The 72089-nt window shown below is 40.2% G+C and overlaps 1 protein-coding gene and 1 pseudogene across 1 annotated transcript; both read left to right on the forward strand.

The window, feature by feature from the left end:
- Positions 1-17974: 17974 nt before the first annotated feature.
- Positions 17975-39292, forward strand: LOC102478859 (zinc finger protein 25-like). Its single transcript, XM_027772102.1, is given in 7 exon segments — positions 17975-18048; positions 24059-24115; positions 35210-35336; positions 35593-35685; positions 37458-38624; positions 38627-38741; positions 38743-39292. Coding segments are annotated over 6 exon segments (1677 nt in total). The 5' UTR covers positions 17975-18048; positions 24059-24100; the 3' UTR covers positions 38903-39292.
- Positions 39293-62303: 23011 nt separating this feature from the next.
- LOC102495975 (transcription initiation factor TFIID subunit 9-like) lies at positions 62304-63129 on the forward strand (annotated as a pseudogene).
- Positions 63130-72089: the final 8960 nt, after the last annotated feature.

The raw sequence follows: 72089 nt of genomic DNA on the forward strand, positions 1-72089 counted from the left end.
ATCATCCATAATTCTCTCCCCAGAATCAGTTATAGTTAATATAGTAATATAAATGTATCCACATTTTATCTATATGTATAGCCATACTTTTATAGGTATACTTTATCCAAAAAAAGTACATTGTACTTAATATTTTATAACTTTCTTTTTTAAGGTTTTTGTTTTAAGGCACATGTGCCCACCAGAGAGAGAGAGAGAGACAGTGCAAGGGAAAGTGAGGAATTACACTCTCCCCGAGTGGGGATGGCCATCCTGCAATCCCTTTTCCTCCATTTTCTTCCTGGGATCTTGAGCATGCGTGCTCACAGGATGATTTTCAAGCCACCAGGTCTGGGACTCAAACCACAGTGGGCCATGTGGAAGTCTAGCGACGAAACCACTATACCATCTGATGGTCCCATAACTTGTTTTCTTAAAATAACAAATCATGAACACTTTACTATGTAAAAATACATTTTATATCCTTTTAACATATTTTATGTCCTATTAGAACCTAGGCATAACAGCAGGCCCCATTCAACCAATTCCTGATTGCTGAATATTAGGTTGTTTCTAATTGTTCATTCTTATTTATAAAAACATGGCAAAGAATGTCTTTATCACTAAAACTTTGTGTTTGTTATTTCCTCTTACAAGTGAAAATATTATTATTGTAACTCTTAAAACATTGGCAGTATTTACTGAATGCACTCTCTGTGGCAGGCACTTTACAAAACATTACATTAGTTAATCCTTCCTCAAACACTGTTATTTATAGATGAGTCAACTGACTTCAGAGATGCTGAGTAACTTACCTAAGATCACCATTAGACATGTCTTTAATGTTTGCAATACATATTGCCAAATTGTCCTCTTGTAACAGATTTTGGAATGGTTTAGGGAATAACTAGAAACCTGTCCTCTCAGGCAAATCCTCCATTAAGAAGAGATTGAACTATTGCCATGTTTTATTGACCTACCAACATTTTTTTCCTTATATTTACCAAAGCCTTTGTGATACTTCAATCACTTTACACTACCTGGCAGTAAAATACCTTTCGACTCACCCTCTCATCAGACTGCATTCCTGAGAAGCAGTACAGTTCACAGCTTTAATTTCACACTGGCCTTGACCGGATGGACTCCAACTTCCCTCAGGTCTGTCTTAGGACCCAGAGCCCTCATGCTGAGAGGGGTGGCTTCTCCCTTATACCCCATCCCCAATGGAGCTATAGTTTCCAGTTGGCCTTGACAAGGCCACACCCCAACACCCACAGGTCTGCCTTAGGACCCAGAGCCCTCTTACCTGCAACTCCCACCATCAACTGGGCTATAGTTTTCATAAGGGCTTTGACTGGGAACACCCTCAACTCTCCATAGGTTTTCCTTAGGACCCAGAACCCTCCAGTCTGTGCTAAGGTGTTTCTGCTAGACCCTGGCTGCTGAGGAAGCTTGAGTTTCATGCTGGCCTTCTTGGGCACACTTCAACTCTTCCCAAGTCTGCCTTAAGACAGGGAACCCTCCAGGCCACGCTTTCCCACAACCCCTGCCAAAGATGGAGCTGGAGTTTCTGCACTGGCCTTAACTGGGTCACACTTGAATGCTTCCCAGTCTGTCTTAGGACCTGGAGCCCTCCAGCATATGTGTCTTGCTATGTGCAACACACGACTTGACTCTCTCCATTAAGTCATAGCTCCCAAGCTCATCTCCAGCTCATTAGGATCTGAAATTTGGGGAGAGGAACCAATGACCTGAAGCAGTCTACATAAATCCTGCTCTGAATTGGAAGAATTGGACCACTTGAATGAACACACCTGGGATTTAAGGTTGATCTTCACCCTTCTGACACTGTGGGATCTACTCCAATAAACAGAAAAGAGAATAATTTATCAGATGACCAGAAACCAGTGCAGAGACACAAGCAGCATGAAAAAAGGAAATACCTCTCTCTCAAGAGAGCACAATAATCCTCTCCAATAATAGACCACAGAAAAGAATTCACAGAAATGTTCAAAAAAGGGACCAGCAGTTGGCATAATTGCTATGTCACTGGACTCCTATGTAGTTGACCGCGGTTCAAGTCCCAGACCCAGCGGCTTAAACTCACGCCAGGCACATGTGCGTGCATGCCCAAGATCCTGAGAGGAGAATGGAGGAGAAGGGATTGCAGCATGGCCATCCCCCCGGGGGGTGATTTCTCGCTTTCTATCTCTCTGGCTCTCTCTGTCTTTCTAGCTAGCGCACGTGCCCTATAGCGGAAAACCTCTCAAAAAAAAAAAAAAAAGAAAAGAAAAGAAAGAAAGAAAGAAAGGAATGTTCAAAAAAGAACTCTGAATACCTGTTGTGACAAAACTCAATGAGATGTGAGAGTAAACACAATCACTCCTAGGAGATGAGAAAATCATTACATGATATGAAAGAGACATTTTATAAAGAGATAAATACCCTTAAAAAAAAAAAAACTCAAACTGAACTCCTTTAAATGAAGAAGACAGGGACCAGGAGATGGCATAATGTTTACATCACTGGACTCCCACATAGTTGACCACGGAGTCGCTGGAGACTTAAAACATAGGCCAGGCGTGTGTGTGTGTGTGTGTGTGTGCCTAAAATTTGAGAAGAACAGAGGAGAAGGTACTGCAGCATGGCCGTCCCCCTGGGTAGTGATTTCTTGCTTTTTATCTCTCTACATCTCTCTGTCTCTCCAGCGAGCACACACACCCTATAGCAAAAATCTCTCTAAATGAAGAATACAATACAAGAAATAAAACCTTCCTCAAAAGCATTAACAGAATATTGGATCATACAGAAGAAAGAATTTCAGAAGACAAAGTCTCCAACAACAACAACAAAAAATAACCAAAAATATGAGGATAACATACAAAAAATTCGACACCATAAAATACCCAAATAAACATATAATTAGTATTCCTGAAGTTGAAGAAGCTAGTAAAAGCATAGAAAACCTCTTCTCTATAATATTATTTGAGAGCTCTCCAAATCTACATAAACAAGGAGAACTTCAGACACAAGAAGTAAAAAGAAATTCAACTAGAATCAACATTAAAAGATCCTCTACACAGCATATTATAGCCAGATTGGTAAAAAAATCAAAGATGAAGACAACATTCTAAAAATGGCACTAGAGAAAAGTTTAAAAGAAAAAGAAAGAAAGAAAGAAAAACAAAACTGAGGTTGTAAAAAGTCAAGTTACTTACAAAGGTTATCCTTTTAGGCTAGTGGAAGAACTCTCAACTGAAAACAATGTAAGCAAGGAAAGAATGGAAAGACATATTCAAAATGCTGAAAGAAAAACAATTTCAACCAAGAATACTATAGCCAATAAAATTATTCTTCAATTCGGAGAAATAAAATCATTCCCAAATTTAAAAACAAAAATTGAAAGAATTTACCAACATTAGACCAGTTCTTTAAGAAGTACTAAAAAGATCGGGACCAGCAGTTGGTGTAGTGGCTATGTTGCTGGACTCCCATGTAGTCGACCGCAGTTTGAGTCCCAGATCCAGTGGCTTAAACTCATGGTGGGCACGTGTGCGTGCGTGCCCAAGATCCCGAGAGGAGAATGGAGGAGAAGGGATTGTGGTGTGGCCATTCCCCCCGAGGGTGATTTCTTGCTTTCTGTCTCTGTCTGGCAAGCGCATGCATCCTATAGCAAAAACCTCTAAAGAAAAAAAAAAAAAAAAAGAAGTACTGAAAAGATTAGGGCTAGTAGATGGCATAGTAGTTATGTCACTGGACTTCTCACATGGCTAACTGAGGTTCAAGTCCCAGACTTAGTGGCTTGAAATTCATGGTGGGCAAATGAGTGTTCATGCCCAAAACCTGAGAGGAGAATGGAGGACAAGGGATTGCAGTGTGACCATCCCCATGGGGGTTGATTTCTGACTTTTCCTCTCACTGTCTCTCTCTCTCTATCCCTAGCAAGAACATGCACCCTAAGGCAAAAGCCTCTACAAAATTAATTAATAAATACTGAAAGGCATACTATATCATGAAAACTAAAGACAAAACAGAAACAGAAAAACAAAAAATAATCAAGAAAATGCCTAACAAATTAGAAAGGATAAATCCACAAATATAAATAATAAAGTTGAATGTTAATGTATTAAATTTTCCAATTAAAAGGCATGGACTGCCTGAATGTACAACAACAACAAAAAAAGAGTGCTCTGTTTGCTGATTGCAAAAAATGCACCTCACTGGTAAAGACATACACAGACTGAAAGTGAAGGGCTGGCAAAAGATATTCCATACAAATAGAAATTTTTTTAAAAACTGAGATTGCAATACTTATATCAAAAAATACATATTAATACAAAAACTGTCTGAAGAGACAAAGGACATTATAGAGTACTAAAAGGCCTAATTCACCAAGAAAATATAACAGTTACAGATACCTAGGCACGCAACACTGGACACTCAAATATATTTTTAAAAGGCTGCTTTCCCCAAAAAGGAGAGATAGACTTCAACACAATAATCACTGGAGTTCTCAACACCCCAATGTCTCCTCTGGACAGATCCTCTAGATAAAAAGTAAGAAAGAAAACACAGGATCTAATGAAATGGACTTGACAGACATCTATAGAAATTTTTACACAATAACCACAAAGTACACATTTTTCTCACCCCCACATGGAACATTTTTGATGATCTAGCACATAATAGAGCATAATACAAGCCTTTACAAATTCAAATGTGTAGAAACTATAGCCAACATCTTTTGGAATCACAATGGAATTAAGTGTGAAATTAATAGCATAAGAACCCTCAAAAACACACAAACACATGGAAATGTCTACTCCTGAATAACTTCACAACCACAGAAAAAATGAGGACTAAAATCAAAACATTCGTTGAAACTAACTTATTATTCGTTGATAATAAGCACATGAATTTTCATAACTCGTGGAACACAGCAGAAGCATAACAGGGAATTTCATAGCAATTAGGGCTCACAAGAAAAAAAATTGAAAGGCAGCAAACAGACATCCTAACAGCACATCTCAGGGAACTGGAAAAACAATAACAACAGAAAAATAAAAATACTAGGAGAAAAGAAGTACTAGAAATTAAAGCAGAAATAAATGAAACAAAGAATAAAAGAACTATACAGAAAATAAATAAGATAAAAGTTTGTTCTTTGAGAAGATAAACAAAATTGACACACTAGATTAGCTAGATTAATTAAGAACTGAGAAAGGAACCAGATATATCAAATCAGCAATTAAACAGGCACTATTACAACAGGCATAACAGAAATGCAAAGATGATGAGAGAATAGTAGGACTGACTATACACCAACAAAAAAACCTAAATGAGATAGACAAATTTCAACCCACCAAGACTGAATCAGTAAGACATAGAAAGCCTGAATAAACTCATAGCAAGCAAGGAGATTAAATCAGTAATAAATAGTCTCCCAAGAAAGAAGAGCCCAGGTCCTGATGGCTTCACTTCTGAATTCCACAAAACTTTTCAAAAAAGAACTAACCCCAATTCTAATAAAATCACTTTTTTTTTTAGAGGTTTTTGCTGTAGGGGATGTACGCTTGCCAGAAAGACAGAGAGAGACACAGAGACAGAAAGTGAGAAATCACCCTCCGGGATGGCAGACTGCCAGGCCACAATCCCTTCTCCTCTATTCTCCTCTCAGGATCTTGGGCATGCATGCACACGCATCTGGCATGAGTTTAAGGCACCAGGTCCAGGACTCAAACCGCAGTCAGCTACATGAGAGTCCAGCGACATGGCCATTAAGCCAACTGCTGCTCCCCTACTAAAACTATTTCTAAAAATGCAAAAATAAAGAACCCACCCAAATTCATTCTATGAAGGCTTCATCACCCTGATCCCCCAAACTGACAAGGACATAACAAAAAAAGAAAACAATAGGCCAATATCCTTGATAAATACAGATGCAAATATTCTCAACAAGATACTAGCAAATCATATCCAAAAACACATCACAAAGATTATGCTCCACAATCAGGTAGGCTTTATTGCAGGGACACAAGGGTGGTTTATCATACACAAAACAATAAATGTAATACATCACATCAACAGAAGGAAGGACAAAAAGCATATAATCATATTAATCTACCGAGAAAACACCTTTGATAAAATGCAACATCCCTTCATGGTTAATATTCTCAGCAAAATCGGCATAGAAGGGGCATTCCTTAACATACTAAAAGTCATGTGTAAAAAAACCCATAGTTAACATCATACTGAATGGGCAAAAACTGTAACAAGACCACCCCCTTTTTCCACACCTTCTTAACATAGCACTGTAAGTTTTAGCCAATGTAATCAGATAAAAGTAAAACAAAGGCATTTTCAAGTAGGAAAAGAGGAATTGAAATGATCTCTACTTGCAGATGACATAATTTTATATATATAGAAAGTCCAAAAGAATCCCCCAAATAAATCTTCTGGAAGTGACAAATGAGTACAGTTAAGTGGCAGGATGCAAAATCAACATACAAAAATCTAAAACATTTTTATACAACAATGAACAGACTGAGGTACACTTTAGAAAGCAATTCAGTTTACAATACACACAAAATAGATACCTAACCAAAGAAGTCAAAGAACCCTACTAGAAAAACTATAAGACTGAAAAAAAAAATTGAAAACGATATAAAAGTGGAAAGTCATCCCATGCTTCTGGATTGGAAGAATTAATATAATCAAAATGCCAATTTTACTCAAATTAATTTACAAATTTAGCACAATTTGATCAAATTACTGGAGAGATTCTTCACAGGAATAAAAAAAAAAGAAAAGTCTGTATACACTAAAGGCCCTGTATTGGCAAAGCAATACTGTGCAGAAAGAATAAAGTAGGAAGCTTCTTACTTCCTCGCCCCAAAACATATTACGAAATTGTGATAACCAAAACAGCATAGTACTGGTATGAAAACAGATATGTAAACTGATAGACAGAATATAAAACACAGGAAAAAAAAAAAACTCAAAACATATAGCCAGCTGATTTTTGACAAAGGGCACAAGACAATCCAGTGAGGAAAAACAAAACCTTTTCGGCAAATGGTGTGGAAAAACTGACTATCCAAAGGAAACTGGACCATTTCTCTCAACATTAACAAAAATGAACTTGTAATGGACCGAAGAGATAAATATAAAACCTTAAACTATAAAACTACTGGTGGAAAACACAGGGGCAATTCTTAGAGGCATTGGAGTAGACAAAGACTTCTTAAATAAGATGCCCAAAGCACAGGTAATAACCCTGAAAATAGACAAGTGGGACTGGATCGGGCTAAAAAGCTTTTACATTGTGGGAAGAAACAAAAGTGTGGCGTGAGCATGGGAAAACAAAAGAACACAAAGAAGTATCTGACCATGAAGCAAATGCTTAGTCTCAGAGATCAGAGGCTTAAAGAAAAGGATAGATTAAACCCTAAAAAGAAAGAAAAGAAAGATGCTAGCACACTAAAGGAAAAGAGGCATCCCCCAACATCCTTCCTGCTTATTCTTTTAATATAATACATAGCTGGGTCCACCTTACCACATCCTTGTTGATACCAATGTTATCGACTTTTCCATTAAAGCCAAACTGGACTTGGTATAGCCAATGATATGAAATGGCAAGTGTATCCTTTGTATAACTGACTGTGTAATGGCTGGAATTGAGAAATTGAGTCAAAAGTATTGAATGACTCTAAAGATCACCAAGGATCCGAGATTTGAATGATTACCGTGCACACATAAAGGAACCTACGCAGATGACTGCTTAGTACAGAGTGTTACATCGTGGCCACAGTTGACCTAGACCTTAAACAAAGAATCCAGAAGATCTCAGGAGTTCCCATTGTGTACATTTCTAACCATAGATACAGCACTGCATGGATGCCAGATGATTATGTAGCCCCTCGGTTCCAATTCTTTTTTTTTTAAGTGGGATATGGAAATGGTTTATCACCTGTTGATGATAACATATAAAGTATTCTCAACTGGACAGGTCCGAGAAGCACCTCATGCTGGGTAAATTCTCTTTACAAGCAAAATATAGCGGTTGAATGTCCAAAAAAAAAAAAACAATGAGAATAAAAACAGTAACAATAATCTGGGGAAAAAAATGATGAAAAGTCAACTGATGATGAAGATGTGGACAGCAACGTCCTTGTCCCAACTGATACACATGGCATTCCCTCTGAGAGGCCCTGGTGGGGAAGTTCTTCTAATGTCCATGACTCTCCTCAGCACCACGCTTGTCATCCTCTTCTTCCTCATCTTCTTCCTCTTCATTTTCCTCTTCTCCATCCTCCTAGACTGCATCCTCTTCTTCCCCCTCCCCTTCTTTCTTCCACTTTTCCAGTTCACCTTCTCCTCTTTCCCATCAGGTACCTGATGCTAAAGGAGCTGTCACCTCCATCTCTTCAGCCTGGGGTAGTGGGGAGTGGGATCCCAGGGCTGAGATGGAAGGTCCTAAATGGGGAAGACATTGGGCAATCAGGGAGTGGAGGTGTCTCATGGGCAGGCAGGAGAGTCTGGAAGAGACCACCAGGCGTGGGGAGGGAAGCCCAGCATCCCAGTAGCCGGATCCTAGGCTGACCACCCCAGCACCAGCAGAGCTGTTGTCCAACAGTTCAGGCTCCACCTGAACTTTACCAGGACAGACAAAACTCATTAATTCCATAGGCCAAGAAATAAAAACGAACAAAACGACATTGTTCTTTTCTCCAAATAAAATCCACATGAAAGGTCCTAGAGTGATTCTAACATCCCAGAGTATAAATGAAGTGCTATGAAATGACCCAGACCTCATTATTGTGTAAAGAAAGAACAACTCACAATATTCTAATCCCACATGTAAACCACAAATACTGTCTAGTCTTCCAGTACCAGTGGCAAGTCTTATGGGGACAGCGAGGTATCTCCTGCCAGTCGCTGCAGGAGTTCAGTTCCAGACACATATCCACTGTCCTCACCTGGAGACACTGGTCCTCAAGGCAGGACCTTGAGTTTGTACTCAAATTCAAAGCTGAGCCTGAAGGCAGTGAACAGGAGAGCACTAGGTGGGGAAGATACCTTCTTAGGAACCAGGTTTTGTCATGTGTGGTTTTCGTTCAAGTGTGACTGCATCTTTAAAGGAAGAAGTTTAAGCCCTTCTGTGTCTGTGTTCTCAGTGCTGAGGTGATGTGCAACCCAGGCTCTGTCCCGAGAGAACAGACATGCTGGATCACCAATGAGGATATCTGCATTGGGCATCACAAAGTCAGTCTCTGAGTAAACAAAGCCTTCCAAGTGCTAGTTCTGGACTCCTCCCAGTGGCTGCTAATGGGCCCATGCTCAGGGTGAAAACAAAGCTCTCACTCTCATGTTTGCTTTAGTTCTCAGTGCTCTGACCAAGTCATAGCTCTAGCACTTCACAGGTGAGGATGCCATCTTCAGAACCTGAGTCACTCTAAATGTGCAAAGGACCCAGTGCTCCATTGCTCCTAGGCTGTGGGTCACACTGGGGTTGAGGCCACATGAGTACTGTTTTGCAGTACAGTTTTTATCAGTAGCTGGTGTTACCTCCTGTACTGTGATGACTGTGCACAGGGAGAACCCGTGACGTCAGAGTGATCTGGCTAGTGGCCCCTGATCTGGCACTGCTAAGGGCAGGAACAGGTTCCACTTTCACTTTTGCCTCCTGTCATCTCTGTTCTCCTGTGGTTCTGCCTGGGGAGAGGCCTGTACAGCAGCATAGTGACCAAGGCTCCAAGGTCCACTGGGCCACCAGCAATGGTGCTCCCCGGGGCCAGTCTGGCCATGCTGGTGACCAACACCACTGGTACCTGGAAAATGAAGCAAGCCCTATTCACAGGGGAGACCGGGAGTTGGAGGTGTCATTGGGGCCAGTGGTGCAGGTTACAGGCTCAATCTCCATGGTAGCTGCCATTGGATGGTGATTAAGATGGGCTGGGTAGACAGGGAGACCCTGGTGCACTATGGGCAACTGGGCTTTCTGGGCAATGGCAAGACTGGGCTATGAGGCACCAGGCTCAGGTCTGGGCAGGAGAAGGGGGGATAAGGGAGAATCCCCCTCCCTGGACAGGCTCTCCAGGCTCTGGCTCCACCAGAGTGTGCAGTCAATACTCAGTGTGGTTGGGAGAGGCTGAGTACTCCCAGAAGAGAACGGTCCCCAAAGGGCATGAAGGCAAGGTAGCCCCAGGTCATCTTTTCCTTAAAAACCTGCTCTATTAATTTCCTTCCAGGATGAGCCTTTCCTGGTTTGTCCTGGGAGTGTAGTGCTGTGATGAAATGATGATTCAGAGACAGATGGTGGATGACTGAACACTGCCAGCCTTGTCCACAGTCTTTTGTCATGGATCATTTTTAGTGTGTATACTAATCCCAGTTAGGTGGGTAGTTTATTAGGAGCCACTGTAATAGCTTCAACTATTAATTGTGCACAGGAATACGGTGGATTCAAATCCTTTAGGCTGTCTCCATCTGAGGCTTCCTTTTCACTTTCTAGCTGAGAATCATTGGCCATTAAATTGAAGTCAGGTGGTGTAATGGCTCATTTTGTACCCTGAAGACCCCCTCTCCCCAAGCAAGATAGACGGGAGTTACAACACTGATTGTTCCTGTTGGGGAAGCAGAGGCTGATGGAGCCAGCAGCGGTATCTGGAATGCCCACGGTCAAGTGCGAGATGCGCAGCTGCACTGGCCTTGCAGGAACTTCAGCAGCTCCAGCTTTTCCCTCTTCTCCCTGCACGAGTTGTGAATGCAGTCTGGATATTCCTCTTGGAAATCTGAACATGCACCCTCGGCAGTTGCAGCAGTAGTGACTGTCTCAAACACTCCGTCTACAAACTCACTGTTCTTGCGGAGGCTGTCCAGGTAGAAATTGCCACCCGCGTTGGACAGGGATGCATGTAAGGCTGGGAGACAGGCACTATGACCACCACTGAAGGCAAAAGTCTCCTGTGGCGGAGATGAAGCCCTTGCTGCCCGTGTCCACATGCACGAGCACTGCCAGGAGCTGCACCCAGTGGTTACTGAGTGCTTGTTCATAAAGCACTTCCTCATCAGATGCTCAGGGTCTCTAGGAGTGCCGTGGTCCAGATGGCTGGTTAGAGAGCTACTGCCTTAGGCCACATCACTCTCAGATTGTGTGCTTATGCCTGAGAGTGCCACCATAGCCACTCCTACAAGTGGGCCCCACTGGGTGGGCAGAAGTTGAGGGAGATCAGCAGGGCATGGGGCTGAGGTAGTGGCCCACTGGGCCACCAGCAAGTTTTCTATAACTGGAAAACTGCTTTAAAAAATATAGCCCAGGGTCAGCAGGTGGCATAGTGGTTAAGCTTCTTGACTTCAACATGGCTGACTAAGGTTTGAGTCTAAGATCCAGTGGCTTGAAAATCACATCAGGTACATGTGTGTGTGTGCCCAAAATCCTGAGAGGAGACTGGAGGAGAAGGCTTTGTGGCATAGTCATCCCCCAACCCCCTGGAGGGCAATTTCTTACTTTCCCTCTCTCTGTCTCTGTCGCTCTTTCTCCCAGGTTAGCGCACATGCCCTATAGCAAAAATATTAAATAGACAGATAGACAAACAGACAGACAGACAGCCCATTGGAGCTAGTAGATAACATGGTAGTTAAGGTATTGGATTCCCACATGGCTGTCGTTGGTTTGAGTCCCAGACCTCTAGACCTAGTGACTAGAAAATGACAACATGCATATGTGTGTGTATGTGTGTGTGTGTGTGTGTGTCCCAAATTCCAAAAGGAGAATGGAAGAGAAAGGACTACTGCATGGCCATTCCCCCCGGGGGTAAGTTCTCACTTTCCCCTCTCTGTCTCTCTCTGGTGAGTACATGTACCCTATGGCAAAAACCTAAAATCTCTATCATCTATCTATCTATCTATCTATCTATCTATCTATCTATCTATCTATCTATCTATATCTATATCTATCCCATTAATTTTAAGAAAAACCCATCTTCCCAACTTCCTATCATCTAAAATGTGTCTAATCCCTATAGAGATGAACTGTAAGTATAAACTACACAATGATTTTCAAAGATTTTTGTATGATAAAAAATGAGCACTTCTATAATTTCTATACTGACTACATGTGTTGCTAATACTTAGTTTAAAAAAATAAAATTTTTGAAAAACGAAGCCCCTGTGGTGTCTGGCTTGTCCATTGCAAGATGCATCCACCACACACACAGGTGAGAATATGACTGAGGCTGAGGTTCTGTGTCCTGTGAGGGCCATGTATACGTCGACCTCCTCACTCCCTTGCTGTGTCTGAGTAAGGTGAGGCTATACTCATGGGCTGAATCATGCCTTCTCCCCAGAAGGTATGTTGACCATGTAATCCTGGTACCTGGGAATGCAGAAATAGGGTTTCTCCACATTTAGTCAAGTTAAGATGAGATCATTGGAGTGGTATGGAATCCTTATAACAATGGGAAAATGGTATGTCAGAAAACAGAGACTGCAATGGGGCAGCTACAAATCAAAAACTTCCAAGGACTGAAGAATACCAGAAGCGGACAAGAGACAAGGACAGAGCCTGTGCAGTCTCAGAGGATACATTGCCCTGGTGGAGCTTGACTATAAAGTCTTCTTCACTCTCTGTTCCTCTACCCTCCAGAACTCTGGAATAAATTATTTCTATTTTTAAGGCCATGTAACTGGTGATATTTCCTTTCAGAAATCTTACAAAAAGGAAACAGTTACAGGTGGCAGAGCCCTCCCAGCTAGGAGTGGCTTTCAGAAAAGTGGCTTGCGGGAACCAGCAGTTCGCTGGACTCCCACGTAGTCGACCGTGGTTCGTGTCCCGGGCCCGGTGGCTTAAAACTCACACCAGGCGCGTGTGCGTGTGTGCCCAAGATCCCGAGAGGAGAATGGAGGAGAAGGGATTGAGGCGTGGCCATCCCCCCTGGGGGGTGATTTCTCGCTTTCTGTCTCTATGTCTCTCTCTGTTTGGCGAGTGCATGAGCCCTATAGTGGGGAGATAAAAAGAACACTTCCCCAAAAAAAGAAAAGCGGCTTGCTATCAGCAGTTGTACTTTGAACAGTTTTTTGGGACCATAGGAGCTGATGAGGACATTGAAGTACTTGAGAGATTAGAGATATTATTACATGAAATGGACAATTTTGCTGGAGACAATGGGGTTATTTGTGAGCAGGTGGCATGGTGGCTGAGGCACTGGACTCCCACATGGCCAACCATGGTTCGAGTCTCAGACCTGGTAGATTGCTTTCTCACTTTCTCTCTCTTGCTCTAACTTTCTCTGGTGAGCACATGTGCCTTTCAGCAAATTTAAAAAATAATAATGAATAAAATTAAATTTAAAAGATAAAAAAAGAAGAAGAAACCTAAAGTATGGGGGAGAGGCTTTCAATAGACAATGGGAGTCAGGAAAATCTGGTACTTTCCCACTAATCATATATATATATATGTATATATATGGCCTTATACAGGTCATGATAAGCCAAAGAAAACTTTCTATGTAACTGACTTTTTTTTCTCTTCTCATTTCCTCATTTAGTATCTGAAATGCTGTTTGTCCCACTTCTCAGTGACAAATCTTGTCGTTGGGTACTTGAATACACAGACTAAGAGTGTATAGATGCTCATGGGTGAGGAGTCAGGGCTCCTGACATTTGATATGGGCTGTGGAGAAAGTTGTGCAAATGCAGCAATGCTTCTAGTTTAAGAAGTAGCAGGTCTTGGAACTTAGAAATGAGGGATCCAGGCCCAGAGTTATTCTAGATGTGACTTAAAACTTTAAAAACTATTCAGTGTCTTTGCATGGAATTTCCTGGAGATTGGTAAGAAGGAGACCAAAAACTGAGGAGGGGGACAACTACTAAAATTTAATTTGGAAAATTAAAATTTCATGAGGAGCATGAAAAAACTAAAAGGAAAAATAAAAATAAAAAACAAGAGAAGTCCAGCAATCACCAGTTGGAAAATAAATTCACTCAGGAAACAAAAAGAGGACAATTTCAATATGAATTTATATTAAGTATATTTAAATTCCTTAAAGAAATAAATGAAAGAATACCATCCATAAGAAGAATGTAATAGGGTGAAATTTTAAAAATATACCAAGTCTATATACATCAAGAAGAGATAGATATGATACATAAAAATTAGAATTCAGGAAAACAAAAGACATAAACACTGAAATAAAGTTTTTACACTGAATGCATAGAAAAATACTAACACCAGGGTTGAGTTGAACATAGTACCTAAAGAATAAGCAAATTGGAAAGTAGTACTAAGAAAATTCCCCCAGAAAACAGAAGAGAATGAGAGGAAAAACACAAAAGTAACCAAAGAATAGGACATTATTTTGAGTGGTTGCAACCACTAAATGTTCAAAAAAACAGAATGAAAGAAACTCCAAATGTGAAAAAGTAACAAGGGATAAATTTCCAAAACTGGAGCAGGATATTTGTTTTGTTTTAAGTTCTAAAATCAGAAAGAGATCCAAATAGAGTAAATAAGAAATCAATTAATTTTTAGGTGCATTGTGGTCAGTATGCAGACTTTGAAGATTTTATTATCTCACAGTAACCACAGAGATAAAGCAGATTATGTGTCAATGATGTCACAGGACACAGGAAGCTCCCGAAACTGTTTCCCCTCAGCCTGGTTTGCCTTTCTGGACATGCCCCAGGGCCTGGCCACATGCTTGAGCTTCTGATCTGGACAGGAGGGAGCTTGAATGTGACACTGTGTCATAAGAAGCTCTGGCCCCACAATTCCTCAGAAAATCCTGAGGCAACCATGGAGGTCTCTGTGGAGCAAGTCTTCACATGTGAGCATGGTTTGTGCATGTGTAGTAGGACGGCCTGCATGATCTCTGAAAAGGCTGACTGGGCTGATGGAAGGGGTCTTGGAGAGAGCAAAGCAGAATAGAGCCAAGTCCATTAGCCTTTCCTCACTCAAGATTGGATGGTCCAGACCTCCAGGTAACTAACGTCAGCTCTCTTAGGCTCCAGCTTCCTGACATGAGCTCCCCAGACTTTTCTAGGGATTCCATTTCAGAGTGGACAGGCATCAGGTGACATATATCCTGTATGACATGGGTTGAGATGGAAATGGGGCTGGTAGGAAAGGGGAAATGAAGATTCCCAAGTTCCCACCTGAAGGTGTGAGCTGAAAACTCACAGATCCTGAGTGTAGCACTAGCCTTAAGCTGGGTCTATAAGACTCCTGTCCTGCTCCCCAAAGCCAAGATAGGCAAAAGTGATTTCATATAACACATCTTATCAATACCATGATAAACAAAATCACATCGCCACTTCAACACATGCAGAAAATAAATTTGAGGAGATGCATTATTCCTTCATAATGAAAACATTTTTAAAAAATAGGAATAGAAGGGAATATCCTCAAACTAATGAAGAGTGTGTAAACAATTTACAGGTAACATCACACTTAAGGGGAAAGCATACAGACTCATGTTCTAACATCAGGAACAAGATAAACATAGCCACTATCATCACTTCTGCTTGCCAGTGTACAGAAAATGCCAGCAAGAAAAATTTGGCAACAGAAATAAATTAAAGACATTTATATTTACATCAGCAGTTGGCATGGTGGTTAAGGTGCTAGATCCCACATGGCCACCTCTGCAGTTCAAGTCCCTGGCCCACCAAGTTGAAAATCACATTGGGCATGTGTGTGTGTGTGCCAAAATCCTGAGAGGAAAATGGAGTAGTGACTGTGTAGCATGGCCATCCACCCTGAGGGATGATTTCTTACTTTATCTGTGTGTATCTCTCTGTGATGAGTGCCTGTGCCTTAAGGTAAAAATCTTTTTTAAAATAATAATAATGAATAAATAAATTTAAAAGACAATTATATTTGAGAAGAAGACATACAATTAACCATTATTTCCACATGACATGAAGAAATCATTCGTAATTTACTACAAACAATTAGTACTAATAAACAAGTTCAGAAAAGTAACAGGATACAAGGGCATTATACTAAAGTCGATTATATTTTTTCTTTTCTTGTTTTTTTTAAACTTTGCCAAAGGATGTAAGCACTCACCAGAAAGAGAGACAGAGATAAATCAAGAGAGTATCCTCTATGTGGAGTAGTCATGCCACAATACCTTCTCTCCCATCTTTCTCTCCTTTCCAATATTCGGGCATGTATTCACCTATTCTAGGTATGTTCCTCAAACTTGGTCCAGGATTTGAACCATGTAATAGCCATGTGGGATCCAGAGGCCTTAATCACCAGGCCATTGAGTCAGCCCTTTAGAAATAATTTTTTTCTTGAAGAGGTTATGTTTGCTATAGGGCGCATGCACTCCCCAGAAAGACAGAGAGATACAGAAAGCAAGAAATCACTCCCCAAGGGGGATGACCACACCACAATCCTTTCTCCTCTGTTCTCCTCTCGGGATCTTGGGCACACATGTACACGCACCTGGCATGAGTTTAAGCCACCGGGTCTGGGACTCAAACTGCAGGCGACTACATGGGAGTCCAGTGACATAGCCATTACGCCAACTGCTGTTTTCTGAATAATTTTAACAAAATAAGTATAAACTTGAACACTGAAAACCACTAAGCATGGCTAATGTTGGAAACACCTTGACATAATTGCTGAGCCTCCTCTTCTTGTCTCTGAAAACTTTACCATCAGATATTGCATTGTACACATTCCTATTACTAGACATGAGCCCAAGGTGAGGGCTACACATCCAAATGTATTATTGTCTCCATTTTAACAGGTAAAAAACTGAAGCCCACAAAGTGAGGGAATGATATCTATACACTAGAAGGGGGAATGTTAGGAAGTGATTCCCTCCACCCAACCTCTGCCAATTATCATGTATTGAAAGAATTTCCTAATATACCAACAGGTGTTAAAGAGAGAGACCTTGGATCTAAGAGTGAGAAAGGCAGGCTAGGCATTCCAAATTAGAAAGTGAGAAAACACTGTGAAGGTAAGACTAAGTTCCTTGGGTCTGTAAGACAGAGTCACTGAGAGGCTATTTGTACCATTAGAGAAGACACAGGAATTTGAACAAGGCAGGACATATTAACAGGAAAAGTGAAAAACAGGGATAGGTCTTGAACAAGATCAAAGCTCTCACACTCCCAAACTTTGCCCACTTTTACCCCACACCCCAACTCATCACGCAAGCCCTCATCCATGCTGATCAATCAATATGGGCATGTCTCTGTTGGAAGAAAAGCTTGGTGGTAGCAAAAGCTCTGTGAAATCCCTATGCGGAACTCCTTGCCTGGTTTATGGTGGAAATAAGAGAAGGCTAGCTAAGTCAGGTACATCTCACACACACAGGCACACTCCGAATAACTAGAGATTTGTTGATAGAGAAAATATGAGAGCTTCTGGGCAAACAGTTATCAGATACTTGAAGTGAAAATGGGCAGAAGACTATGAAGTGCACCTACCCTCTGATATTGATATCTTATTCCAGTATATATACTAGACCGGTTTTCCAAGAGTATAATAGCCACTGACTACTTCAAATTAGTTTAGCAGGTAAGGATAACCATTTTAATTATTGTAAGAGAGTTACCGTATTAATTACTTGTTTTGTTTTTTAAAAAAGTTTTTTTTCAGGCATTAGAATGCATCTATGAAAAATAGATGCGAGTTCTACAACTGCAATAACGACAAACGAACAAAAACATAACATCACTTATTAATGTAATGACTAATTGGCCCACATGCAAATTTTCTCATTGACCCTGAAATATCAAACCAGAATTTAATATTAAAGAATCCGAATCCTACCCTCAGTCACTTGGATCGAGACCATGCCTCACGTAAGGTCCTGGTCTCCTGGCAACATGACTGTCAGCTGAGCACACAAACAAAACTTCAGGTTGGGGAGGAACAGAGGATCGCGAAGCCTTGTGGGAAATGTAGTCCCTCCTCCGAGGCCGGCCACAGCGCAGACAATGGGAGAGGGTATTCCGGGTTCTTCCTGCGCATGTGCAGCTCTGCTCGTTCCGGCGCGATACCGGGAGAAATCTGCAACCCTGGTGACGTTCTCTGCAGGCTGTCAGGTGAGATTCTGTATCCCTGAAGGTGGGTCCGAGTGAATGAGAAGCCTTGCGTTTCCCGGGAACCCTGGGAGTGGAAGGGTTTCCTTCCCCCTTGGTGGAGGCAGAAACATGGGTGCACATCAGTCGGGGGAGAAGGAAGGCCTGAGAGAAGGTGCAGCCTCTAGTCTGCGTTGGATGGGGAGGGCAATCGGAGCATCAACATGTACAGGGCCAGGGCAAGGAAAGAGGTGAGTGTGTGTTTTCAGGTGTACAAAAGCAGTTCCAGAAATTCTGAAACTGGGGTGGTCTTCTCCAAGATCGCCATGGGGTAGGGTGGGGAGGGGGCTGGTGGAGGGAAGCGTGGCAGCATGCTGGAGCTTGAGAGTTGGTCTTCAGCGAGTTCACCTTCCAGCTCTGCCACAGGAGCCTGTTGCTATTCTGTATCTCATTCGGTTTACCCATCTGAAGGATGAGCGTAGTTGCAGTACTAGTAAAATGCCCCAGGTTCCCAGAGAAATAACTGGAGACTTTGCAGACAGAGACTTACGAAAGCGCCTGTGTTGTGGAGTGTTTTGCTGTCCTAAAGCAAGTGAAGCTTCTGGTCCCCTTCTGAACTTCTGTGGCCTGCCTAGCACTCTTGGGTAGCTTTAAGGAATCATATACAAGTCCCAATCCCAGCATCTAAGGACAGTGATTTCTAGGAGGGAATTCGGTATACTGGACGATGTTACAGTTTTCTTTGGGATAAAGAAGGTGTCCCATAGTTAGAAGGGGGAGAAGGTATGACAGGGTTCCACATGAAAGATCACCCCTATGACCTGAACCGTGTACTAGTGATTCAGAGTTGGTGGCTTGAGAATTACCCCTGCACCTGTGTGTGCATGCCCAAAATCCCAGCAGGAGAGTGGAGGAAAAGAGATTGTAGTGTGGCCATCCCTCCTGGGGGGTGATTTCTCACTTTCCCCACTGTCTTTGACGCTTTTCAATGAGTGCACACGCACTGTGGCAAAACCCTGTAAAAATGAAAAAGAGCATTTGTTTACTTGGAATATTTTTTTTGTGACACTAAAATGAACTTAGCACACCTTGCTTTAAAATACCTTGCCTTAAACGTATCTATTCTTTAGCACATTCTATGAATTATGTGGCTTCAAAAGGTAAATAATAAAGATGTTTCCCAACTAATATTAATAATCTGTTCTTAAAAATATGCATTTTAGTCAGCAGGTGGTATGAAGATTAAGACAGCTGGATCCTACATGGCTGGACCTGGTGGCTTGAAATAAATGCCAGGCATGTGTGCATGTGTACCTAAAATCCTAAGAGGAGAATGGAGGAGAAAGGATTGTGGCATGACTATCTCCCTGAGGGCTGATTTCTCACTTTCCTGCACTCTCTCTCTCTGTCTCTTTGTCTTTCTCTGGCAAGCACTAGTGCACTATATCAAATAAACAAAACATTATAAATTTTTCAAGGAAGTTTTAAGAGTCTATTTTACATTATGGACAATTAGACTACATGACTTTTACTTCAAGCCCATTTTTTTGTAATTTAAATAAGGTATAATACAGTGCTCACATATAAGTAGCAGATACTTTTTCTTATGTACAGAGACTTTGATATAAAAAAACTTAAAACTTAATCTAACAATGAGCCCACAGTTGCCTCTTGGGTTTCACATGTTCTCTAGCAGCACCAGTGACCGCTCCCCGATGTCCATACAGGTGACATTCATTGTGATTTTCAAAAATTCTTTACATGGGGACCAGCAGTTAGCGTAATGGCTATGTCGCTGGACTTCCACATAGTTGACCGCGGTTCACATCCCAGACCCAGTGGCTTAAAACTCACACCTGGCGCGTGTGCGCGCGTGCCCAAGATCCCGAGAGGAGAATGGAGGAGAAGGGATTGCGGCATGGCCATGCCCCCTGGGAGGTGATTTCTCACTTTCTGTCTCTCTGTCTCTCTCTGTCTGTCTGGCGAGTGCATGCACCCTATAGTAAAAAACCTCTCAAAAAAAATTATTTACATGGTGGTAAAGTTCTATTTATTGTGTTTGACATGTAACTTAAAACTTTTGTTTTTCACTTAATATTGTTAAAAACATTGAGGGCCAGTAGCTGGCATACTGATAAGGCACTGGACTCCCACATGGTCACAGTTTGAGTACCAGAACTGGTGGCTTAAAACTCAGGCCAGGCACAAGTGTATGCGTACCCAAAATCTCAAGAGGAAAAGGGATTGTGGCATGGCCATCCCCTACCCTAGGCAGTGATTTCTCACTTTCTCTTCATCTCTTTGACGAGCCCTTGTGCCCTATAGAATAAATTTCTAACAAACAAACAAACAAAAAAAAACCTGAGTGCTGGGGGCTTAAATGTATCGCTTAGCATTTTCTGCATAGGGACCAAACTCAGTGGCTTCAAACCCAACCAAATTATTTGCTCCAGGGTCCATGGGCCTGCATTTTGGGGTGGGTTCAGCTGAGCAGTTTCTCTTTTAGTGTTGCCTAGATCACAAATGAGGAGGTTGTGGTCACAAGGTACCTTGAGAGAGTCTGATTGATTTTTTTTTTTTTTTAGAGGTTTTTGCTACAGGGCACATGCACTTGCCAGAAAGACAGAGAGAGACAGACAGGAAGCAAGAAATCACCACCCCCCCAAAGGGAATGGCCACACCGCAGTCCCTTCTCCTCCATTCTCCTCTCTGGATCTTGGTCATGCACACACACCTGCCCAGTGTGAGTTTAAGCCACCGGGTCCGGGAGTTGAACTGCGGTCGACTACATGGGAGTCCAGCGACATAGCCATTATGCTAACTACTGGTCCTGAGTCTGATTGATTTAAGGTGACCTCACTCATGTCTAGTGATTTGTGCTGACTCGGTTAGGCCCTGTGTCTCCACCAAATTAGCCTCAGGTTTTTTCCCATTATTGACTCTAACCAGGAAAAGAAGCACTAGTGAGCACAAACTTTTCAAACCTAAATTTGCACCACTTTCTCTTTTTTTGTTTGTTTTATTCACAGTATTGAGAGGGAGAGTGAGAGAGGTGCACATAGAGTTTTATCACTCTGTAACTGCAATACTATTTCCCCAGCCCTTCAACTCATCAGGATCTTAAGGTCAGCCCTGTGACTTCCAAACTGCAGTTACGTTGCTATTGACAGTGCCTCCAGGCTGGGCCTGCATTGCATTTTCTAGTGTCTCATGAACCAAAGCAAGTCAAATGGCAAAGTGCAGTTTATTGTCAGAGTATGCTATATGAGAGCTTGGACAAGGAAATACGTTATTGGAAGGCATTACTGAAACTGTACCATAAGAGATTACATTATGTACATTGTTTTTAAAGTTTGTTTATTTTTTCCATGAGTGAGATTGACAGAGATAGAGAGAGACAGCACACCCAACAGCATCCCAATGCTGCATTAACCCCCAAATTTAGCCAGCTCTGGATCATGGGCAGATGGGTCCCCAGTGTATTCAGGGAGGTATCTGGACTAGAACTAAGAACCTTCTCATGTCAGTCACCATCCCAGAGTGTTACATTTTACCATTGCATCATTCTCCATCCCCTTTTAAGTATATGTATTTTTTTCTTATTTAATCACAGGTTAAACATTTTAGTTTGAAACATGCCTACTTACCATATTTTGGTATGTGGAATTATGTAGTAGAAACACCCATATAAATTTCTGTATGAACTTTTTATATTCATAGAAAATAATTACTACTGCTCAAGTCCAGGTCTATGACATTTAGTGGAGACATGAGTTCAAAAAGGGAGCAAGGTGTAGCAAATAGAAATAAGAAGCAAATATAACCAGATTGAGGTACTGTAGCAAATAGAGACAGAAACCCAAGAGTTAATACAGCTTAACATTTACATCAGAATCTCCCAGATATTGCCTTTCATTCATGTTTTTCACCAAGCTAGAAAAGTACTGACAAACATCACTGCAAACATAAGAGCTATGTTTCTAAATGTAACCACCACCACCCCCCCCACCACCACCCCCACCACCCGGCAAAGGAGACTGATACAGTTCTCAGGCTACATGCTGGCCTTGGAGAGTTGTCGTCAATTCACTTGCTCACTTTTTAATTGGATTTTTTTTAATGAGTGAGCAACTTAAGTTCCCTATATATTCTAGATATCAATCCTTTATCTGAAAAATAATTTACAAATATGTTCTCCCATTCCAATTGTTGTTTTTTCACCTTAGTTTTAGTTTTCTTTGCTGTGAGGAAGCTTTTGTTGTTTGATGTAACCTGACTTGTCTATTTGAGGGACCATTGCATGTGCTTTAGGGGTCTAATTTAAGAAATCTGTGCCTATTCCAATGTCTTCTGATTACTATTATTTTATAACCTATGTATTTATATGTGTGTGTTTGTGTGTATGTTATCATACAAGATATAAATTTCTGTTATCAAAAACATTTTTTAAAAGACAAAAACTAATAGTCTACAGGTCAATGAGTTATCATTAAGAAAACAACATGTAACTATGACTTAATTCAAGAAATGGGACATTACCAGGCTAGCAGGTGGCATGGTAATTAGAGTGCTAGATTCCATGTTGCCAACTCTGTGATCTGAGTCCCAGACGTGGTGGCTTGAAAAGCCTACTTATGAGAGTGATCTGTGTTTCTATTGATTTGGGCCTTTGATACTGTTTCTAAATTGTATAGTTTTGGGGGAGGAGGGGAGATCATGCACATTTTTTTCTTTATATTTCTAGGTATGTTTTATTAGATTTTATGTATCTTTTAAAATTTGTATTTGTTTTTGTTCCCAGATATATTAATTCCAGCAGATACGGAATTAGCTGAGCTACTTGGTGGCATAGAAAATGCACCTCCATCAAGCGTGGTTGCCTAGAAATTTGTCATTGAAAAACATTAGTGGAGGGACCAGCAGATGGCATAGTGGTTATGCTGCTGGACTCCCACGTAGTTGATCACGGTCTAAGTCCCAGACCCAGCCACTTAAAACGCACACCAGGTACATGTGCATGTGTGCCCAAGATCCTGAGAGGAGAATGGAGGAGAAGGGATTGCAGCATGGCCATCCCCCTGGGAGGGATTTTTCGCTTTCTATCTCTCTGTCTCTCTCTGTCCCTCCTGCAAGTGCATGTACCCTATAGCAAAAATCTCTCAAAAAAAAGAAAGAAAATTTTTAAAAAGAAAGACACTGCTGGAAAAATGTACTATAATAAATATACATAATGTATATGTTTTCATATACAGTCTTAAGCAAAAAATATTAGATTACAGGATGCACACTTTTGCTAAGGTTTAGGCATATAAATGTAAGAAGTGTTCTAGGGACCAGCTGTTAGCGTAATGGCTATGTCGCTGGACTCCCACGTAGTTGACCGCAGTTCACGTCCCAGACCCGGTGGCTTAAAACTCACGCCAGGTGCTCGTGCGTGTATGCCCATGATCCCTAGAGGAGAATGGAGGAGAAGGGATTGCTGTGTGGCCATCCCCCCTGGGGGGTGATTTCTCGCTTTCTGTCTCTCTCTGTCTCTCTCTGTCTGTCTGGCAAGCGCACACGCCCTATACCAAAAACCTCTCAAAAGAAAAAAAAAAAAAGAAGTGTTCTAGAGGAAGCACTAATACAGGGTCCTGAGTGTATGTCTGTATTAATAGTAATGTAGTTGATACTGACCAAGTGTTTTTCTATTAAGTAAATTTTAGTGAAAGCATTTGGAATACTGTAATTTATTTAAATAACCATTCTTAAATTTTTAAATTATTTTTCATCAGTGATTTTTTTTTTACTGAATCAGTAGCAAATACATAATTTATAATAAGTTTAAGTTTAATATGTGTGTTTCATTTATTTCTACCAATGAATAGCATTGTAGGTGCCCCTTCAATTAGGTCTTTTTACCTCATTCTTAACATGCAAGTTACTATCCTCCCATAAGAAGTCTTTCTTTAATCTGAAGAGAGATTTTATAAGGGAATCTTGGAACATGCAACATCGTTTCTCTGTGACTCCCTTCATTCATCTTCTCTTTCAGCTATAATTCTAGAAACATCTACATTTGTCTAGGACCAAGATAATGAATCCATTTTTGGTAAGTTGTTTACTGATTTCTCCACTTGTTTTATATTGTGTTTAAGGAGCTTTATTAGCATTCATAAATAAAAATGGAAAAGTGAAAAAGTTAAAATTCAGCATCATAAAAGCATACATAAAACACATTGGGTTGTTAGAAAAGTCATGTATTTTTTGCATAGAAAACCAGGAATATACATCATGAGTTTTCTGACAACCCAATGAAACAAAATTAAGTTGGCATGGTGACATAGATTTTAAGACCATAGAGCCATGTATGAGGAGTGCAAATTGGTCTCTAGTCTTTCTGATACCATAGGATAAACATATTTATTATATGATTTGAGTTGACCCTAGGAGCACATGCTCAATTCTCAACAGGTATGAATTTTGAAATAGTCTTTATTGATCCTATAGATGATGTAATGAACAGTGTTTTCACAACTAACCCAGAATAAACACTCAGCATTCTACAGTGATAACTGTTACTGATTGCTAAAACACAAACCAGTCAATAGCTTTTTCTAGAGTTGTTAGTATAGCATAGTCCCAGGCAACTTTTGGAAATCCCCACTTGATGCATAGATTAAACCTGGAATGTGTGGATGTTAGAATCTACTGCAGGTTCCTAAATAACTCTCCATACATTTCTCTCAACCAGTGTGTATGTGCAGATTATGCCAAAGACTGTCCAAAGTTATATTTCTTGACAAATATAATGATACACTGTATTTCATTATTTCAGTGATATACAATGTATATTAATGTGGTCCAATAAGATTATGATGAAACTGAAAAATTTCTGTACCCTAGTTATGGTCATAGCTGTCAAAATCTTGTAGAGTAACACATTACCCATGTATTTGTGGTAATGCTGGTGTAAACAAACCTACCATTGCTCCAGGTGCATGTAAATATGCATATACAGTTATAATCAGTAAATATACAACATTTGTTTCCATTTTAAAATTATGATTCTTGGTTTACATTATATGCCTTCGTGGAGTACAGTATGGTTTTTCATATTACAATATGATTGGCTTTGGACCCTTTTTTAAATTTCCTTTCCTGCATAGAAATATTTTATTATGTGTAATTATATTTGTCTATTTTTGATGTTGTCCATGTCTCTTAGGTCTTATTTAAGAAATCTTTGCCTACTCTAATATGTTGAAGTTGTTCCCAACTATATTTTTCTCAAGTAGTTTTGTAGTTTTAGCCTTTATAGTAAAGTTTTTAATCTAAGTTAATTATAACTGGTAAGAAATTATCTAGTTTCATTCTAATGTTGGTCAGTTCTCCCAGAACCACTTGTTGAAAACAATTTTTAACAGGATTGACCTGTGATCTCTGTTTAAGATTAGTTGACTATACATTATTAAGTTTATTTATTTTTATTCTATTCAATTGGCTTATATGTCTGTGTTTGTGTCAGTACCATGCTGTTTTGGTGATTATGGTTTTGAAATATATTTTGGAGTCAGGTAGTAAGATGCCTCCAACTTTATTCCTTTTGCAGAGTATTGGTCTGGTTCTGTGGGTCTTTTGTGATTCTGGACAAATTTTATAATTACTTCTGTGTAGAATTTAGCTAGGTACTTTTTTTTTTTTAATAGAAATTGCATTGAATTGTAGATCTCTTTGGTTACTATTGACATTTCACCTATGTGGATTCTTCATATTCATGAAGAAGGGATATCTTCCCAGTTTTTGTATAGTTTTCAAGTAACTTGTTCAGCTTTTATAATTATTTTTTCATAGAGATCTCTCACTTTGTTGGTTAGATTTATTCTAGAATATTTTTGTGGTTATTGTAAGTGTGATTACTTTCTTCATTCCTCTCTTAGTTCATACTTAATTATTATAGAAAAAATGCTACAGGTATTTTTAATTGCCAGAGAGCTTATTCACATGCCAGAGAGAACAGTAGAGAGATGGAGAGACAGGGAGAGAGAGAAAAGCACTTCCTTGTGAGGCATGGAAGGGCCATTGTGGACTATAAACCTACCCGAGAGCTATCCTCTGGACTAAACTGACACAGCCATGGTCCTCAGGGTATGTTGTAATCCCTTTTCTCCATTTCTCCTTCCCATCAGGAATTTGGGCACACAAACACACACAGACCCAATGTGTTTTCCAAGCCACCAGGGTTTGGGATTCAAACCACAGTCAGTCATGTGGGATCTGTCTCCATACCCATAGTACTTAACCACTATGCAATGGGGCTAGCATACTGTAGCTTTTTGTATGCTGAATGTAATCATGTATAATGTATTCTGCAACTTTGCTACATTTATTTCATTTAAGAGTTACTTGGTGGATTCTTTTAAGTTTTTCTATATATATAATCATGTCAAGCATAAACAAGGACAGTTTTACTTTTTCCTTTCCAATCTGAATGCCTTTCACTTTGTTCTATCTTGTCTAATTGTATTAGCTAGGACTTCCTTTATCTATGTCAAATAGAAGAGGAGAAAGTGGACGTCTCTGTCATATTCTAGTTTAAAAGGGAAAAAGTTTCCATTTTTTTCTCATTCAACATTATATTAATTGTGAGAATATCATACATGGCCCGTATTGTGTTAGGAAATGTACCATCTATGCTGTTTTGTTGAGTCATCATTAAGGAGTATTACACTGTATCAGATGATTTTTATATGTCAGTTTATATGATATGGTTTTTTCTTTCCTTCACTTAATGTGATGTATTACATTTACTGTTTTACATATGTCAAACTATCCTTGTATTCCAGGAATAAATTCTACCTGTTTGTGATGCATAGTATTTTTAGTGTATTGTCGGATTTGTTTCAGTTACGTGAAACTAACTTTATGCTTACGTAGATAAGTGCTACTTTTGGCAAATCTTCTTGTACATTCCTGTTAGTCTCTGGTGTTATTTTCTTTCAGCCCAGAAAGCCTTTAGCTTTCTTCCACTGTTGTTCTATTGGTGATGAGATATCTTATTATATTTTTAATACAAAAGTTGCATTTTTCTTTTTTTTTTTTTTTCTTGAGGGCATCCTTATTCATCAGAAACACAGAAGGAAAGGAGAAAGCATCCCCCAGAACCAGCTTCCAATAAGCCATTTTCAGTTCTTTCTGGGTAACATTGGGTTTGACCCCTAATATATTGTAGTGAGTGATTTCTTTTACCCATATCTATAGACAGCGAGTGGGCTAAAGTTGGTGCGGGAGCCGTGTGCAGCTCCAGCAGTCATTGCTTCTCCTTCTCAATGAGCATTCTGGAAAGTTCCTGAATATACTTCTTATAAAGTTTATTTTGCTACCAACAGTCTTCATTTACAAAGTTTGAATATCTTCCTTAAAGTACACAAATTTATTTATGCATTTATTTATCATCCTTTTCTGCTACCTGAAAAATCTGGATTCATTTGGGTTTCATTTGAGTGGTTTCACTTCTTTTTTTTTTTTTTTTTTTTTGAGATGTTTTGCTATAGGGCGCTTGCGCTCACCAGACAGACAGAGAGAGACAGAGAGATAGAAAGCGAGAAATCATCCCCCAGAGGGAATGGCCACGCCACAATCCCTTCTCCTCCATTCTCCTCTCGGGATCTTGGGCACGCACGCACATATGCTTGGCGTGAGTTTAAGCCACCGGGTCCGGGACTCGAACCTCGGTCGACTATGTGGGAGTCCAGCAACATAGCCATATGCTAACTGCTGGTCCCCATGAGCGATTTCACTTCTTAAGTATAGGCCACATTTTGCTGTTATTTTACTGAATATTTATTCTGAATTTTATCATAGATATTATAAATTATACATTATAGAGATTGTGAATAATGTTATATTTCTCAAAAGGTAAATTTTTATTCTATAAGATGGTTAACTGGCTGGATCCAAGTTCTCAATTCTGTATCCCCTGCAGTGATCAGAAGCTGATTCTTCATTTTTTTCAGCTTCTAGTGACTGCTTTTTTATAGACCCCTCTGAGTTCTATATATTTTTATTTTAATAGACAATGGTTTTGATGAGTTCTCTATGCAAATTCGGGGGGGTATATTATTTGGCTTCCTCTTCTTTAGGACTTATGTCTTTCTCTCCAAGTTTCTGGTTGCGTTCTCAGTTCTGAACATTACTTTCTGACAACTTGAGCCAATAAAGATGCAGCTTTTTACTTCCTTGATCTGTGTGCAAACTGGAGAGTTCCCACTTGTAAAATGTCCAAAATTTAGAGTTTGTCTTTTAAAAATTCCTTCAAACCTGGGACCAGCAGTTAGCATAATGGCTATGTCGCTGAACTCCCATGTAGCCAACCGCAGTTCGAGTCCCAGACCTGGTGGCTTAAACTCATGCTGGGCGCATGTGCGAGCGTGCCCAAGATCTCAAGAGAAGAATGGAGGAGAAGGGATTGCAGTGTGGCCATCCCCCCTGGGGGTGATTTTTCGCTTTCTGTCTTTCTGTTTCGCTCTGTCTTTCTGGTGAGCGCACACATCCTATAGCAAAAACCTCTCAAAAAAAATAATAATAATTCCTTCAATCCACTTCTGTCCTTATTTTAACTATTCTTCAGTAGTTCCTTAGATGGTTCTGCTCTACATTTTTATGTGTGTGTGTCTGTGCATGTACATACGTATTTGTTTTTTTTAAAGACCGTTCTTTTGGCTAAACCCTTTGCCATTATTTCATGAGCCTTGCTACTTTGAAATTTTTCATAATGTAATATCTGTATTCTCCTATTAATCATTAAATTTCTTCTTTCTGTATCATAGCTTCATTTTCTCTACCTGGACTGTTTCAAATTTCGTAAGTCTAGTATTTTTTTACTACACAAATCAAGTCTTTCTTCTTTGAAAGTAATTATAATTTATACAAAACAAATAAAGGGAAATCATTGAGTACATTTTAGATTTAATGCACTTCCTGTTTATATATGGCTCGTGAACTTTTTGTTGACGTAAGTGTAATCTTTCTGAAATGGTTGTCCTGTGAATTCACACTATTTATCTTTGACTTTTAATGTACCTTCAAATATATTGCACCACTTTGTATATCAGAACTGTACAATTCTGTGCTTGTGCTTTTCTCTTCCTAGTTTCTCTGCCATGTCATCGTGCATTTTACTCTTACATGTTATTAACCCCACCGTACATTATTTTGCTTCAAATAGCCAATGCCTTTTTAAAAGTTTGAAGAGCAGTATATATGCTTCCCCTCTTATTTTTATTTCCAATATTCTTCACTTGTTTTTTGCCAGATTTTTATCACATTTTCTAATTTGTGAGTTTGCTGTATGTCTTCATGTTGTTATCTTTGTGTTGTCTTTTGCTGTATGATGCTTGGCCATCTTCAAGACCATGATTGTTTTGGATACCAACTGTATGTGTGTAAGTTAAGGTGGTCTCCAAGATCATCTTGTGGCCTAGTAACTTCTAGAGGGAATTAATAAACCTAGGAAAATCTTTATACTCACAGTTATGATATGTTTATGAAAGGACCAACTCAAATCACCTAGGAGACAAGATGCATAGGGTAAGAACTGTGGGTAACCTGGCATGAGCTTCCAGTTGTTTCTCTCAGTGGAGTCCTGTTGGGGCTGCCTATTTCTTCCAGCAATGAGTGACAGTACACACAGGACTCTGAAAACATGAGAATATCATCTAAGTCATTGTTCAGAGTTTTCAGACATGGTTGATGGGGCATGCTAGACCACCCATGTAGCATTTACATTTTCACATATCCACACATCTCACCAGAGAGAGACAGAGAAGTGAGAGAGAAAGTGTGAAATCACCCCCCACCCTCCGGAGAACAGCCATGTCACAATCCTTTTTCCTCCATTATCCTCCTGGGGTGATATGCCCAGTGTCATTTTGGAGTTGCTGTGTTCAGGACTCGAATCACGGTTGGCCATGTGGGAGTTCAGCACCTTACTACTACACCACCTGCTGGCACTCACACATTGAGCTTTTTACCACCCAACTCAAGGATTATAATCATAAATCGCATTATAAGAATAAATTATCCATATATTTCATAGCCATAATGTCAACAAAGATATTTTTACCAGGGTAAATAGTTTAGAGTCTAAGAGATAGTCTCCAAGAACTTCAAATGGCTTAATTTTTTTGGGGGGGGAACAATTAATTCATTAGTATATACAGCTTGTCGTATATAGACTGAGAACTATAGGTATATCATTGAATGATTGTATGATTGAAAAATGATTAGCTTTTTAAAAAATATTTTTCTAACCCAACTCCTCACAGAGGTATTTAATAGCATGTAATATATATTATACCATTTGATTTTGCCCCTTGCTTCACAGAATCTCCAGTGCTTTCAGCTGAGATCTAGGAGTAATTCGGCCCTTCCTCTGGTGGGTCTTTATCTTCAGCAAGATGAAAGTTAGTGAATCTTATTCCACCTTCCACCATTTTTGACTTTGGATCGAACCTCCTGTTCTTTAGATCTTCAGAATTTGCAAGTGTCTGGAAGCCTGTTAAGTTGATGATTTTGTCATTCTTCCAGAGCCAAAAGCTCTGGGGTTTCATTATTATTATTATTAGTTTTAGTGTTAGTGTTATTTATTCCCAGGGAAAGTTCAAGAGGAAGTCATTCATTTAAGCAACTGTGGCAGTCATGTAGGTGATACTGTGTGATGCTTTGCCATGGGCAGTCACAGTGGAAATGGTTAGGACTGCTCAGCTTTGAGGTATGTGTTACTTTGAAGTTAGACACAACAGAATGATGCTTGCCCATTTCACCATAAATTGAGGTTTTGTAAACTTTTGGATTTTAGTCAAATGTGTTAGGTGAAAAAAATGTACTGGAGTGTAAGTTTAATTTTTATAGGTTTTCACTGTCTTCTGAATTAATTAAAGATTAAATTAGGGATCAGCAGTTAGCATAATAGCTATGTCACTGGACTCCCATGTAGTTGACCACGGTTCGAGTCCCAGACCCCGTGGCTTAAATTCACGCCAGGCACGTGTGTGTGCATGCCCAAGATCCCTACAAGAGAATGGAGGAGAAGGGACTGCAGTGTGGCCATCCCCCCGGGGGGTGATTTCTCGCTTTCTGTCTCTCTGTCTTTCTGGCAAGCGTATGCACCCTATAGCAAAAAACCTCTCCAAAAAAAAAAAAAGATTAATTAAATTAAAGATCTTGGCATTTTGGAGAAGTGTCATTATTTGCTCATTTTTCTTTTGGGATATTGATTATTTTAGATATTTTCTTATGAATATATAGTAATTCCTACTGGAAATGTAAGCTTTTTCATGCTATCACTCACTTTGTTACTTTTGAGTTTATTTTGTATTTTGTTTTTGTCCTGAAAGTTGTTTTGATATAGTTCTGTAGAATTTAGAAGTGTCTAGGACTTGGACTTTTCTTCATTGGGAGACTATTACTGAATCTCATTGCTTGTTATTGGTCTATTTAGGCTTTCCATTTCTTGCTGGTTTGAGCTAGCTGTTTTATAGGCCCAGAAATTTGTACATTTCCTCCAGGGTTTTTGTTGTTGTTGTTGTTGTTTAGGTTTTGCTGTAGGGTGTGTTCACACACTGGAGAGAGACAGAAAGAGAGTGGGAATGAAAAATCACTCCTTCCAGGAGGTGGTCACACCTCAGTTCCTTCTCCTTTATTCTCTTCTTTGGATTTTGAACATTCACACATATGCACCCAGCATGTTTCTCAAGTCACTGGGTTTGGGATTTAACTGTGTTAACCAGGTGAGATACAGCTGCCTTAACCACCATGCCACTTAGCTGACTCTAAGTTATTGGTCTATTCTCTGTTTGATTTCTACTCTAATTTTTAAAATCTTGTTTGTTGTATTACTTTTGGAGTTTTTTTCCTTGCTTTTTCAGTTTGCTGGGATAGGTCATTAGGTTATTTGTCATCTTTCTTAAGTATTTGAGCACTAATTGCTATAGACTTCCCTTTAAAGATTTTTTTTTTGAGAGGTTTTCACTATAGGGCACATGTGCTCGCCAGACAGAGAGAGACACAGAGACAGAAAGCGAGAAATCACCCCCCGGGGGGATGGTCACACCGCAATCCCTTCTCCTCCATTCTCCTCTCGGGATCTTAGGCACGCACGCACACGCGCCCGGCGTGAGTTCTAAGCCACCGGGTCCGGGACGTGAACTGCGGTCAACTATGTGGGAGTCCAGCAACATAGCCATTACGCTAACTGATGGTTCCCTAAAGATTATTTTTGATGCATCCCAAAGCATTTGGAGAGTTGTGTTTTCATTATCATTTATTTCAAGAAATTTTTAATTCTATTTTTAATTTCTTTTGTTTTGAAATTGTTCAAGAGTAAATTATATAGTTTTTACATATTTGTGAATTTTCTAAAGCTCTCTTCATTTCAAATCTAATTTCATTCTGGTCAGAAAAGTTGCTAGATATAATTTCTGTTCATTTAAAGGCTTTTTTTGTGCTCTGTAGTATGGTCAGTTTTCAAAAAAACTCCATGTCTGGCCAAGAAAAATGAGTATTTTGAAGTTTTTGGTGAAATGTTCTGTAAATATTGGCTAGGTATTATTTAGCTTCTGGGTTTTGTTTTGTTTTGTTTTGGGGAGGGTCTAAATGATGTCTCATGGTTAAAATAGGATGTTGAAATCCCCAAGAATTACTGCATCATAATTGAGCTCTTATTTATGTCTAGCAGACTTTGATTCCAATGTTGGGACCATGAATATTTATAATTGTTATATTTTCTTGGTGAATTAATCTTCTTAATACTATATAGTCTCTCTTTTTCTACACTTTAGTTTTTACTGTACAGTGTATGCACTTGCAAGAGAGTGACAGAGAGAGAAATCACCCTCTAGCAGTGATGGACACACCACAATTCCTTTTCCTCATTCTCGTCTCAGGAGTTTGGGTAGGCACACAAATATCCTGGCATGATTTTTAAGCTTCCAGATTCAGGACTTCAGCTAAATACTTGGCCATGTGGAATCCAGCTGCCTTAAACTCCATGCCACCTGCTGGCTCCATATATTTTTTAATGTCTCTTTTTTCCATTTCAAATAGCTAATACCTCTCATACACTGCTTAGTTATGGTGGTAGAACCTCCTTATCCTTCAATAATTCTCTACTAACTGTGATGTGCTGCCTGTTACATCAAGATATGTACATATTATGTTAAATAACAATGCTTCATATCATCTTCTACTGGAGGCATTTAATATAATTCAGCAATATTTCTAAATATATCCTCTGTGGATGGATCGCAGGATTTTTTATTGTGATAGAACTGTGAATATTATAAAATATATCAGCATTGTGTCTTTTTTCTAATTTTTAGTATAAATGATTAAACTCTTAGGCCAGACAGTGGAATGATGGTTAAAGCAACTGGATCCCACATGGCATACTGCAAGGTTTGATTTCTGGACCCAGCATCTTGAGAACCACACCAGACACATGTGTTTGTATTTACAAATTTCTGAAAGAAGGAAGAAACAGACAAGGAGAAATATTGATGTGGTCATTCTCCAGTGGGGATGATTTTTCACTTTCCATCCACATCCTCCAAGGGAGCACATGTGCCCTATGGTAATTTTTTTAAATTTGTTCTCATTTTTCATGATCTGATTCTCTTTATCAGTAAATATTAGCGTTTTTTGAGAATATGTTCTTGTTTTCCAGTCATAGGTTCTCTTTGAGCCTAACAGTTGAACCCAGGTTCACATTCAGTGATCAAAATAGCTTCAACTACCACTTGAATTTCTGCTACTTCACAAATATCTGGCTACAGAAACTTTAAACAAAATATGCCCCAAATTCTTTTCCCTACTACTCATATTTTTTTTCCAATTTCAGTTTGTAGCTCTTAATCAGTCTACTTAATCAAAAAACATTGAGTAAATTTCTTTGTGTGTGCTTGGGGTTTTTGGGGTGTGTTTGTTTTTCTATAGGGCGTGTGCACTTGCCAGAGACAGAGAGAAAGGGAGAGAAGGAAAGTGAGAAATCAGCCCCCATGGGGATAGCCACACCACAATCTGTTTTTCTCCCTTCTCTCAGGATTTGGGGCATGCGTGCACATGTACCTGGCATGATTTTCAAGCAACAGGGACTGGAACCATATAGTTGGTCATATGGGATCCAGCGTCTCAGTCTCCATGCCACCTGCTGGCCCTAATCTCCTCTTTTCGTACAGTGTAAAGCAAATTAGTACCAAATTATTTTTCTGCTTTTTCTTTCATAAGATGAGTTTCTCATTCATTCTTCTTATGTCTCTATGTCCTGATATAGATGATCATGTCTCAACCTGGCTTCAGCCCTGTGACGGTTTCTTAAGATTATCCTCAGTCTACAACCTGTTGATGGCTATTAAACTGCAAATCTGGTCATGTAATGTGTCACTTCTTTGTGCCTCTTGTTAGTTATGCTGTGTGCTCCAGTGAGTGGGTGATAATCATCTTTATTTGGACACTTAACTTTTTGAATGCAGGACAGCAATATAAAGATGCCTGTAGACATGCTTTAACCTATAAGTAATTGACAGCAGTAAGTTCACGGAATGTTTTATTGGAATTAGGTTAAGTGTTTAAATATAAAATCACTTTGTAATCAGTTCTTTCAACACCTTTACTGCCTTTGTCTTTCATCACAGCCCAGGAACACTCACCTAGACATGGTACTATTTCTACTTCCATAAATATCAGGTGTGTACTTTCTGCTTTTATGGGAGAACTGATACAGCTTCATTTTCATAAGGACATTCACATCCAAGTTCTAAACATCTTTGTCTTGAAAAACAACCTGATCATACAAGAAAAAAAAATTGTTTGTATTTGTTACACTGCTTTTGTCTAAATTAGTTAATCTAACATATTAATCCATGAATATATTTATACTTATGTGTTTGTATCAGATCATAAGCACCTCAACATAGCAGAATTTGTTATGCCTTCATCCCTAGCAAAAAGGACTTTTACAGATCTCTAAGAGAAATGCTAGCGATATTCTTGGCAATGAATAAGTTACCACAGAGCTGGGATGCTTTTACTTTTATTTTTTTCTCCTCTCATATAGTGTACAAAAAAAATGAATACGTACAGAGGAAAGTACATTCCCCTATTATATTCTATTTCCCAGGAGTAATGAAAGGGAAACGTATTTTGACAGGGATATGTGTCATTTGAGGATGTGGCTGTGAACTTTACCTGGGCGGAGTGGCAGAACCTGGATGATGCTCAGAAGACCCTATACAAGGATGTGATGCTGGAGACCTACAGCAACCTGGTGTTCTTGGGTTAGTGGAACTCCCAAGTAGCTCCCTAAAGTCATGACTGCCTTTTTTTTCATAGTAAATCTACAAGAGTTTTATAATGTTTAATGCTGTTTAGGAGTGAGATTTTATTCTGTGGTTAGTGTGAGTGATACTTCTCTTTAACAAAATGCTCACACTGGCCCCTACATTGCACATCTGATATAGCCGAGCTGTTGTTACTCTTCAGGTAACTTACATAAACTGTTTAGCAAAATTCCACATTGCTTTCCATTAACAGGACACTGCGTTGCCAAACCTGTAGTGATCTTCAGTTTGGAGCAAGGAGGAGAACCATGGACATTAGAAGAACTTCCTAACCAGAGCCTCCCAGGTTTGTTAGTATATACTTGCCAGGGACTAATCTAATGTGAGCCTACATTTTATTGAGAGGGAAAATGAGTATTTATAGTGTTGAAGTATAGAAAATGTTTTACTGAGATAAGCATGTGAAAAACTGTTGTATTCATTTTTGGAAGAGTCCCAAGGGAAGGCATGTTTAAGGATATTAGTATTTATTTTTATTGGATACAAATCATTTATAGGGAACATCCTGCGTATATGATAAGAGTTCTTCTGAAACAGCACACAATACCCAAAATTACAAGGCAGAAGTAGAGAAAAGGGACAGGGAATACAAATGAAAGATGAAAACCTTTCAGTGTAAAATTATAGTATGACAGTAGGTAGATATTTTGACTGAACATTTTATCAGATAGTATAATAAAGGGAAACATAATTGGGCAAAAAAAAAGCTTAATTTTCAAAAAAGATTAATGTAAATTGTCACAGTAACTTATTAAGGAGTAAAAAAACATTTCTTATTGTAGATCAGTACCAATTTTTGAAATATAAAAAGAAATTTACATGAGCATTGTAGAATAAAATTTTAGATTTGATTTACAGATACAATTGTCTTTTTTCTCACCGAAGATTTTCTTATTGTAGATAATTTGATTGAACAAAGCCTGGAAAATAAAGGAAGATATTTGTGGCAAGTTGTAAGCAACAACAGCAATAGCTAAAGAGAGAGTTGAATTTTAAAAAGACATTTGAGTTCAGACCCTATTTCAAAACTGAATGCAAATAACAAAAATTACTCAGGAATGAGTCCTGAATTTAATTTACGTCAAAATATTCGTCTTAGCCTGATAAAGTGTATGCTAGAGAATCCTGATGCTTTAAATTTAACTAGGAAAGCCCTCACATGTCATAAACATCATATTCATTTTCATGTGGTATAATCTGGACAGCAGCATTGTGAATAGAGTAAACAAGGGAAAGTGTTCAAAGTGAAGGCAATGATGACCCATAAAAGGGTTGATGTGCTTGTAAATAGAATGACTATGAGAAAACATGTGGTAAGACACCTCTCGTTGCTCAGGACATAAATCAGGTGTAGAAGAAAACATGCTACAAAAAGCCTTACTGTACCATTCATTAGAACCTACACAGGAGAGGCATACTATAAATGTTGTGAACGTAAGAGAATTTTTTTTAGGTTTTTGCCATAGGGTGCATGCATTCACCAGAGAGAGACAGTGAAACAGAAAGTGATAAATCACCCTCCAGGAGAGATGGCTACACTGTAGTCCCTTTTTGTTCATTCACCTGGGATTTTGGGCACCCACATGCACCTAGTGTGATTTTCAAGCCATCGGGTCCAGGACTCAAAGTGCAATTGGCCATGTGGGAGTTCAGAACTGTAACCGCCATGCCACCTGCTTGCCCCTAAAAATATTTTTTTTACAGTATATCTGAGGACACATTGAGTGGAAGATTTCCATTCATGTAATGATTGAGAAATTTTTCTTGCGGAAGTCAAATCTAATTATTTGTTAGAGAATACACACAGAGGAAATGCCCTATGAATAGAATAGAAAGCCATTTCTTAGAGGTCAAAAATTACTTTGTATCAGAGAAAAAAAAAAAAACAGAAAAGCAAAACTTTGAGTGTTGACAAATTAGGAAAACTTGCTCCTAGAAGTCAACTGTTGTTATACATGAGAGAATGCTCACTAGAGAGAAACTCTCTGAATATAAACAGTGTGGGAATTTCTTGTCTCTGAACTCAACATTTTTCTGACCATCTGAAAACTTACACAGGAGAGAAACTCTACGAGTGTGACCAGTGTAGGAAAGCATTCTCCAAGAAGGCAGGCTTCACTGCACATCAGAGAACTCACACAAAAGAGAAACCCTACGAATGTGAATGGTGTGGGAAAACATTCTCCTGGAAGTCAGCCCTCACTGTACATCTGAGAACTCACACAGGAGAGAAACCCTATGAATGTCAACAATGTAGGAAAACCTTTTCCCGGAAATCAGCACTCACAAAACATTGGAGAACTCACACAGGAGAGAAACCCTATGAATGTGAGCAATGTAAGAAAAAGTTCTACCAGAAGTCCCACCTGACTATACATCAGTTAACTCACAAAGGAGAAAAGCCCTACGAATGTGAACAATGTAGGAAAACATTCTCCCAGAAGGCATACCTCACTGTACATCAGAGAACTCACCAAGCAGAGAAACCGTATGAATGTCCACTATGTAGGAAAACATTCTGCTGGAAATCAGCACTAACTGTACATCGGAGGACTCACACAGGAGAGAAACCCTATGAATGTCAACAATGTAGGAAAACATTCCACCGGAAGTCAGCACTCACGGGACATTGGAGAACTCACACAGGAGAGAAACCCTACGAATGTGAGCAATGTAAGAAAAAGTTCTACCGAAAGGCACAACTCACTGTACATCAGATAACTCACAAAGGAGAGAAACCCTATGAATGTGAATGGTGTGGGAAAACATTCTCCTGGAAGTCAGCATTCACTGTACATCTGAGAATTCACACAGGAGAGAAACCCTATGAATGTCAACAGTGTAGGAAAACATTCCACCAAAAGGCAGCACTCACTGTGCATTGGAGAACGCATACAGGAGAGAAACCCTATGAATGCCAAGAATGTAGGAAAACATTCTACCAAAAGTCAGCGCTCACTGGCCATTGGCGAACTCACACAGGAGAGAAACCCTATGAATGTGAGCAATGTAAGAAAAAGTTCTACCAGAAGTCCCACCTCACTGTTCATCAGATAACTCATAAAGAAGAGAAACCTTTTAAATGTAAACACTGTAGGAAAACGTTCTCCCAGAAGGCATACCTTACTGTACATCTGAGAATTCACACAGGAGAGAAACCCTATGAATGCCAACAGTGTAGGAAAGCGTTCTACCGGAAGTCAGCGCTCACTGTACATCAGAGAACTCAGGAAAGACACCATACGAATGTGAGCCATGTAAGAAGACATTTTCCCAGAGGTGTTCAACACTCACTGTACACTGGAGATCTCACACAGCAGAGAAGCACTATGAATGTGAACAACAGAAGAAAATTCTCCCAGAAGTCACACCTTAGTGTAAATTTGAGAACTCAAAAAAGAGAGAAACCTTATGAATGCCGACACTGTAGTAAAACGTTCTGCAAGAAGTCACAACTTACTGTGCATCAGAGAACTCACAGATCAGAAATTTTATCAATATAAAAAATAAAAGAATCTTTTTTACCAGTATTTAGAGCTCACTGTACATCAGGTAACTCACGTGGAAGAAATGCTTAGTATTGTTAACAGTGTTGTAAATCCTTGAACCATAATTCAGAACTATGAGTTAATCTCTGAAGGAAACAATATTGAACTTTTTTAAATTCAGCTGCTTTGATACAGCAAGCCATGGTAGTTAAAAATAACATATCATAAAATTGTGAGGATGGTTTCTATGTCTCTGAAAAGGGAATATTTCATCAAGCTGGTGAATAAGATCTAAAAGTTTACCAGCTACCAAAGGAAAAGTTATTTCTAAGATCTATGTGTGATGTTTTAAAGCTGTATCAAAAGATAATCACTGATTCAAAAAATAAAAATAAATATAGAAATAAAAACACTGAGTGAAATTTGTCTGGCTTTCAATTCTGGCTATGTTATGAAACAACAGGAAAACGTGGTTTCAGGCTTCATAAAGTTCTAAAGTTCTCCCATAACAGATATAGGGAACCACCTATATCTACTGAGAGGCCCTTCCAAGAGTGTCTCTGGTGAAATATCCAAGTTCACTTTGAGAATGGAACAGATCCAGCCTAGCCAGGAGGCATATGAAGGGAGTGTGTGTACTGGCGGGCAAGAACCATGGGCCCTTATAAAATTTCCAGGATACCCTTTGGCTTTTTGTCACAGCCTGTATGGCTAGAGTTTGCCAAGGGGATCTGAGGCAAACACTCACAGGTCCAGGAACGCAATACCAGTTAGGCTGCTTTGGGTGTCAGTGGTGAGAGGCTGGGTAAAGCTAGAATGTGAAAACTGAGATGACCAAATTTATTGTCCATAGACATTGTCTAGCAGCAGTCCTTGCCATCTGTTTTATTCTTTCCATCTTGTAAAACTGACTGGATTGCTTGCACAGTAATGTGAATAGACTCAACAGGACTGAATTGCATACAGTTAGACATGGTTGATATGTAACAAAGACTTTTGGCTTGGTCAAACTTTAATCAGGTTTTTCAGTCTTTCGTGTTCTTCTGTGTACTTCCATGTAAAATTTCTATCGAGCGAAGAACCCTGCTAAGACAGTTTAGCAAGAATTGACCTCATAGTCAATAATAGATCATTTTTAATAACTGATTAGATTTCTTATCCTCCACCATCCCCCAGGTATTATATGACCATCCTGCCTGCCTTCAACAAGCATTGTTTAGGTTCTCCAAAATCCTTCATATCCATGATGTTTTCTCATGGTCACTTTTTATCTGCTGACCCCAAAACTGCTCTTCAGCTGTTAATTTCCACTGCCCATGCTGTACTTGAGTTTGATCCCAGCCTCTTCCCCACTGCAAAACATCCATTGCAGTGGACTCTAAACTTACAATAGTGGCCCAAAATAAAGCTTTTATTTCTATGCATTAACAAGTGTCATGAACCAATTTTGTTAAATAGATGATAAAGTTCTGGGGAATTTCCTCCACAATAAAAACGTTCCTGGGATGTTCAGAGCAGTAATAATAGATATAGAAAGGAGAATGGTGATTTCCAGAGGCTAGGTGGAAGAGGAAGGAGGAGAAAGAGATGATTGACATTATTGTGTAATAGTGTTATAGAATGTTCAGTTTTACAAGATGAAAAGAGCCACAAAGATGGATGGTGATAAAGGCTCTAGAACCTTGAAAGATGGTAAATTTTATGTATTGTGTATTTTACCACAGTAAATTTTAATAACACACCAGTATATAGGGATATATAATCTGTGGTCCTTATTGAAGCAATAAATACAGTAACAAAATATCGAGCAATGACTTGAAAATGTTGACTAACAGGTTAAGACTTGAGTCAATTATGGCCCTCATATGCTAATGTAGAGAAATACTAATACCTTAGCAGAACTTGCCCAGAATAAATCATGTGTTCCCAGAAAGCATATGCCTCAGTTTGTGGCTATTGTCCCTTTTGCTGTGGTCCTGCATTTTCACCCCCACCCTATTCTAGGGTACACTTTGATCAGATAGACCCCCCACCCCTCTGATTTTGGTCATGTTTGAAACAGCGTCTATGTTAGGTGTTGAAAGGCCCATGCAAGAAGAGGCATGTGGGAAGGTGCTCCCAGAACAAGTTTCATCCCAACATGTTTCCACCCTTTCCATCTTTCCTTAGAGACCAAATCATGCCTCACTGGAGCATAATTTTGGTTGAATTGGGGCCTTATGTGGCTTAGAAGGAAACCTAACCATTTTTATTCATAACCCAAAATCCTCTTTCGTTTTTAAATTTAGAAGATGTGTGTGAGATTACCACCCCAAAGCTAAGACAATTGCTCCCCCTGTCCTAGGAGACTAAAAACCATTAATAATTGTCAAATTTCTATCATGGTGTGAAGCAATTTTACAGGAACTCCCCACAAGAACTTTTTATGGAATTTTTGCTCAGCTAAAAAGATATTCACAAAGGACCAATCACCCTGATATTCTTAGCACTCTGCTGCCTCCTAGTGGCCAAAATTTTCAGAAGCATAAAAGGATTGCATCTACTCAAGGTTAAAATCATCCATATCATAAGCAGTCTACTTGGTATCTGACAGACTTGCCCCCCCGCCCCGGCCCATTTTTTATCACTTTTCTAAAAGTGTCTAATTTGTGGGAAATCACTCATCCTAAGCAGTTTTCCCTAAGAGAAAGCCCCTTCGGAAACATCACCTGGATTTATGCGTGATGCCTATGTTGCTCCACCTTTTAAGTACTTAGGAAAATGGGCCCGTAAAACTTGAAAGGACCTCAATCTACATTGGCAAAAGTGGGAGTTCTTTGACATTTCTAAATGACATGTTCATATACACAATTGGAAAAAGCTGGTTATAGAACCAAGGAAATTGAACGAGAAAGTTACTTTCATTTATATCCATAAACCACCTAAAATAAAGTAGAATCACTCCCCTTCAGGAGGTAAATAAAAAGTTATCAGAAACTATTTTAGAATTAAATATCAGAGCTCTATTCCAACTACTCCTTCACCACCCTTTATGGCACCCACCTGTTTATGCTTTCCTGTATGATCTTTCACATTCTAACTCTGCTCTTTCACTATCATCTTCACCTCCACTGAAGAAAATTTAGCAGACTCCAGCACCATTCTCTAGCGCCCTCATTGGGCTACCCTTTTAAGTTAAGTCTGTAGCAGAGAAGATCCAGCCTTGGTTCTTCAACCAGTGTATAACCCTTGGATGCAAACTGAACTCTCTAATATTGTAAATTATCTTTCAGACCCAACTGAGGATGCAGTAGGTTTTTCTAAGGAATTTTATTTAAATGTATAAACTGTTGAGCCTAGATATTGTGATCTTTATCACCTGATTCAAGTTAGTATTAAAATAAAGCTGCAGAATGTCTAAAAATAGATCATTGAAACTATGATATAGAGGATTTTAAATAAAAACTCTGGAGAATAAAAACAAGTCTGCCTCTTTGCAAAAGTTCTTGATACACCTATACTACAAATATTTCCCAAGAATGTTGAAGTAAAATCCTACAGTAGAAACAAAGGCCAGATTAATCAATCTTTGATTATTTTGAATGGTTGATAAAAAAAACTTTAAATGGTATTCTTATAGTAGTATGACAAAGGCAATCTATCAAATTCATCAAAATCATACCCTCTTAATTTCTACCTTCCTTAATGAATTAGATGATGGTTCTGTTACTTTAGTTAAAGACATTGGGTTTACTGGGCAATTGTCCAAATTCAAGTCTTTGTTAATCTGGTCTATCAACTTCCTATCTCCAAAACAAAGAGAAGCAGTGTCTCTGTGGTCATGACCTTAACAGCTGCAACTGCTGACTAGCCAAACAAAACCTTTTAAGAAAAGGCAGAAGGCCTCAAATTTAAAAAAATAAAATAAAAATAAAAAAGGGAGTCTGTATTCATTCCAAATTAAAAAAAAAAAAAGTTGAAAAGGTTAACATAGAAAAATCAGATGCAAATATTTGGTCATCAAATCATGTCCCACAATTGACATATGCTTTCTTCTTTTTTAATGGTTATTTTTTTCTTTCTTTCTTTGGGCTGTTTGAAAGGCTTTTTCATTAAGTTGAGAAGTTCTTCTACATGGCCTAAACTGTTGGTCTATATACTCTACAGAATGTTTTATTAGTTTTATGGCATTGAAGGAGAAAGCCTTCATCTCTAGGTTGTTTGATTCTTTTTTTTTTTGGAGAGGTTTTTGCTATAGGGTGCGTGCGCTCGCCAGACAGACAGAGACAGACAGAGAGACAGAAAGCGAGAAATCACTCCCCAAGGCGCATGGCCACGCCGCAATCCCTTCTCCTCCATTCTCCTCTCAGGATCTTGGGCACGCATGCACACGCGCCTGGCGTGAGTTTTAAGCCACCAGGTCCAGGACACGAACCGCAGTCGACTACATGGGAGTCCAGCAACATAGCCATTATGCTAACTGCTGGTCACTGTTTGATTTTTCTTAAAGCTTTCTCTCTATTGGATCTGTCCTATGTCATTTATTGTTTTTCTCAGCTCCTAAAATTCTGTTGCATCTCACTGAGTTTTATTATGATCAGTATCCTGAATTCTGCTTCCAAAAATTATGTGATTTCATATATTCTACCCATCGTTAGAGAGGAGTTAGTGTGTTCCTTTGAAAGAGAGATATTTCCTTGGTTTTGTTCTTTGTATGTTTGTTTTTTCATATTTCTTATGTTCCTACTTTGGGCTTTAGTCATCTAATGGAGTACACATTTATTCCTGATTTGTGGAGTACTTTCTATAGTGGCAGTATTCTTATCATTATTATTATTTTTAATTTTTTTTGAAGAGGTTTTTTGTATAGGGTGTGTGCCCTCACCAGGAAGACAGAGACAGAGAGACAGAAAGTGCAAAATCAGTCACCAGTGGGGGATGGCCATGCCACATCCCTTCTCCTCCATTCTCCTCTTGGGATCTTGGGTACACATGCACATGCACCTGGTGTGAGTTTAAGCCACTGGGTCTGGGACTCAAACCACAGCTGACTACATGGGAGTCCAGCAACATAGCCATTATGCCATCTGCTGATCCCAGCAATCTCAAGTTTTTAGAATCCTTATTTATTTCTAAAATTTATTTTGTAGTGAAGAAATAAATCTTTGCATTAAAATATCAAAATGGTGCCTAAGAGAAACTCCTGGTGGATCTGAAGCACACAGGTTGGTGCCCCAACATGGGTAGATGCTCAGCTACCAGACCCCAGCATGTGCAGGTACAGGGAGAGTTGACCCTTCTTAGATCCAAGGAGGGGCTGTGGGCACCATCCTTGGAAAAGGACCGTGAGTTCTGTAGGTATCTGGGCAAGAGTCCACTGTCAGGCCAGCCCTATGGTGCCAAGCCCAATGGTTACCCCCTCTTCTCTTCCCACTCCTAGGTTAAGACCTGCCTCACCTGCTAGCTCTTTCCCACAAAGGAATTAGGATAGAAGTCTGATCCCTTACTTAATGTGCTAGGATGGGTGTGGACTTCTATCTAGAGCAGGATGGCAGGGGAAAGGGTAGTCATAGGTCCTGCCTACTTGAAACACTCTATTCATGAACCCACCCAAAAGGCCCCACTTCTTCCAAGCCCCCACACACACAATTCCTCTGTGTGTGTAGATGCCTAGCTGCCTTGCCCACATGGCCCCACTCCTTCCAAGGCCCCGCCCACACCCTGGAAGGCCTTCTCTTGTAACTAGGGTGCTCCTAGTTTCCTGAGCACCCAGAAGCAGTTTCGTAAGAGCTTCTCATTGGGAATGGAATGAATTTTCAAGGCTGTCCTTGGTGCCCTTGGCCTCCCAGTGTACCTGAGATCAAGAGGTCACTGTGAACATCATATCCCCTAACCCATTCCCCTCTCTAGCAGAAATCTCCACCTTGCCCTGAGACCTCCTGGGATGCCATACTGCTACAGTCATGGTTACAGGATGTTTCTGGTTAAAATCACTTAGATTTGTCCCCCTCCCCTGCCCCCAAGGTCCATGTGGGTGCTGCCTGTGCCTCAGTTTCCTCCTTAAAACCCCATGGTCACCCATCCCCACCTTGCACCCGGTCAACTCATCACTTGAGCAATCTCTCTGTCCCCCCAGTCTTGACACTCAAGGGCAGCCAGGGGACCCTGTACCCCCAGTGGTTCTGGGGAAACCCAGACCCCACTCCTGAGACCCCATCCTCCTCTTCCCAAGGCAGAGCCTGATATCCCCAGTCTTCCTCTTGGAAATAACTGCCCAAGTAGACCCATGATCCTGTGTCTAGGGAAGTGACCGGCCCTATCCTGCAACACCCAGTACCCTTCTGTCTCAATCCCATCCCACCAGCTGCCCTGCCAGAATGTGTTCATATTCCCAGGATGTGTTGTGTGCCCTTCCCAGACAGTTATCTTTATTTCATCCCAGGACCTGTCATGGTAGGTGAGGGGTGAGAAGAGAAGAGAGTAGCAAAGGATAGGAACCACAGTCACTGAATGAGGGAGGGAGGACTGGGAACAAACAGAAAAGGTGAAGTAAAGGAAAGTGGGTGAGAGTGATGGACTTGGGAAGACACAAAACGAGTAAAAGAGTTAACTGGGAGAGAAGCAGAGGGAGAAATGAAAACAGACACAAAGGGACCTGCAGATAGGAGAAGGGGTTGGGCAAATGGAGTAGCCTTGACCCACAGAGGCAGTTGGGACAACAGAGGACAGATCACAAGTTCAATGGATGCTTCTCTAATTTTCATATTACTTTCCCTTTTATTGAGTGAGATTCACATGGAGGTCTCGAGAAATTTGGCAAACAGTTTTAGACTATTTCCATATACACTTGTTAAGTACATATGTGTATGATACGCACACAAACACACTAGATTTTGTCTGTTAATTATACATCTATAATATTTTTGAGAGATTTTTGATATAGGGTATGTGCACTCACTGTACAGAAACAGAAAGCAAGAAATCACCACCCAGGGGGGATGGCCATGCTGTAATCCCTTCTCCATTCTTTTAGGATTTGGGGCAAGCACACACACACACCTGGCATGAGTTTTAAGCTGAACTCAAACTGTAGTCAACTCTATAGTTGTCCAGCAATGTAACCCTTACGCCATCTGCTTGTTCCTTACATATATTGTATTAGCATACAAAACTAAATTGAACTCTTAGTCTAATCCTCTGCATCTTTTTTCCACACATGGCATGGTTCCTTAATGGTCTGGGGCTGAGATTTCTCAGCTGAGAGCAGGTTCTCCTTCCATTCCTCTTGTCTTTCTCTGCAGATATGGAAGGCAGGGCTGGACTAACATGGCACTTTGTTCCAACAGAGACCATCTGCTCATGATGGAGAAAATGCCCAGAGTTATTTCCACAGCTAACACTTGCACATTTTCCGGTGTCAATAATTAGGTCTTCTCAATTTTATATTTCTGGTAGCTTAATGTAATTTTCTGAGAGAGAGATACCAAATATTTGAAATCCGTGTGATTAAAATAATGTGCGATGTGTCTTTCCTGCTCAGAAGTATGAACTATGGCCTGAAATCTTTGGCCAGTGCTAGTTTTTTTCTGCTGCGCTCCTTCACTCTCCTTCCCACCTCCCAATACACACTGAGGCATAAACTGGCACCTGGATGGGAGAGCTGAGAGTGTTTAAACATAGGACAAAGAATTTGTAGTGAGGAAGGCACTTGACTCTGGAAAAACAAAAGCCTAGAAAAGGAGGTAGAACAGTGTGGGATTGATGTGAAGTAACTGGAGACTGAAAAGCTCAGGAACAGGACAGAGAAGAAGCTCGAACCTCCTTCCCCTGCAGGGACTGGCAGGGCCTCCGGGGTCTACACCTGGAAGTGGGCTCAGCCCAGCCACCGACCCAAGGCTGGCCTCTCAAGTGTGGGCTTCACTGGGGTGGGAGGCATTTTGTGGAAAGGTTAGACATGCCTCACCTGCTGCTCTCTGTGTGAATGTGTGATCCTGAGGCAGGAAAATTAAGATAGAGGACTCATGACGAAGGAAGAACAAAAAAGAACAGTCAAAGCCAAAAGGCAAATAGGCCTCAAAAACAGAAAAACTACTTTTGCAACGTTCTACCCCTTTATGAGATAAAAAGAGACAGGAGAAAGGAATAATCAGGAGCAAGGCGATGAAACCTGCTCTGACCATGGACCCTGAAAATATATACCTGTGGGCAAGCAGATGGCATGGTGGTTAAGAAACTGGGTTCCCATGTATACAAGCAGGCTCTTGAGCTGCCTTGCTCAAGTCTGCTCCTAACCCTTTGGGGCTACTCTCTCTAAATAAATCCACCTATTCTTTTTCTCTACTGGTGTGCTGCATTCCATTTTTTGCAACACTAAGGACCTGATTCTTCTGAGACCACACATCCTCTCCTGTGACTTATCTATTGTGGCAAACCAAGCCTCTATTCTATTCCTTAACCTCTTTGTCATTTTTATCTTCATTTCCATAAAGTCTCTCAGCCAAAGGGAGACAACTGAGGCAGGAGTTATAGCTCTTGGTATGGGAAACTCTCATATAGGGTTAGAAACCACCTCTGGAATGACCTGCTAAGTCCTTAAGCCCCTAGGAGTGAGAGACTCTCCTTTTCTCTCTCTCTCTTCTTTCACCCTCATTTCTACTGGGTCTCGTGGCCAACATGAATCAGCCAGGGTAGAACTGATGGTTCTGGGTATGGGCAACTCCCATATAGGACTAAAATTCCTGTGGCCCAACTCATCGAGGCCTTAAGCCCCTAGGGGTGAGAGACCTTTTTCTACACCACTTTATTAATGACCATCTTGCAGACATAGGTCAATGAGTTAAAAGCCAGTTGAGTATCTACCACTTGAAGCCTCCCATGTGAGGATAACCTGGTCTTGGAACAAGCCATTTAGGACTTACTGGGCACAAGCCAAATCCAAGCACCAATCAAGTTCATGTTTGTATGACCCTAGTAGAAACTCTTGATGACATAAGGCTATTTCTTTCTTGGAATCTATTGTTTTCTGTCTGAGCCTCCTCAGCTTTTTCTGCCTGGACTCTACCTTTGTCCCAGGACATCATCTTTTCTGCCCTGGGAAGGAGACACCCTGAGAAAAGGTACTCCAATATGTTGTTCACCTCCTCATACTCCCCTTCTGAAGGCACTTCCCGAGCCACATTAAAATGGTTATACTTAAGATTTTGTAGGACCCACCCAGATTCTTGTGGGGATTCATGTTGCTTCTATGATCTGTTGGAGGCAAAATTTGGGGGAGAAATTATTAAGCACCCTAGATTTCAGTGATCAGGATACACAGTTTATATGCCCGGCGACTGGTACGTTCTTCCACTTACGTTGTTTCCTCAGGCATTGTAGGGAGCAACATGTTTATAGACTTTCTCACCCCTAAGGAGTGGACTTTTTCCTATTTGTGAATACTCTTCTGAGGCCTCTAGGTAGATCAGTCACTCTCCAGCACCTGACCCTCTGCAATGCTCTCCAGCATTCTAATGTGTCAGCATTGAAACTCTTCTCTTCTGCTTAGGCAGCCATATTTACTCCTGCTTATGTGAGAGAGAGGACTTTTTCCTGTACCCTTCCTCATGAGTTAAGCCAAGCAGCTTGAAAATGTAAAGAAATGGGATATTGTTTCTGTAGGCTTTTGCAGGGAATATTTTGAGAGGGATATAATCAATAACTGAGCCTATCAGGAAAACTCTATATAAAAGTAGGGAAGTACGTACCTTATCTATGGCTGCTATTTTTACACTCCAAATGTTTCCTTAGTCATTCCTGGGAACAACACACCCTTAAATAGATCCAATTTAAGACTATAGATGTGTTCTTACTCACTGGAGTCCTCCATAGGCCAAAGGAGACTCTATTTTGGCTCCAGGACTTGGTCCTCAATGCTATTCTGAGTCAAGTGTTGTCTGTCCTCCTGGAAGCCACTGCAGTCCTGTTAAGACTACTATTTGCCCCATTTTTGGCCCCTTGGACTGCTCCCCATGGCTCTTCATTTTTTTCTTTTTTTGCTATAGGGCATGTGCACTCTCCAGAGAGACAGAAACAGAAAGCAAGAAATCACCCTCCAGGGGAATGGCCACACTGCAATCCCTTCTCCCCCATTCTCCTCTCAGGATTTTAGGCACACATGCAAACACACCTGGCATGAGTTTTAAGCCACAAGGTCTGGGACTTGAACAGTGGTTGACTATGTGGTAGTCCAGCTACATAATCTTCATGCCATCTCTGGCCCCATAGCTCTTCTTGACAATCTCCATTCACTCCAGTAGCTTTTCTACCTTTATTTATTCATTTATTTATTTATTTTTAAGAGAAATGTTTACTATTAGATACATGCACTCGCCAGAGACAGAGAGAAAGTGAGAAATCACCCCTTGGGAGGGGGAGGGATGGCCATGCCACACTCTCTTCCATTCTCCCCTCAGGATTTTGGACATGCATGCACATATGCCTGGCATGAGTTCCAACCCACCAGGTCCAAGACTCCAACTGTGATCAGCCATGTGGGAGTCTAGTGTTGTAACCACTACACCACCTACTGGCCCTGCTTTTCCACCTGTTACAGGTCATCTTGTGAGTCTCTCACAAGAGTCCATGCCTGATGTGTCTCGGTGAGAATTCTGCATGCCTTCAACACAGTGACAGGCAATTTCCCACCAGACCTATAACTTTCCCTCTCTTCTCCAAGGCTTCCCTTCTTTGCCATTTTCTTTTCTGTTCTCTGGGATGGCTTTTCACAGAGATACAACTTACCTGCAGTCCTTCCCATACCTTGAGTTGCTTTCATTTTAGAACCAAGTGGTAGTCCCAAGGGAGATGCCCATGTCAAATGACTACCTTCTGGAAAAGATTCAAAGACTCACTGCCTCTTTGGAGACTCATCTTGACTAAACTATGTATGTTTCTCTTCCCCAAGGTGAAACCAGAGGAAGAACGGGTCATAGCTAACACAAAGACTCCAAGAATCTTGTAGTCTCTTATTCAGGCTGAAGATGTTCAGCCAAGAAAATGGTCCATAAAGGACAATGGCAAAGCTGGGAACATCCAGGCCACTGTCCTGGAGCTTAGCCCACCTCTGATAGATGTTCCAGGTGGAATATTAGCTCTAGAACACTACAGAGGGAAAAGGTACTAACCCCAAGGATACTAGGGTACACCAAGAGGGCCGAGGATGCTTGGCATCTAGCAGTTACTAGGAGTGAACTGAAGGGGACTAATTATCTAGGGATGCCTAGCTTGCTCCCACAGGATCACCTACTGCCTAGGGGGGGTCCCAGGACAGGGCTCTGGTCCTAGGTTGCCTACTCCTTCCTCTTCTGTCATTCTTTTTCTTACAGGAGACATGGTAAGTGACTAGGAGATTCCCTTGGTTGTATCCTTGACCACTGGGAAAGTCTGACCTTGATAATTTAAATAAATTTGGAGGGGGAAACATTCAAACTGCAGCAATCCCAGTTATGGAGAAGGTATCTGAGACCACCTCTCCTGTGACCCATTTGCACTGGGGTAGGGAACTCATCCTAGTTTCCAGTGCTCAGAGTGATGGCTATAGGTCTAGGCTTTGAGTCTTCCCTAGGGACAGTTCTAGTCCAAGAAGACCTGAGGCTCTTGGGAACTCCCTGTCATTGGTCTGGTATCTCCTTGCATCCCCATGCTGTTAGTTCCAAGCATGTTTCTAGGGGACTATAGATCTTGCCTTCTTGCAGAGCTGCATCCACTTCTATTGTATCCTTTTGTCACCTCCCAAGTATCTTTCACTTTGGTCACACCTATAAATTTATAATGTGTGTGCCTGTGTAGAACTGGAAATCCCAAGAGACAGTGTCCTTTCTAGGATTGGGTGGGTAGGAGCCCCCTAGCATCTTAGGGCCTTTTACAAATTACAAATTACATCACATGGGACAGGATAAGCCCCAGCTTGGGAGGCTAAAAGCTTTCCCTCAGCTTTGGGTTCTGCCCACCTCATGTGATCTGAGACAGTCCCTGTCTCTCTCCAGGATGACTTTTCATTTTTCCAGTGAAGTGTTGGCCACCAATCAGCATGAACCATGCTTAGCTTGGACAGGGTCTGCCTCCCTCCTTTAGTGGTTGGGTGTGGGTTGGGCACTTTGGGTCAATCTGAAAATAACATTTAATAAAACTAAAAATTGTAGAACAAAAAAATCTATTACTTAAGTATATTATGTGCATGATGAAGATGAGGGGATAATTTGGTAAATATACCCTTAATTATGAATAAACTCATTTTAAAATGTCATTTAGTATTGCTCTTATAATTTAAGACAGTAATATCTAATCTAGTCTTAGATAAACAAGGCTGTCAGTCCTGTTGCATGGGGAATAGGCAATATTTGTTTATAGAATCCTAAGACTGACAATGTGCTATTCCTCTACAAGGTTTATGTTTTGTTTTGTTTTGTTTTGTCTTTTTCTCCAAGAGCAGAGAGGTAGTAGGTAAAGAAGACATAGAAGATCACTGAAGATGTGGGAAGATGGGAAAGGTCTGATTTTCAGGGCATCTGAGAAGAACTGGTGTGCATATTCTAGTTCATGTAACAAAGGATAATATCTCTTTAAAAATGCATGATTTAAAAAAAGAAAGAAAAAAATAATTAAAAAAAAAAAAAAGAAAAGAAATGCATGCTGTGCCTCTTCCCTCCAAATTTCCAAATGATAAGGACCTGGAAGAACAAGTTGCTTGGAAGAATACCCATCTTACTGGTTAAGCCAAGATAGGGTCTGGCTTAGGATAGGACAGGTGCTGCAAGAGAGGCACTGGTCCCTCCCTTCAATTTAGTTATTTTCCTTTCTTTTCTGTTTTGGGTTTTTTTTTTTTGTTTTTTGTTTTTGTTTTGGGTTTTTTGTATTGTTTTTGTTTTGACAAAGGGTGAGTGTATTCACTGGAGAGAGACAGAAAGACAGAAATAGAAAAATAAGAAATCAACTCCCCCCTCCCCCAGGGGCAGTGGCTATGCCACAATTCCTTCTCCTTCATTCTCCTTACATTTTGGGGAATGCACACACACATGCTTGGTGTGATTTTTAAGCTGCTGGGTCTGAGACTCGAACCGTGATTGGCCATGAAGGAATCAGTGCCTTTAACCACCATACCTTCTTCTGGCCCATAGTTGTTTTTCTTTATTGCTCAAAGCATTGATTCTAACACTGAGGTTCATCAAGGCCTAGCAGGATAAGGTAAGGGGCAAAAATTGTCTATTAAGCACTTGATAAAATATAAGAGTGTTCACGGTATCTCTACAAACTTAAGGGAAATTTAGCTCAACATTTTTGGAATAAGATAGATGTGTCCTGTAATCGAGGGTTTTTTGTCTAAATCACTTTATTTACACACTAGTAAATCTCACACAAAATTGAGAACTATTTGTTAAGGTCATTCTAGGTCTAGAATATTATATTGGATAACTATAAGACCCACCAGAATGTCTAAGGAAAAAAAATGTTGGCAGTGACAGGCATTGATTAGAAATCTTACATAATAATGATAGGAAGAGATAATTGTACAAACACTTCATGATAATCTTAGCAATGTCTTTAAAAAATAACCATACAAGGGCCAGTCCAATAGCACAATGGTTTAACCCTATGCATAGACTGAATCCCAGATGGCCAATCATAATTTGAATTCTAGTCCATTACTAGAAAACATGCTGAACTTATGTGAAGAAATGTCCAAATCCTTAATGGATGCGGAAATGGTGGGAAAAGGATTGTGACATGACCAATACGCATCTGGAGTTCTCTCTCCTTCCCTGTGGTGTGTTCACATGCACTCAGAATAAAAAAATAAAAAGTAACCATGCAAGTTTTGTTTCTATGTTGTTTAATTATTTTAAACAACTATGCTTCTAGTTAGTTTAACCAAGGGGGAAAAAGATAAGTCCACTAATGTCAATAACTTATGTCCCACCCGACTTGTGTTCTGGGGACTAGATTTACTCACTAGGAAATGGGTAATGAAAAGTCCCTTAGTGACTGGTGCCCACTCCAACCTTCCCAGACCACTGCCCATTGCCCACTGCCCACTGTGAAGCTCCAAGTGTGACCTGAGGCTGGGGCATCTCTGGGATGACCTCAGGGTACTGGGAGTGCCCCAACTCCAGGGCACTCTCATGCCCACTGCTTCATGTCCACTGACAGCTCAGTATCTCTGTTGTCTCCCACCTTCATCTTCTGGCCAGATCCATGTCCCCAGTCTTGCTGGGGCCTAGCCCTAGTGAACCACATGTGGGTTGTCTAGCCCCATCCTGTGCACAGCTCCAGGCAGATGCTGTCCAGGTCCCTTACCAGGATGCTATCCCATGGGACACATTATATTCTGCCCTAATCTATTAATTAACCAATTAAGTGATTAGTTATTGAATGCACCAGAATAGGTGTGGTCTGATCCTTTTGACTGCCTTCCTCTAGGAGCAGGATTGGGTTCACCATCTTGATTACTTTGTGAGATAGAACTGGAAGGTGTGGCAAGTCTCATCCTGGGCCGGGGCAGGGAGGAGGTACCAGCTGTTGGAAACAGCTGGCCTCCAAGAGATCCTCCCTGAGCCCCTGCAGTTTCATGTCCTTGTCCCAGGATAGTGCCCACAGCCATAGCCCCTCCTTGGACGTAATATGCACTGGTTCTCCCTGCAATGCTGGTCTTTGGAAGATGGGCACCCCCCCATTTTGGTGTACTAAGACCTCTACTTCATTTCTACTAGGAGACTACATCTTGAGATTTCTTTTAAAAAAAAAAATTTTTTTTTTGGAGAGGTTTTTGCTATAGGGTACATATGCTCACCAGAAAGACAGAGAGACAGAAAGCGAGAAATCACCCCCCAGGGAGGATGGCCATGCCACAATCCCTTCTCCTCCATTCTCCTCTCAGTAACTTGGGCACGCATGCACACACGCCTGGCGTGAGTTTAAGCCACTGACTCTGGGACTCAAACCATGGTCGACTACATGAGAGTCCAGTGACATAGCCATTACACCAAATGCGGATCCCTAGATTTCTATCATACATAATTTGGATGAAATAAATTATTGTTAGGGTCTTAGGCCTACCTAGGTGATCAATAAATGTTAAGTGATAAGTCGGCATGATAGACGCCATTGTAGAATTCCTTATTAATCCCCCTGATAGAAGTTTCTAGCCTTGTTTAAACTGCAGTATGGCCTCTTTTCACCCACTCTTCTGAAGATGTTATCCTTTTCAATATCAGTTTATTGAAGAAGAAAATTATACAACTTTTCTCAGGCACAACGTTGATATTTTAATTCATAGTGATTTATATCCTCACTACAAAATGAATTTTAGAAGTAAATCAAGAGTCCCAAAACCTGGAATTACTTTGGATGATATCTTTTATTACTGAACTAGCTGCAGGTTCAGGCCAGTGACGGAACCAAGATTCAGCTGCTTTTTGCTCAGAAGCCATTACTTGAGAGACAAGCACTGGTGGAAAGGAATGATAGCTTTATTCAGGGAACCATAACCTGAGAAAATGGTGAACTAATGCTTACAAACCATCTCCAGGAGGAGAATCAAATTGGCTGATTAGAAATACCCACTATGGTATCTCTCTTGGAAGAAAGGCCACAAAACTGAATACATGTGAACACTTTGAACAGTGAAGTGAGGCAATGAATGGCAAGAAAAAGACTGGAAATTCCTAGAGTACTGGATTTCAGCTTGGGGACATAAAAGGTGAGTGTATTATCTTTAGTTGGAGAGACTTCAGAGCCCTCTGGACCACCGAGAAGGTGAGTGAAACTCTCCTTTACAACTACACATTTCCTACACTTACCTCAGACATCAGTATTCCCCAGAAGATGAAGGTGGGAGACCACAGAGATACTGAGCTGTCAGTGGACATGAAGCAGTGGGCATGAGAGTGGCCTGGAGTTGGGGCACTTCCAGTACCCTGAGGTCATCCCAGAGATGCCCCAGCTTCCGGTCACACTTGGAGCCTCACAGTGGGCAGTGGCCACTGGGCAGTGAGCTAGGAAGGTTGGAGTGGGCAGCAGTCACTAAGGGACTTTCATTTCCCATTTCCCAATGAGTAAATCTAGTCCCCAGAACCACAGTCAGATGGGACAGAAATTATTGACATTAGTTACATAACTTTTTGTGGACTTATCTTTTTCCCCCTTGGTTAAACTAACTAGAAGCATAGTTATTTAAAATAATTAAATAACATAGAAACAGAACTTGAGTGGTTACTTTATTTTTCTTCATTTGAATGCACGTGAACACCATAGAGATGGAGAACAAGAAAACTGTCAAGGGGCTAATACTTACTGTATAGAAGTCAAAGCACTTCTGCAAAAAACATTGCACTTTCCTTACCACTCCCACCCCAAGAGCTTGGCACCATTCTGAAAGCCAACCAGCCGGTTAGGACAAGACAATCTCACATTTCCTGTGGGAGTGGAAGGCACAATACAGAGGAGAGAAAGCCTGTGCCTGGGAAAAACAGTGTGAACATTCTCAGTGACCGAAGCCTACCCATCGCTTTTCACAATGGAGAACAAGAACTCTGTGCTTTCCTAACCCTAGAGCGTGATGTGAGAGCACCAACCCTAACAGAGACTGAGGAGTCTGTGTGTTTCTTCCTGAGTGCCTGGCAGGCCTACATTTCCCTCCCAAGTCCTCCCAGACTCAAGTCTGGGGGAGTAGCTACTGGCCCCCTCTGAGGCCACTTGCAGTGCAGCTCTTTAGTAGCTCCCTGAATTGTTAAGAATGAAAAACACAAAGAAGAGGGACACGTAAGAGGTGGGTATCCGGGATTGCCTTCCCAAATAGAGGAAAGAAGACTAGGTACTGTCCCAGGCCACCCTTAATCCTGAAGTGCATGATCCAGTCACCCAACTCTTAGTATGAGTCTGCTTTGGTCTGATCAGCCCTTGTCCAATTCCAGGCACTGACCTCACTGGAGCCTGTCAGACTCAGCTGCCTCTTGCTCCTCAAGGGGCTGCCTTGCTAGGGTCACATCCAGCTTTTGCAGAACCCCTTCCCCCAAGGCTTCACTGATCAGACAGTCAGGCTCAAATTGACCTCATCAATTTTAGTTTGCCTCTAGCCCCTCCTGACTTACTCATCAAAGTTCCTTCTAGGTTTTGTGGGCTACCCTGTGCCACAACCCCAACACCCAAGAATTTACAGGCCAGCTACCCAGGCTCTGCTTGAACCCACCAGACTTCTTTCACCTCCAGCTTTGTGGCCATCTCCCTGGACCCTTCTGTCTTTCTTGACCCCACTGGCCTCTAAGCCTTACAGGGCACCTTGCTGGATCCTGCTCCACTTAGGGCTTCATATTCTACCCTCCTTCTACTCATCCCTGCCCACATCCTGGCATAGCAGGTCTTCCTACCTAGACCCCGTTCAGCTCTGCTGGTCTCCAGGTCTCAAGGGGTGCTTAACCTAAGCCTGGCTAGGACATACTTGGGCTCCATTCTACCCTGCTAACCTCTCAGCTTTTGGTACTTCCTTGCCCACACTGTGTTTGGCCCACACTGACATGCTCACCTTAGGTTTTCACAGGGTGGTCTGTCTGGACATGCTCAGGCCCTGCTTGGCCCTTCCCATCTCTGAACCTCACAGGATCATGGACGGTGTTTGGTCCCACTTGGGCCCTATTTTCCCCATAGTTCTTTTTTCCTCCCCCAGAGCCCCATGACAACCCTGTCCAAACCCCACTCCCTCTATACAAGATGAAAGTCCCTGCCCAGTCCCTATTTTCTGTGAACGGCACAGACATGTTCTACCCAGGTTCACTGGCCCCTGTCCAAATATTAGCCTTGCAGAAGGCTCCTTCTTAGCCCCACTCAAACTCTAGTCTCAGAGGGCAACACATAGCCCTTTCCCCACTACTCCAAAGACAACCCCTGCCCATCTATTATGATTTCTGAAAATAGATTCTTCTACAAAAATCAGAATCAATTTTGAAATTATTTAACTACTACTAAAGATCATAGTCATAGGAAAAGTAAACCTTAGAAAAGCTAAAAAAAAATTTTATTTCAATACTGCCACTATTCAATCCACTCTATAAATCAGGATAAAGTGAGTACTTTAATAGATGCCTGAAGCTCAAAGAAGGATACAAAAAAAAAAAAATGAATAACAAAAACAAACAAGAGAATATCTCTTCTCCAAAAGGACACAGTAACTCCTCTAGCTGGAAAAAATACAAGAAATCACATACTTGTTGAAAATGGAATTTAGAATATTGATCATAATAGAACTCTTAATGAGATGCAAGAAATGAAGAATTTTTTTTGAGAGGTTTTTGCTATAGGGTGTGTGCACTTGCCAGAAAGACCGAGAGAGACAGAGAGACAGAAAGTGAGAAATCACCGCCCAGGGGAGATGGCCACACCACAATCCCTTCTCCTCCATTCTCCTCTTGGGATCTTGGGCGTGCACATACACGCGCCCAGCGTGAGTTTAAGGCACTGGGTCTGGAACTTGAATGGCGGTCGACTACATGGGAGTTCAGTGATATAGCCATTACACTAACTGCTGGTCCCAGATGAATATTTGTTTTAATGTGTGTAACTTAATAGTGTAATTGTTAAATCTGTTAAAATATATGAGGATTGATTGTGCTGAGTGATAACAGTATTGGAAGTTGGATGTTTTTATCAGGTTAGAATATTTGCAATTTATTCCTCCAATAATGGATTAATATCCAGAATATCAAAAACTCAAATAATTCAACAACAATGAAACAACCTGATTAAATATGGACAAAGAACATTAGTAGATATTTCTCCAAAGTAACCACACAAATAGCAAGTACTTTGTTGTCAGAAAAGTCATGATGCATTCTTGCATAGAAAAATATATCATGACTTTTCTGATAACCCAACATATGGGGGGTGGGAATGTTTCACATCACTAGTTAGAGTAACATTCAAATCAAAGCCACAATAACCTTAACCTGGTTAAAATGGCTATTATCAAAAACATGTAAGATGACAAGTTTTAGTGAGAATGTAAGGAATGAAATTCTTACATACTGTGGAAATGTAAATCTGCACAACCATTGTAGAAAACATCATGGAGGTTCCTCAAACTAGTAAAACTAGAAAATTATATGAACCTACAACTTCACTAGGAGACATATATCCAAAGGAAGAATATCTGTTGAACAAGTATTTGTACTCCCATGTTTATTCCAGCCCTAGTTATAATAGCCAAGATATCAAGTAAAACTAAGTATCCAAAAATGGATAAATAAATGAGAAGATGTGGTATATGTACATTATTTTAGATCTTTGAGAGGTACAACATCACACAGATTCTGTGTCCAATGGCCTTATCAAGAAGATTGCTTCAGAATTTGGCTTGACCCATGCCACTGTTTCCATGCACATGGGTAACCTTTCCCTGGATTACTCTGGTTTTATCTGGTTTGCCACCAGGAGTCACTGTGTTGTTTTTCGCTTTGTACACATAAGCACCCCTGTTGCCTAAATAGAATTTCATTTCATCTCGTGCATAAACACCTTCAATTTTAAGAAGAGCTGTGTGCTCCCTTTGGTTCCTAAGACCCCACTTACAGCCAGCAAAAATGGCCTTGGACCACAGCCTTCCAGACATAGTTGCCTTTTAGAAGTCCTGTTCCCAGCAGGCCTCCGGAGACTCCAAAATGGTGGAAAGAGCCGTCTTTTACTTTATTGACATAAAAAAATTTCAGCATCCTTTGTATCATTAATAGCTAGCTTTCTTCCATGAAAATTAGAGAGAGTCCTCAGGAAAGACAAAAAGAAGGGAGATATTCTACCTGGCTGTGTCCTTAGTAAGAGGGCCAGGTTCTAAACTTTATGTGAGTGTTAAAGAAATTTGGCTTGTGTTGAGGCCAACATTCAGGGCAGGTGCATGCTCATGCCCCAAATCCTGACAAGATGAAAAGATGAAGAAAGGATTGTAGTGTGACTACACCTGATTAGGGAGGGTACATTGTCTCTCTGTCTCCCTCATCTCTCTCTCTCTCTCATGAGCATATACACTTTGTGGCAATTTTTAAAATTCCATTATTATTTAACAATAGGTTGAACCTAAAGGTCCTTATGTTAATTAATAAATACCATAATCTCTCTCTTACAAGTGGAGTGTTAAAAATATCAAATCTGGGCCAGCAAGTGGCATGGTGGTTAAGGCGCTGGAATTCCCACATGGCTAACTGTGGTTCAAATCCTGGACCTGGTGACTTTCTCTGGCTCGCTCTCTCTCTTTCTTTCTCACAAAACTCATGTGAAATAATAATAATGATAAATAAATAAAATAAATAATTCTTTTTTAAAAAATCAAATCCATAGAACCAGCAGGTGGTATGGTGATAAAGGTGCTGAATCCCACATGGCTGACTATGCGATTTGAGTCCTCATCCCACTTACCTGCAAATCATGTTGGGTATGTGTGCATGTGTGCCCAGAATCCCAAGAAGAAAATAGAGAAGAAGGCATTGCAATGTTGCCATCCCCTCTGGGAGATGACTTCTCACTTTCCCTCTTTGTGTCTCTCTATCTCCAGCAAGTATACATATCATTTGGCAAAAATCTTGAGAAAAAAAATAAAATGCATAGAAACAGAGAATAGAATGACAGTGACCAGAAACAGGGTGGGCAGGCTTAGAAAAGGTTGATTAAAAAGCACAAAATTTTAGTTAGACAAGAGGAAAGATTTCAAGGGATCACTGTACACAATACAATTAATAACAGTATATTGTATACTTGGAAAATGGTGAGAGAGTAAATATTGTCATCACAAAAACAGTTGTTAGGTAATGCATATGTTAAATGATTTGATTTAGCCACTCCCCAAATTTTATATCTACCAACAGATTTTCTTATATATCATAAACATGCAAAATATATAGTAAAAATTAGAAATACAGATAAGCAAACAAAAATTTTATCATAAATACTTTCCATAAATAATACTAAAGAGGAGGAATTGGGAGCAATCACCATGAAGACTATGTTGCTTCCAAACACCTTGCTCACCAAAGTTGGATAAACCACACCGGGCAGAGAACTAGCATCAAGATCAGGACTGAAATGCATTAATGTGGTGATTTAGCACAGAAGGATCTAGTTTGATGCACTAAAAAGGATAAGACATCGGTTTAAAAGAGCCCCTGTCAGAGTAACATGAATTCTGCTAAAATTGAAGCAAGAGCAAACATCCAATTTATGGTGAGCCTTGGGTGGAAAATGGTGAAATCATTGATGCTTTACAAAGAGTTTAGGAGGACAATGCCCCAAGGAAATGAGCAATCTACAAATACCTTGTTTGGGTTGTTTTTTTGTTTTTTTTTGTTGTTTTTTTGTTTTTTTTTTCAGATTTAATTATTGTACATCTTTACATCATACAAAATAGATCTTCCCAGTATGAACACATTGCATGTTAGTCCAGTCAAAGATATTAGCATACATATCATTATTAACACATAATTTTCCACTTTTATGTCTATTAAATGTTTTCCTTTTCCCCTTGATTCCCTCTTTTCCAGACCCCACCCCACTGCCCACCCTCCTCCCACATTGACTCTAGTAACCACAGTTGTTCTTCATGTTTTTATACCTTTCAGTCTTTCAGTTTATGTCATAGAGTGCAAACATTTGGTATATATTAAGTGGGTACAAACAATGCTTCTCTTTCATAGATTGGCTTGCTTCACTCAGCATTAAATATTTTATATTTATCCACTTTCTATCAAATGCCCACCTAACCCCAGTCAGAATGACTAAGATTGAAAAAATAAAGAATGATAAATACTGGTGAGGCTGTGGTAAAAAGGGAACTCACCTACACTGTTGGTGGGGATGTAAATTAGTGCAGCCACTGTGGAGAACAATGTGAAGTTTCCTCAAAAACCTACAAATGAATAACTTGCTTTAAGAAGGACAAAACAGGGGCCAGCAGATGGCATGGTGGTTGAGACACTGGACATCCACATGACCAACCATGGTTCAAGTCCTGGACCTGGTGGCCTAAAAATCACAACAAATAAATAGATGAAAAAAAAAATTTTTTTTTAAAGACAAGATGATATGAAAAGATGAGGCCCCTCACTCAAAAACTATTCATATCAATTTGCGAGAGAAAAAAAATCGACCTTTTTTATACCCTAATTGAAGAGATCCAAGATTAACAACAGAAACAAAAGGCAACACCACAGACAGCTCAACCAGTTTAACTTACATAATTCAGAAAGCTGAGCCAATTTTCTGCTCAATGGGGTGCCAAAATTATTTCACCTGGGCCAGCTAAAGACAAAAGCAAAGCTTTGAGTGGAAGTTGTAAATAACTGGAATCGAGATCCTGAAGCATTTCTTAAGGAAGGATTGTAACAGGAGATGACACATGCCTTTACTTGTACACTCCCAAAGATGAAGCAAAATAAGAAGTGGAAGTGATCCAGTCAAAGCGAAAGCAATCAAGAGCAAAGATTATAGCAACCGTTTGTTGGGATGTTCGAGGCATTTTGACTTTCTGGAGAGCCAAAGAATGAAAATGCCCACTAATTATGAGACTGTTTTGAGAAAGTTAGCTGAAGCTTCATCAGAGGAGTGCTTGGGAAAGTTTTTCAATAGAGTCCTTCATCACAGCCATGCTTCTATTCATTTCACTCATCAAACAAGGGTCACTTTGTAGAGTTTAAATAGGAAATTATTAGACATGTGCCTTAGACTTCTGATTTGGTTCCTTTTTACTTCTTTTGTTTCCTAAACTTAATAAACCTTTACAATGTACCATTTTCCTTCAGTTTATAGTGTAAAACAGACTCCTGGCATCCTTTAATTCTCAAGACCCCAGTTGTTTAGCGTTGGACTCAGTAAATACTATCATCCCTTACAAAAGTGTCTTGAGCTTGATGGAGCTTGTGTGAAGAAAGAAAATTTATGTTTTTTATCTTTTAATTCTGTTTTTCCATGAACTTTTGAAATCCCCTTGTATATACGAAAGCAGCAAGTATATTGATCTCATCAGAAGAACAGATTATTTTTAACTTGGGCAGTATGATGTGACTAGTTTATGGTGTCTTTTAGGTTAATTCGGTAATTGCATGCTTTCATGCAACTGCACATAACCTAAAGCAGTGCATGTTTTTACTTAATCCTGTTTTCCCTAATCTTTTATCACTCTCTTACTTGTGTCTTCATAGTTTTATATTCTATAATGATTTATACAGGGTAGGAATCCAAGAAATTCAAGTGAAGGGAAATTTATGCTCATTAAAGTTAAAAAGACTTAACATATGGTTTAAGTTTCAAACATATTCTTTAAGTTTTACGTATTTTTATTTTTTTTAAGTTCTTGACAGTTGCTACTAGAGTAATTATTTGGGTTTGATTTAAGGTATGTATTTTTTTTCAAATGGCCTGAAGTCTGATCTGATCACTGGATATCATAAAATCTGGCAAGATGACTTCTCCCAAGAACATGCTGAAAAACGCAAAGATGATGGCACAAATTCCAAAGGACATGAGGATTACAGAATATGAGCTAAGAGTTACAAATCAGATGTTCGAGTTTGTGTTGTGATATGTGGCCACAATTCTACATGATACAAAAATTTATTCTAGTCATGCTAAGAAAGCTACTATTGATGCAGAGTATGTGTAATTGGCAGTCCAGTGTCAAACTTATCAATCTTTTCCCTCTCCTCTCCCAAGAGATTGATTATTAGATGTTGCAAGGCAAAGAAACCCTTTGCCATTGACCAAGACAAATTCAGATCCTAGATTGCCACTTGATAGATATTGCATAACAGTTTCAAACTATTGGCTTAAGTATTTACAAGAAAAAGCATCTACCGTTGCAAGAAGATTGGTTAAGTGTTGGTTCAGTTACTAGCAGACCAAGTATTTCCACATTAGATACACCAACCCCACAAACCATGTCTGTTTCAACTAAGGTAGGGACTCCAATGTCCCTGACAGGGCAAAGGTTTATAGCACAGATGCCTATGTCTCAGTTCCCAGCTGTGAAAGTATCAATTCCTGCAACATCAGCGGATCAGGAGCATACATGTATACCAACATCAGCGGTGCAGGATGCTCTGATTAACCTACCATTAATTGGGTTCAAAAGCATTCTTATTACCACTAATATAGTGTCATCACAAAATACTATTGATAAATCATCAGCCATATTGAAAAGAAAATGTGAAGATAATGATGACAACATTGACAATGATGATAATGACTCTGATCATCCGTAATCTAGCCTTGTGTATATTTGGTCTTGAATTCATTGTACTGAACTTAAAAGTGCATGCTGGATGTCTTCAAGTTGTGTTTTAGAAAACTTAAACAGTATTTAATGAGTAAATATAGTTAGCCATTCTTTTCCATAGAAATTATCTTTCATAGGATTAACTAATGGTCAGTCATATGAAGGTGTTAAAAATTAAAATTGTTCATTAATTTGATTGTTGTTACTTTGACTTACTTTTTTTTTTTTTTTTGCTAGAAAGTGCCTGCACCCATCAGAGAGACAGAGAGAGGGAGAAAGAGAGCGAGGGAAAGTGAGAAAGAGCCCCCATAACGAATGGTCACAACCACAATCCCTTTTCCTCCATTTCTCCAGTTGAAATTTTGGACATGCATGCACATATACTCATTTCAAGCTGTCTGGTTCACAAAGTCAGCCTTATAGAATCTAGCCACCCTAACCATCACACATGCCACCAGCTGGCCTACCTGTTACGTTTTTAAAAGCAATTTTCTCCTTCATTGTTACCAAAAAGCAAACCAAAAAAAAGGTAGAAGAAAGAAGATATGACCAGAGATAAATGCTGGGTCAAGAACTGAGGTCTTTTTAGTTATGACATATTAAACCTTGTAGTGATGAAGACTTGGTGCATGAACTTTTGGGGAACTGAGGGGAAAGGATACTCTAATCTGTAGAACGTAGCCTACTCCATTGTGTATCATAAAGCCCATTTTTCCCAGATTGGTGTCTGGTGCATGTACATGCATGCCCAAGATCCTGGGAGGAGAATGGAGAGAAGGGATTGCAGCGCAGCCATCCCCCCAGCGGGTGATTTCCCACTTTCCCTCTCACTACATCTGTCTGTCTTTCTCTCTCTGGGGGTAAGTACACATGCCCTAAGGCAAAAACTTCTTTAAAAAAATTTTAAAGCTAAAAAAATTACACATTATGTATAAAGTCACAATAAAACATAAAAACCAATATCAAGCAAGTAGAGTGATGATTGGATTATTATTTTTAGTGTAGTATGATTTGTTGATATTAGACTTTTTTAATGTTTTATTAAGCTTTACATTTAAGAAATTAACAGAAGACCTGAATAATTTTTTAAACTGAAATAATTAGATAGAATGCAACATAATTTAATAAGAAACAGAAAAGTAAGCTATTTTAAAGCTCACACAACACATTTTTAGCTAATATTTTATACAAAGGAAAGATTTCCAAATATAAAATAAAAACATATTTTTAATTGAGTAAAAACTTGGGCTGCCTGGTTGCATGATAGTTAAGGTGCCTGTATCCCACATGGCTGGCTGTGTAATTTGAATGTGGACATGGAAGCTTGAAAAACATGCTCGGTGTATGTGCATGTGTATGCAAAATTCCAAGAGAATGAAGGGAGTACAGCTTAGCCATCCTCCCTGGGGGAAATGCTCTCTCTCTCTCTCTCTCTCTCTCTCTCTCTCTCTCTCTCTCTCTCTTTCCATCCCTCTCACGTGCACACCCTATATCAAAAATTTCAAAATAAAACTTGAGTAAAAAACTGTCTATTGTCAATGACAAGTAACTAGAAGATCTGAATAAGGGGTCAACTGATGGTGTGGAGTTCATGGCAGATGAACCCCCAAAAGCCAACTGCATGGTTAGAGTCCTGGATTCTAGGCATGTATGTATGCATTCCCAAATCCCAAGAGGAGAATGAAGGAGAAGGGTTTGCAACACGGCCGTCCTCTCTGGAAGATTTGCTATCTTACTTTCTCTATCTCTCCTCTCTCTCTCTTGCTCTCTCTCTCTCTCCTTGTCTTCATTGAGCACATGCACCTTATAGCTAATTTTTAAAAAATAATCTGGATTAAATGTTTATTTTCCATGGAAAAATATTTTTAAAATATTTTCTTCATAATACTTGATATAATAGACAAAAACAGAAAAATCTGCCCAAAAAGACAGAAATGATTATGTTTTAGAGACTCATTCTGCAAAACGGTTGAACCTTATTCACACAAGCACCATGTACCAGTGCAGGAGAATCTCTGAGTGGCAGTTAAGTCTAACTTTGTGTTTCTTGTTTGGCTGGGTGTTTACCCTGAATCACATGACTTGACCTTATTTTCTAATGCTGTCCCCTCTGTTTAGGTACCATCGGAGAAACTACTGATATGTACTGTTGGCCTTTCTTTTTGCCATTGAAGAGATCAACGGGAGCCCTCCATTTGTTCTTCCACCTCTTCCTGGGTTATTATCTCTACAATGTTTTCCCCAGTAACAAAACACTTTACACAGTGCTCTGTTATTGCTCTTTAGAAGGAATCAGACTCTGCCTAAATACAACTACCAGACACAGACCCAACCTGTTGATATTATGGAGAGAGGACTATATTTTCAGCTCAAATTTGAACCCTTTTTGAGCTCTATAAATGCCGTTAGGTAATTGGTCAAGTCAGAAGAATGATATTTGGATCTTTCCTAATGCAATTCTCTCACATCTGAGCAAAGAAAACGTGAAAGCTGGATGTGCATATTTCTTGAGAAATGGAAACAGATCACTGAGAATTCCCTGGGTCACAAGAATATTAACACTGCAAACAAAAAGGAGAGAGAAAAAGGGCAGTAGAATCTGTGAGGCTCTACCCAAACTCCTGTCCATGGCCAGTACATCCAACTGCCCCTGCAGAGAGTACTGACTGCTGGCAATTCAAAGCTGTGTGCATCCTAGGAAGTACACAGCACAGGGATCTGCTCAGTTTTAGGAGTTGATATCGCCAGGGAGCATTCAGAGGACAACGGTAAGTAGATGTAAATACATAAAGACTTTGGCATCTGGTTCTTATTTGGGACAAAAATAAAGGAACGTTTCAGTCCTGGAGATTCCCCAAATTGGCAGGAAGTCAGTTATATATGCTTTGGCTTACTGGCTCCTTCTTCCCTTTATCAGTGCTGGTGGATCTCTTGAAAGCACTTCCAGTTACTCTCCACATAACTTTCCACATCAGAGATTCTTCCCAGGGAAACTAACACAAATTAAGAGACATTACTAGTCAAGTAGAAGGTATAAGTTTAAGATAATTGTGTTCTTGAAAAATCATGTCTTAAAAACAGGATGGGGGGGTACCAGAAAATGGTATGTTGGTTAAGGCACCGGATTCCCACATACCCAACCGTGGTTTGAGTCTGGACCTGGCAGCTTCAGAATAATATCATGTGTGTGTGTATGCATGCATGCCCAAAATGCTGAATGGAGGAAAAGGGATTGTAGTATGTCCATGCCCTCTGGGGGTGATTTCTCTCTCTCTGTCTCTCTTTCTCCCTCTACAGCAAGTGCACATATTCTATGGCAAAAATGTTAAGAAAAAAAAAAAGGTAAATGGTTGTATTTTTACACACAATATAGGCTGATCAATTTAGTCCACTGTATCAAAAGGTCAGTAAATAAAGACTTTTTATCTTTTTATTTACATTTAATCATTGTAGATTTTTATTTATTTTTGTTTAAAGCATTTACATTTATTAAATTTACAATCAGAATAGAATGTCTTCTAAGCCAGGTCCAGGCTCAAACCACGGTTGGGTATGTGGGAATCCAGTGCCCTAACCACCATACCATTTTCTGGTACCCCCCCCAATCCTGTTTTTAAGACATAATTTTTCAAGAACATAATTCTCTTAAATTTATACCTTCTACTTGGAGAAAAAATCCAACACAGAATAAAAGGATTTCTTGCCTCAACCCCTCCACATGCACCAGTGAGGAAGTTCCCACTTTTTTTTTTTTTTCAGAGGTTTTCGCTATAGGGCGCATGCACTCGCCAGACAGAGAGAGACAGAGACAGAAAGCGAGAAATCACTCCCCAGGGGGGATGGTCACGCCGCAATCCCCTCTCCTCCATTCTCCTCTCGGGATCTTGGGCACGCATGCACACACGCCCGGCATGAGTTTTAAGCCACCAGGTCTGGGATGCGAACAGTGGTCGACTACGTGGGAGTCCAGCGACATAGCCATTGTGCTAACTGCTGGTTCCTCAGGAAGTTCCCACTTTAAAGAGCTGTTGAAGATCTTTCTAGTTCAGTAGGGTAGACATTTGGTAGTAGGGACAATTTTTTCATCTTATTAACTATAATGCATGGTCATTTGTTCAAGCTTTTTCCATTTTCAGACATAGGCTCTGTACCCTACCTGTGAGGCAGCAGGCACTGTCAGGGGTCCATGGATAACATCTGCATCATACCAGTCTGCATGGCCTCTGAGTAGCAAGATGCATGGCCAGTGTGGAGAATCAGAGTTCACCTGTCTGGGGCTGAACTGTATCTGTACTGTGGAGTCGACTGTTCAACTTTTCTAACATTAATTTCAACCATAGATGTGCCCATTTCCTGGTATCCTAGTCCCACTGGAAACTTTTCACTAAGACTGTGTTCCTTTGAACACATTTTGGGAACAACATATTGTTCTCCAGGTCCAGGGGTAGGCAATTGCAGGCCAAAAGAAGGGAAAGTGCATTCACCCAAAAATAGGGAAAGTGCACTCACCCACCCTTTTTGCTTCTCAGGAACCCAGGCTTGTCCAGCATGAAACTGCAAGTGAACCCAACCACCTGTCTGTAGGGAGATTTCTCCCATGTACCATGCACACCTAACACCGTAGACCACTTGTGGGGATTCCCTGGCATCTTTTTCCACTGCTTCCATCTTCCCAGCCATGAACATTGTAGGTTTTTACAGCATATGATGTAGGTTCTCAAAATATAAATGTGTCAAGCAAGCCTAACATATTACCATACACAATAATTTTCCCTTCTTGGGTCTGTTAAATTTTTTTCTTGAGTCTCTCCCTCTGACAGCCAACTAACTGTTCACTCCCTCCTAAACAGTCTCTAGTATCTACACTTTCTGTCTCTGCTATCATATCCTCTCATCTTTCATTTTCTGTTATAAAGTGCAGGCATTCAGTATATATTAAGTGGGGATATACAATGTCTGTCTTTCAAAGTCTGGTTTGTTTCACTTAGCATTGAATCTTCTGTATTCATCCACTTAGTACGATGACAGGATCTTATTTTTTTTAATGTCTTAGTAGTATTTTATAATGTATATGTGCAATAAAGTTGTTTTTTTTAGGACTTTACATTTAACATTGGTTGGTAGAGGAGGGATCCTCCAGTTCATAAGTCACAGTGAGCCTAAGATGACAATTACCAGAACCTTGTCATTATACCATCGTCATGAAGTTTATGCCTTCTTTACTTTTCATAGTAGAAGATGAAGCATATACTAACCTTACAACTTCTTTCATATTTTTTCATGTTTGGGAATGATACCATTAATCTGGATTATTATGTCTTTTTTCAAAAACTAGGGGACAGAGAAACAGGTTTCTAGTGTTCAAAATGAGAGAATAAGGTCATCCCCACATCTGATCTTCTTTATATTGCTTTCTCAGTTTTCCTTTCTGTGGTCTTACCAGGCAGAGAATTATCACCCCCTCGCTTAAGAGAGACAGCCCATGGGGACCAGCAGTTAGAGTAACGGCTATGTTGCTGGACTCCCACATAGTCGACCGCAGTTTGCGTCCCAGACCTGGTGGCTTAAAACTCACGCCGGGTGCGTGTGCGTAAGTGCCCAAGATCCCAAGGGGAGAATGAAGGAGAAAGGATTGCGGTGTGTCCATCCCCCCTGGGGGGTGACTTCTCGCTTTCTGTCTTTCTGTCTCTCTCTGTCTGTCTGGCGAGCGCACGCACCCTATAGCGAAAACCTCTCCAAAAAAAAAAAAAAAGAGAGAGAGAGAGAGACAGCCCAAAATCTCACAGAGTTGAGAATTGGGCTACTTCTTTTCTTATTTAGATCATGTAGGGTCCTTTGATCCCATCCTAAGTGATAAAGACCAGTTTCCACAAGTTTATAAAATAGCCACCAAGGACAGCTCTCTGACTCATGGAATCATCTGGTCATTGCCGCTCTTTGCCTGGACATAAGTGGCACTCCATGTATCTGACAATATGCAAGGGAAGCTGTTCCTTTAAGACCTAAAAGCAGAAATGATTAAAAAAAGGATATCTGTGTAGCCTTTACAGAAAAGTTCCCTGACACAACAGGTGTTTATATATTGCACTGGAATGACAATGCAATATATATAAAATGTTATACTTTCCATGTATAAAATGTTATACTTTATTGATGGAAGCTTATCATTTTCAAAGTAGCAAAGAAAAACACCTGGCTTAAAACAATTTCTGAAGACACTCAACCCTTAGCAGACTTTCTTGGCTGGGCTCTGGATTGACATTTTTTTTTTGAAAGAGAGATTTTTGCTGTAGGGCAAGTGTGCTTGCCGGAGAAGAGACTGAAAGACAAAAAGAGAGAAATCACCTCCTCCCCAGGGGGAGATGATCACACTGGAATCCCTTTTCCTCCCTTCTCCTCTTAGGATCATGGGCACACATTAACACAGAGAGAGCATAGTTTCAAGTTGCGGGGTCAAAGATCAAAACACCATCAACCACATGGGAGTGCAGCGCCTTAAATACTACTCTACCCACTGGCCCTGGATTGACGTTTTAACTGTTCACTTGCTGTATCACTGTGTATCAAAACAGGAGACTGCCCACAAAATTCTTCCTTGGAATTTATACCATCCTTTTTGGATATGATGACCGTTTTTGACTCTGACTTTTTAATTTATTATGCTGTGTATATGGTGGCCAAATCCTTCATAAGATGCTTTGGCAGAAAATAGAAATGGGATCTAGAAGAAGATGCAGACCAGTCTGTTCTTCCCTGGCAGGTAAATATCCTCCATATTCAGGACATGCATTTGGCACCTGATAACATTTGTAGGTATTTTATTAAAATAGAACATCATTACCATGGTTTTATTTTAAGATCAATAGAGGCCCACCCTGTGACCTGGTGGTTAAGGTGACTGGATCCCAAATTATCAACTGTGCTGTTCAAATTCCGGATCCAGTGGCTTGAAAACACACTGGGTGCATGTGCATTCATGCCTAAATTCTTTTGTAAAGGGAGAAACGGAGAAGAGACTGCAGTGTTATCATTACTCATGGGGGATACTTTCTTACAAACTCCGTCACTCTCTAGCAAGTCCACATGCCCTTGGTAAAAGATAAAGAAAAAAAGAAGCCAGCAGGATAAGGCAAAATAAAACAGACTTTTGCACTGGACATAAGTATCTCTGTATAGTTTTATCTATTTAGAGAATTTTTTGTTGTTATTTAATCTATTTTATTTTATTTTAATTTCTTTTATACATTCCATCACTATACATCACTTAGCTTATAAAGTAAATTTTCCAACATGAATACACTTCTCACCAGTCCAATTGGGGCTACTATACATGTTATCATCAACAGATAATAATCCATTTCTGTGTCCCATAAAAATCTTGCCTCTCTATTTTTTTCCTTAATGTTTTCCCTCAGATTCTCCCCCTTCTCCCATCCTCTGCCATTGGTTAGATTTTTAAATATTTAATTATATTTGTTAAAAAAAAATTTCTGGGGCTTTACAGGGGAGTGGAGCCGTATAGGGATACAGATATGGCCAAGTCTAAGAACCACGCCACACACAACCAGTCCCAAAAATGGCACCAAAATGACATCAAGAAACCCATATCATAAAGATAGGAATCTCTCAAGGGGGTAGACCCCAAGTTCCTGAGGAAGATGTGCTTTGCCAAGGAGCACAACAGGAATCTGAAGAATATACAGGCCAACAACACCAAGGCCTTGAATACATGAGCTGAGGCCATCAAGGTCCCTGTAAAACTCAAGGCCCCTGTAAAGCTCAAGGAGGTTATGAAGGGCATCCCAAAGGGCAGCAGCTGCAAACTCAGTCAATTTGCCTACATCACCCACTCTAAGCTCAGGATGTATATTCACACTGTATCGCCAAATGCCTCAGGCCCTGTCAGCCAAAGGCCAACAAGGCCAAGGCTCAAACCAAGGCCCAGGCTTTAGCTGTAAGAAACTGTAGCTCCAGTTTCAGTTGAAGCTCCAGCTCAGGCTTCCAAAGGTGTCCAAGGCCCCTTAAAAGCTCTGGAGTAGAAGCCTTTGCCAGTATAAGTACAGAAGGACTTCTGGTCCCTGGCCTGTTCTCTGCATGGGGCTGGTGGTCCCCTCTGCTACTAGTACAAATAAATCTAAGGCAGAAAAAATTTTTCTCATGTGGAATAAATTACTTCAAGATATCTAAGGAAAGACTCATGACAACACATAGACTAACACTTGGTGAAATCTATGTGTATTTTCTAGCAGTGTAGCCATCATCAATAAATATTGACATAATTACATCTGAGTACAGCTATTTCATCAGTAGTGATGTATATGCTGGGCCCCAGTCTCTCCATCAAGTGCTTATGGTGGGAACGAAATGGGTTCTTCATAATACCCTAAAATATCTTTGGGAAAATTTTGTTTTAAGACATAACTATACAAATAATATATATACAAAAAATAATGGAAGCAGGATCCACGGTTCAATTTTTTTTCAGATTCTCACCATAATGAGACAGGGAGACAGAGAAAGGAAAAGCGAGAAATTACCCCCCAGGGGAATGCCCATGCCTCAATCCCTTTTCTTCTTTCATTCTCCATTCGGGGTTTTGGGGATACATGCACATACACGCAACATGATTTTCAAGCTTCCAGGTTCAGAACTTGAATCAAGTCCTGAATCGCATTTGATCATGTGGGAGTGTTGAGCCTCAACCACCACACCACCTGCTTGCCCCCCTATGGTTCAATTTTAAAATATAAAACCACTTATGATGCAAATAAGCTCAGAATATCCTGCCTCCCTTATGAATAATTTTGTATTTTAAAGTAAACATATATAAATCGATAATTACATATAAAATATAAAAAGGGACACAAAAATGGAGTGAATCTTATATATATTTATCTCAAAAGACAAAAGGAAAACTAGCAAAGAAAATCTTAATGGTACCCACCA

Source organism: Tupaia chinensis, unplaced genomic scaffold, assembly GCF_000334495.1.
Source record: "Tupaia chinensis unplaced genomic scaffold, TupChi_1.0 Scaffold000252_1, whole genome shotgun sequence".
Lineage (NCBI taxonomy): Eukaryota > Metazoa > Chordata > Mammalia > Scandentia > Tupaiidae > Tupaia > Tupaia belangeri.